Source organism: Schistocerca americana, chromosome 2, assembly GCF_021461395.2.
Source record: "Schistocerca americana isolate TAMUIC-IGC-003095 chromosome 2, iqSchAmer2.1, whole genome shotgun sequence".
Lineage (NCBI taxonomy): Eukaryota > Metazoa > Arthropoda > Insecta > Orthoptera > Acrididae > Schistocerca > Schistocerca americana.
Window position 1 is genome coordinate 52676187 of NC_060120.1, and position 72089 is coordinate 52748275.

Below are 72089 nucleotides of genomic sequence, written 5' to 3' on the forward strand. Positions count from 1 at the left end.
ATTCTGGAATTCCATCTCGCTTCTTACGGAGCTCCCTCTGTGTTGTTTTGATGCTACCATGGATCCGAGTTCGACCTTAAGTTCTGCAGTCACTTTTGCAGCTGGCCCTCTTTTCGTCGCAATTCTCTTCAGTGACCGTGACACTTAGGCTACCTTTGTTACGAAAGTACCTCCCATATGAACATCAACAATTTGCCCATTTTCGAATCCGTTTATCTGCGACATAATGCGTTCACAAATACACAGAAGACTATCCTGACCATGACACCTGCAATGTATTGAGGACACTGCACAGATGCTGCTCGTAGTCAGATACAAAAACACAATTTGCACGCTCCTCTAGCATCTGCACTTACGTACCAGCATGCATTTCCCACGGTGTATTGGTGGGAAAACACGTGGCAAAAATGTGTTTTTGTAGTCGGTCGGATGTGTGGAACCCACACCAAACAGGTGTAACAAGGGATATTGGACGTATACAAAGAAGGGCATGACAAATGGTGACATGTTGCTTTGACTCACAGGAGTGTGTCACGAAAATGATGAAAAATCTGAACTGGCCGACGCTATCCCTCAAAAGCCTACTTTCGATGTTTCAAGAATCAGTATTAAGAGAGGAACCTAGGGAACAGGAAACGCGAAGACTGACAGACATACTGAAATGTTCAATCTTCTTGCATTCCTCTCGTGAATGGAACATGAAGAAACCCTAAAACATGGGACACAGGGAAGAACCCTCTTCCATGCAATTCACAGTTGTCTGTAGACAATGTCTGTAGATGTAGATCTAGATCACCGTTTTCGAAACATCGAGAGCTGTTAATCAGTGTTTAATTTCTAAAATTTTTGGTCTCGGAACGCACCTCCTCAACCATTCAACCCCATCGTCCCCCCTCCCCTCTCTCCTCATCTATAAAAATCACAGATTTAGATTTTTGAAAACTTGTGATAAAACTTATAATGAGAAGTAATTTTTACAAAACATTATTCTGAAATTCAGGTGTTTAAAACTTAATTTCTTATGATAAAAACAATAAACACGAGAATCATATTCGCAGTTGGGAATTTGGCTCAACTTTGGCTTCACCATGCACAGGTGGAAGTGAAAATTTGTGCTGGGCCGGGATTCGAACTCGGCTTTTCCGCTCGACGCGAGCGGTCGGCAGGATCGCCTCGGCCACCCGAGCGCGCTCCATGGGCTGAAACAAACTTCCATACGTCACCGCTTGTGTCTACGTCCTATGCTCGCATAGATACTATGAATACCGTAGAGGGGGAGACGTATGATTAAAGTCGAGCCCCCGTTATTACACATAAAATACCAAATTACAGCGGCTGTGCTGTTCTAATGTACTTTGCGACGTCCTTCAAAGATGCATCCATGTCTGAAGCATCGATCGACAGCCGTATGAAATACGAGAATCATATTTACAGTTGGGAATTTGGCTAAACCCTGCCTACATTATACATTCGTGACAGATCGCTTCAAGCGGAAGATCCGGGTTCGAGTCCTAGCCCGACATAATTTTTATTGTCACCAGTGCATATTGCAGCCAGAGTTTAGCCTTATTCGCAACTGCGAATATGATTCTAGTATTTTATACGACTGTCGATGGCTGCAGTGCTCGTTCCTTCAGACATGCATGCGTGTCTGAAGGACATTGCAAAGTACATTAGAAGAACACAGGCAGTGCAATCTAGTATTTAGCAAAACAATAAAAGTATAAAACCAGAAGGTTTAATGTAAACAACAGGTGCTACTGTCTGTGCCCGTAACAGTGTAGCTTTGCTCTCAAGTTCTGCTCGATACATATCGGCAAAAGTCGGTAGTGTTCGTGACTATGACGTCATGTTTGCAGCTGATACCAGCCGCAGCTCTCAGACACATGCATTGTTGCTGCACAGTGACGTGTGTCCAGTACTGATTAATAAAGCGTTTACCGATAAATGACTATGAAGATATTCCTGGCCCATCGAGATCACGTACAATCACGGAATAAGATGTTTAGTAAATGCTTTAACTGTCATTTGTCTTCTGCTCACTGAGTTGTATTTCAACTGGATTGTTTTCAGTTAATATTCATTACTACAAATAAACAACACATTTGAACACGAACGTTCCCATAATAAGCATTACGAAACGTTAATTCCGTATGTCATTTTTACCATAGCAGTCGCACAACAACCAGGCACGGCTTATGACACGGAAGGAACAAGATTTCGTGGAAGCACATTATACATACGCTCGTGTTCAGATACTCCTTACGTTATTTATTTATCATTGACACACACAACATGAGACGTCACCTTGCAACTAGATCGCTGGCAGTCGTTAACAAAAGGCGATATGTACCGATCACAACTTCGGAACAAAGCTCAACTTACGTTGGTTGTGCCGTAGATCTCTCAGACTGATGTCAGTCGTAAACAGTCGACAGGAAGGTACCCATATGTACCGATCACAATTTCGGAATGAAAATCGACTCACCTTGGGTGTACTGAACACGTACTCGCACACGCACATGCACACACTCACACAATACACACACACACACACACACACACACACACACAACCACGCGCGCTACACACACAAGTAGCATGCTTCATACCCTGCCCGTCGCATCAGGGTGGTCACCCATTGTCACGTACGTTGATGCCGGCGCAGCGGCAAATTCAGTTATGCTGTGATATAAAACACGTTCACCATTTTAAATCTCCGGGCGGACTTTCTCCAGTGAATTCGACAAATATTTCCTTTGAGGCGCCGGTATGCCGTTCCAGTGCGTTCCGGCCGAAATTAAGCCCTGCTGTTACTACTTCTTGTGCAACTGGATTGTAGCAAGGAAGTGTGCAGTGACATAAATTTGCTCAGAGTCCGTAAGACAAACTGTTTACTGTTTGTAAGGAGATTTTGCAGGGACTAGACCGTCAGTTACGTTACCTATTGCGCACCGAAGCACAGCAGTAACACACAAAAGAAAAAACCCAATATACTCACACTATACTGTAGCATTTTCGTTAACAACGTGAAACAGAGTCACTGAGCTCAAATATTGGCAACGGCCATTTACAGTACCGTGTATCACACAACGCTGTAATGTTTTACCTAGTGGATGCAGAAGAAGAAGTATAAACACCAAACACATTCATTTACTAATTCGTGTCACATATCTACATCTACATCCATACTCCGCAAGACACCTGACGGAGTGTGGCGGAGGGTACTTTGAGTACCTCTATCGGTTCTCAATTCTATTCCAGTCTAGTATTGTTCGTGGAAAGAAAGATTGTCAGTATGCCTCTGTGTGGGCTCTAATCTCTCTGATTTTATCCTCACGGTCCCTTCGTCAGTTATACGTAGGAGGGAGCAATATACTGCTTGACTCCTCGGTGAAAGTATGTTCTAGAAACTTCAACTAAAGCCCGTACCGAGCTACTGAGCGACTCTCCTGCAGAGTCTTCCACTGGAGTTTATCTATCATCTCCGTAACGCTTTCGCGATTACTAAATGATTCTGTAACGAAGCGCGCTGCTCTCCGTTGGATCTTCTCTATCTCTTCTATCAACACACCCACACTGGTGAGCAATATTCAAGGAGTGGGCGAACAAGTGTACTGTAACCTACTTCCTTTGTTTTAGGATTGCATTTCATTAGGATTCTTCCAATGAATCTCAGTCTGGCATCTGCTTTACCGACGATCAACTTTATATGATCATTCCATTTTAAATCACTCCTAATGCCTACTCCCAGATAATTTATGGAATTAACTGCTTCCAGTTACTGACCTGCTACATTGTAGCTAAATGATAAGGGATCTTTCTTTCTATGTATTCGCAGCACATTGCACTTGTCTACATCGAGATTCAATTGCCATTCCCTGCACCATGTGTCAATTCGTTGCAAATCCTCCTGCATTTCAAGACGATTTTCCATAGTTACAACCTCTCGATATACTACAGCATCATCCACACAAAGCTTCAGTGAACTTCCGATGTTATCCACAAGGTCATTTATGTATATCGTTAATAGCAAGGGTCCTACGACACTCCCCTGTGGCACGCCTGAAATCACTCTTACTTCAGAAGACTTCTCTCCATTGAGAATGACATGCTGCGTTCTGTTATCTAGGAACTCTTCAATCCATTTACACAATTGGTCTAATAGTACGTATGTTATTATTTTGTTCATTAAACGACTGTGGGGAACTGTATCGAACGCCTTGCGGAAGTCAAGAAACACGGCATCTACCTGGGAACCCTTGTCTATGGTCCTCTGAGTCTCGTGGGCGAATAGCGCGAGTTGGGTTTCACACGATCGTCTTTTTCGACACCCATGTGGATTCCTACAGAGTAGATTTCTAGTCTCCAGAAAAGTCATTATACTCGAACATAATACGTGTTCCAAAATTCTACAACTGATCGACGTTAGAGATATAGGTCTATAGTTCTGCACATCTGTTCGACGTCCCTTCTTGAAAACGGGGATGACCTGTGCCCTTTTCCAATCCTTTGGAACGCTCCGCTCTTCTACAGACCTACGGTACACCGCTGCAAGAAGGGGGGCAAGTTCCTTCGCGTACTCTGTGTGTAAAATCGAACTGGTATCCCATCAAGTCCAGCGGCCTTTCCTCTTTTGAGCGATTTTAATTGTTTCTCTATACCTCTGTCGTCTATTTAGATATCTACCATTTTGTCATCTGTGCCACAACCTAGAGAAGGAACGACAGTGGAGTCTTCTTCTGTGAAACAGCTTTGGAAAAAGACATTTAGTATTTCGGCCTTTAGTCTGTCATCCTCTGTTTCAGTACCATTTTGCTCACAGAGTGTCTGGACGCTTTGTTTTGATCTACCTACCGCTTTTACATAGGACCAAAATTTCTTGGGATTTTCTGCCAAGTCAGTACATAGAACTTTACTTTCGAACTCAGTGAACGCCTCTCGCATAGCCCTCCTCACACTACATTTCGCTTCGCGTAATTTTAGTTTGTCTGCAAGGCTTTGGCTATGTTTATGTTTGCTGTGAAGTTTCCTTTGCTTCCGCAGCAGTTTTCTAACTCGGTTGTTGTACCACGGTGGCTCTTTTCCATCTCTTACGATCTTGGTTGACACATACCCATCTAATGCATATTGTACGATGGCTTTGAACTTTGTCCATTGATCCTCAACACTATCTGTACTTGAGACAAAACATTTGTGTTGAGCTGTCAAGTACTCTGAAATCTGCTTTTTGTCAGTTTTGCTAAACAGAAAAATCTTTCTACCTTTTTTAATATTTCTATTTACGGCTGAAATCATCGATGCAGTAACCGCTTTATGATCGCTGTTTCCCTTTTCTACGTTAACTGTTTCAAATATTTCGGGTTTGTTTGTCACCAGAAGGTCTAATATGTTCTCGCCACGAGACGGTTCTCTGTTTAACTGCTCAAGGTAGTTTTCAGATAAAGCACTTAAAAAAATTTCACTGGATTCTTTGTCCCTGCCACCCGTTATGAACGTTTGAGTCTCCCAGTCTATATCCGGCAAATTAAAATCTCCACCCAGAACTATAACATGGTCGGGAAATCTGCTCGAAATATTTTCCAAATTTTCCTTCAGGTGCTCTGCCACAACAGCTACTGAACCAAGGGGCCTATAGGGACATCCAATTACCATGTTTGAACCTGCTTTAACCGTGACCTTCACCCAAATTATTTCATATTTCGGATCTCCGTCAATTTCCTTCGATACTATTGCACTTTTTATCGCTATAAACACGCCTCCCCCTTCACTGTCCAACCTGTCTCTGCGGCATACATTCCAATCTGAGTTTAGAATTTCATTACTATTTACATCTGGTTTCAGCCAACTTTCTGTCCCTAGTACTATGTGGGCATTGGGACCGTTTATTAATGAGAGCAGTTCAGGGACCTTTCTACAGACGCTCCTGCAGTTTACTGTTACCACATTAATATTGTCATTCCCTGTTGCGTTTTGCCTACTGTCCAATTAGAGGACCGCGATCGGTTCTGGGAACTGCACTACAAATAGTTAGCTCAGATTCCACACCGCGAAGGAGGCTTTCCGCCTTCACCAACACCGCCAACCGCCTGTATGAACTGAGGATAATCTCTGAACCCAGGCGGCAGGAGTCATTGGTGCCGACATAAGCAACAATTTGCAGTCGGGTGTACCCAGTGTTTTCTATCGACGCCGGCATGGCCTCCGCCGCATCTCGGATGAGACCCCCAGACAAGCAGAGTGAACACTGGACTTCTTCACCCACCTTTCCGCTATTTCCCTGAGGGGCTCCATCACCCGCCTAACGTTGGAGCTCCCAATCACTAATAAACCCCTCCCCCCGTGTGCCTGCTCGGACCTTGCTGGAGGAGCGGCCACATGTCCACTCACAGGCAGAGCGGGCGATGCCACACGGCCAGCCTCCACATTGACCCTCCGCCTCGTGCGCCGCGAACGCCGCTGAACCCGCCACTCCCCTTGGGGAGAGGGTGGCCCAACCGCGCCCGGTACCCGCGAAGATGTCTCGACAGCAGGGACCGTGGGTGAAGCATTTCACTTACTCTAACACTACAGCAAATTTTGTACTGTGAGGAACCACAGCTGTAGAACTGTACCATGATAAATAAGACCGCTTCAATTATATGAATGTGTGATGTCTATTATTTCGGATATGTCCAAAAGAACAGAGACCACGCATTCATATAACTGATTCGCCTCGATGAACAATTAATCCACAACCTTTAGTTTAGATGCACATCGATGTCTCACCTCCAGAGGGAACCTAAGGGAGCATGGAGGACATGGAAGGAGACTACTGATACATGACGCCAGGTGAGGGTGGGGGTCTGTCGTGGACCGTGCTGAGACAGTCCTCGCATTAGCCATAAACAATGTGTCCTGGTGGAGCCGTGGATAACACAACTGTCTAATAAAGAGGAAATCCCGGGTTCGAGTCACGGTCTACCCCACATTCTCACTAGTAGCCGCCAATTCCGCTTAAAGTTCCGATGCACCTGATCAGTTCCTTCTCTTTCCTTTCCTTTATTCACCCCTCCACCTTCAATTTACGTAATAAAACCGCTTCAGTTGTATGACAGATCTTCATTTATGATCCAATAATTTTCGCAGCACTAGACCCACATCTTCTGGGATACATATTCATTTCATAATTTATTCCAAACGATAAGCATTACATGAGCTAACAGTCTTTGTCCAGTTGTGATAAACATGTTTAACTGTCAATTTAAAATAGAGCAGAATGCAGGGAACATCATCGCGATACAGGAAATCTAACTTGTAACATCGTCATGACAACACAAGCTCCGCAGAGACCATCTAGACGAACTTTTTTTTTTCAATTTATTACTTTTTGTGCCGTGCCCATTCCGCCAACTCAATAGTAATGTCAATTATGACGATATTATGGTAACGACAACACAACACCCAGTCTCCGAGCGGAGAAAATTATCGATCCAGCCGGGAATCGAACCGTTAGCCATCCGTCGCCCTGACCACGCAGCTAACGAGGCGGCCGACGAATGGTTCGTCTAGGACGTCACTGCGGACTTCGTGTTGTCACGACGATGTTAGGCATTAGATTTCTTCTATCGGGATAACGTTTCCTGCATTCTGCTCTATTTTAAATTGTACTACCGAGCCGGCCGGGGTGGCCGAACTGTCCTAGGCGCTACAGCCTGGAACCGCGTGAACGCTACGGTCGCCGGTTCGAATCCTGCCTCGATCAGGAATGTGTGTGATGTCCTTAGGTTAGTTAGGTTTAAGTAGTTCTAAGTTCTAGGGGACTGATGACCTCAGAAGTTGAGTCCCATGGTACTCAGAGTCATTTGAACCATTTTATACTACCGACCTCTTGACTGCTAAAGATTTTTACCATAACTGGACAAATAATATCGGGTCATGCACTGGTTATTGTTTGGAGTAAGTTACGAAAGAAATGTGTATCCCTGAATATGTGGTTTTAACTCCTCGAAACTAGTTGGATCATAAATAAAGAATTATGATACAGCTGTAGCGGTCTTGTTCATCATGGTACTCCAGCACTGTAATCGGAATGAATAATGTCGATTACGTAACTGCAATGTAGTGAGGCGAGATTATTTGAAATTCAAATGAAGGCTCTCATATGCGATTCAGCGCATTTGTGATGAGTACTGTGAGCCAGAGGACATGTCATTTAAGCTCTATTACTCGTTTCTTCAAATCAACTATTCAATTTAGAAAGATACTAATAGTGGAGTAGTGTGTTCACATTTCGCGGCATGCCGCTGTAGCCGTATCGGTTATAAAGCTAACTGCTGACAAAGTTGTTTGTGCACTGTTATACAGTTATTAAATTTAATAGTTTTCAACGGTGTTTCGTGCTGTTTGTGGCGAAATAACGATTTAATAAACTTCTGGAAACGTTCGCTCGCTGCGTTTCTTAGAGTTTTCTATGCGTTGAAGTCGTTTAGTAAATTTTGTGCTTTAGTTTTCAGCTGACGTTTCTCATTGTTTCTAGTGAAATATATCAGTAAAATTTTAATTCACTGTTGTAACTTCGTAGAGTGTTCCAGTGACCGCTCGAATTTTTAGTTTTAGCTAATAAATTTTGTGAAGTTTTGTTGGTATTGGTATTAGTTGTGGTTTAGTATATTAATGAAAGTCGTTGCATTCTTAGTAGAGAGAGAATTTCAAGACCGCTATTGTTAGTTCTATAAATAGTTCTACTGGTATAACTGAACTTAGGTAACGTAGACGTTTAGTTTTTTTTCAGTAACTGTAAAATTTTTCCATGACCGACAAGTGTGGGCTCCGTCGTAGGTTTGTGAGTAGTGGGTTACGGCATGGGATTTTTTCAGAGTATTATCATTTGGGGGGGGGGGGGGGAATGCAGTAGGGAAGCCAGTGGGCATTCTAGCGAGATCCTCTCCTGGGAATGCAAAATCTGTAGTAGAAATAGCGTAATATCTGTGCTCTTCAGGTGAAGTTACAACAATCAAAGGAGGAACTAGATAGGTTGAGGAGGTTCAAGGGTGCTGGGGAGTGGGAACTGGCAGTTGGCAAGAAGGTAGCAAGGAGGAGGGGGTATTTGCGTATATGCAATAGACTTGACCAACTGTCAGAGTTGAGTGGAGAGGAGCCGCTTGTCGCTATAGGTCTAGGAAACATGCAGCAGTCCTCAGTTGCAAAGTCTAACAGAAAGAAGGTTCTGCTGCTAGGTAGTTCCCATGGTAGAGGTGTGGGCCAGCAGTTGCAGGAAGTGTTGGGGAGTGAGTACCACGCCACCAGCATTGTGAAGCTTAGTGCAGGGTTGGCTCAGGTGACTCACAGCTTAGGGGAGTTATGTAGGAATTTTATAGAGGATGACCAGGAAGTGACAGTGGGTGGAACAGGCAATAGTCTTTATAGGGACGGGGAATATGATGTAGGTGGTGACCTGGTAAAGATAATTACCCCAACTGGTGGCACTAATGTGCATCTTGTGCAACTGTTTCAGCGTCATGATCTACCCCATCTTAATGCGGCTGTTAGGTGTATTAACATGGGCCTGGAGAGGGCACTGATGGCAGAGGGCATGGATCACATTGCAGTGGTGCCAATTGAGTCTATCAGTAGATCGAGTTTCACTAGGCGTGGCCTGCAGCTCAATAGGGGAGGCTGGCAAAGCTTTTAGGTGACAGTATAGTGGGTAGTGGTGGGACCACTCATGGAAGAATTCCTGTAGTAGTTGCTATTAGAGCTGCACCTTTTATAGAATGAAGTCAGCTGATAGGTATATCAGCTTAAAGGAAGTCCCTCTAACTAAGGGCTCCCTTCAAAGGGCGTCATGTTTCCAAGTAGAGAAGGAATTAGCATATGTCATCAAAATGCATCGATATTAGAGCTAAAGTTAGTGAACTGCTCACGGATGTTGATTCTGAAATTACTGGTGTATCAGAGCACCACTTAAATAATTTGACAACTCAGAGGCTTCCTTTACCAGGATACAAATTGGCCGGCTGTGGTAGCCGAGCGATTCTAGGCGCTTTAGTCCGGAACCGCGCGACTGATACTGTCGCAGGTTCAAATCCTGCCTGGGGCATGGATGTGTGTTATGTCCTTAGATTAGTTAGGTTTAAGTAGTTCTAAGTTCTAGAGGACTGATGACCTCATATGTTAAGTCCCTTATTGCTCGGAGCCATTTGAAGCCATTTTGATACAAATTAGCTGCCTGTTTTTCAAGGAGTTCCTTGTGGAGTGGGGGAGTGGGCATGTACTTAAAAAATAGTATACCGTTTGAGTCCTTAGACGTACATCAGCTGCAGTGAACAGATATACGAATGCTGTGCAGGGGAAATCGAATTTAGAGAAACTAAAATTCTAATTGTTGTAGTTTATAGGTTCCCTCGTAACTCTGACTTCAGAGCATTTCTGCTCAAGCCAGAGAGGGTTCTTGTTTCACTTTGTAGGAAGTACCACAAATTAGTTATTTGTGGTGACTTCAATACTAATTTTGTATATGGCTGTGCAAGAACAAGGAGTTGGTAGATCTGCTAAACTCATCTGATCTGATGCAGACTGTTTTTCCAACTAGGGCGCGGGGGAACGGTAGCACACACATAGACAATATTTTTTTATTCATTCTTCATTATTAGATGGGCACTCTGTTAGTAAAAGGGTGAATGGCCTTTCAGATCATGATGCACAAATTTTAACACTAAAAGGCTTTTGTTCTCAAATCAATGTCATATTTAATTACAAACTATGTAAGAAAGTTAATCCAACAGCAATAGAGAGTTTTTTAAACCTCGTCAAGGAACAAGAGTGGCAGGATGTTTATAGCGCCGATAACACAGATAAAAATTCCAAGATACTACTCCAGGCGGATGTAAAATGAATGTGCGCAACGGAAAATACTGAACGTGAAAATCAAGATTTGACCCTGTCTGATTACCCCGTGAAGCAAATCTTAGGATCTCTTAGTTGTGATATTATTTCCTCCTTTTTGGTCTTTAACATAAAAATTACAACCTAAACGTAAATGAATGATTAAGGAAACTAGTAACTACTAAATGATATAATGTTGTTTCAGCTTATACATTTATTGTAGATTAAAAACCCCTTTATATTACAAATTTTTACATTTCCTAACTAATATTACTGATCCATTGCCCAAATCTGCCCCTTTTAAGGCTACGCGATTTAATACAAATAGCGCGAGATGACTGACATCATCTTCATACCAATCACTAGAAGACACTACTTTCAAAGATGATCTGCAGTGGTGTGCAACCTCAGTAGAAATAAAACTTACATGATCACAGCTGTTTAACCTTATAGCTCTAATAAGCAGAACCAATTAGCAATATCAGCGTATGTACTGCATCTGGTGCATCGGAATGATGGTTCTCGTACACGTCTGCGATGATGGAACAACTCCAGCCACAAAATAAACTCTTTCAAACACTAGGACAGCAGAAGGCGGTCTTCTGTCTAGTATGATCTAATACTTTCTTCTCCTCTCCGTGTTCTACAGATAAGAAACGCGAACTCCCAGCCACAAGGACAGAATTCAGACAACGTCTCTATGTGCGTATAGACAGAAGTGTTGTCAATAACTGAACGCTCCATACGCAACGACGAATCCCTAACCAGAGTCGAAGTCCAGAATTGCATAAGTTCACAACGGTACAGTGCTTAACCGTTCTAACTATAAAATCTCCTGAGGGCAAAGACAGCAAGTCCGTCTGTACCAACAAAAGCTGACCTAAGTGACCGTCAAACACGGGCGCTCAAAACGGAAGACCTCTTTCTCTCCACCGCTGGCTTCCCAGCAAAGCCCGGCTCCCCTCCCTCGTAACTGCAGAAGGCGAATCCTATTCTCGAAACCACGGAATATTCTCACTCTCTACAGGTTCTTCTGAACACCGACCACACATATTTTAGTCTTTTGTCGTCCAGCGCGGCAAATTTGCGAGGAAATACCTATCCCCGTTAATTATGAATTCATGCAATGGTACGCTTCTCAGAATAAAAATCATCTGAAAAAAAAACCCAAACTGCGTGACTTCCAAGGTAACGCTTCCTTGTTCCTCTCTGCTGCGTCCAAGATGGCAGAGTATCCAGTTATCCTTCCGGCCTAGCTACCACACTGGCTGACCGCCGCTATATTGTGCTCCAGCGCTCAGGTGCCCCGACCAACGGTCTTGGGCTACTTCCTTTCTTTAGCAGGACCAACACGCCCGTGTGGGCTGAGTTGCGCCTGCCTTTTCATTTCCACTGGTGTTCCAACTTCTGCTAGTATAGGCAATCATTCATTACGCCATTTTGATAATAAAGACAATCCATCACCTTTCATGCAATAAGCGTTAACAACTATTTGCAAGGCGTACATGACAGTGTCAGTCTTCTTTAAATATTCAAAATATGATGTACAACCTATCAAATGATACCTAATTCCAGTTGTAAATGCAGATGAGCGCTTGGTTTAGCATCTGACAGAAACCTAGAGTCATAGTAGAAAAAAATGTGTGGCTGTGTATACAGCTGTAGTCATATCCTGCTTCAATGTATTACCGCAAAAAACAAGGTATCAAAGAGCTTATGAAATAACAGCACAAGACCCCCTCCTTGTGACTGATAGTTGATATGGACTTCCTCCAGTACAGGCGACAAAACTTTACACAGGTCCACGGAAGCGACTTCGATAACTAGTCACCACTCTAGTGGGCCAATACCTGTATATTTAATGGCACCACCGCATGTGGTAGATGTCAACATGGAGACCGTATATGTTTCCCAATTTATCTGAAGAGAAAGACGCTGTAATATCTTTTTGAGTTCTCTACCAGGTGACATTAGCGTTTTTATAGTTCATAGTTTTACTCTCTTGGATGTTACAAAAATAACAAGGAGGGAGGGAGAGAGAGAGAGAGAGAGAGAGAGAGAGAGAGAGACTGGGTTGTGAACGAAGACTCTGACACCATTAAACTGTCGTATTTCTAGTGTGGTAATCACGATAAAGGAGATTAGAATATGAATCTAGTCGTATTTATAGACTTCTTAAATCCTGATGAACTGTAGGTATTATGCTTCTAAATTTCTTTGCGCAGTCCATATATATTCTGTATGGTTGCGAATTTCCTCCTGCATGTTAAGTGTACTATTTTTCTCATCATGATAGCTCTCTACCTAGTCAGCCATATAACTAATGTAATCGTGCTGTTGAAACGCAATGGGAATTTGAGAGAATTAGCAGCATTCTGTGACTTGGTGTGGGGCATCTCTTACCTGTGGAAATGATGTCGATTTGTAAGGGGTCCGTAGGCCCTTACTATAAGTTTGCACTCGGCACAGGTCGACAGGGCAAACAATCGATAGTGTGTCGTGTTGCGAGAGCGAGTGTAGAGTTGAGTCAGTTGTTCCCAGGTTGCGGGCCGAGCCGTGTGGAGGCTTGTTGCTGTAATGCAAGGTTTTACCGACAAAGGGAGTGGCCATCGCCGCGGTTTAACCCCTTTGTGTTAGAATAATACGGGAAAGTGAAGAAGTATAATTACGAGAGTGATCAGTGATATTTCTGTGCCGATATTTGTGCTTCCGCGTCTACCGCGCCGGCATCATTTGGATTGCAGTGTTGGATTGCAGTGTTGGATTGAATTTGCGTGTGACGATAATGAATAGCGAGGAAGCCTGTGCTGAGATTAGCCGTAATTAAATATGTATGACGAAGGCAGTGGCTGTCTCCTTCCTTTTGTGTTTTTGAGACGAATATAGGTCCTTGATTAGTGAAGCTGTGTTGGCGTTCTTCTTGTCACCAGACATTTCATTATTACAGCATTTGAGAAGGACAAAATGGAATGTAACAACTCCGTAGCAGTCAAATCCGATTGCCAGTCCCATTAGGTACACGGTCACATTAATTAATATTTATTTGGGCTGCTATTCAGATCCGGATCGGGTCGAGATAAATAAATTGGAGGTGTTACAGATTCAAATGCTACATATTGTAGACTGGAAGATTCGTGAGGATGCAGTACGTAAGCGATATTCTGACAAAAGTTGAGTCGAGAGGTGAGCTCAGTACTACTTCTTCTAAGTGTTGTGGGCAAACGTTCACAACATCTCACATTCGTCTCACGAAGTGACTGCAATGAGGAAATTCGGAGCTAACATAAAGATTTTTGCTGAGGGACATCAGCAACAGAAGTTCTGTCTTTTGCTTTCTCGATAAATCAGAGACACCTTTCTTCCCCGAGTTTCGTGTCTCTATAAATGGATGGACTGACATCCTAATAGGTAGACTAAATTTACATCTATATCTATATGCTTACTTCATAAGCTATCATAAAGTGTGTGGTGGAGGGTACTCTGTACCACTATTAGTTATTGCCTTTCCTATTCCACTCGCAAAAAGAACGAAGGGAAAAGACTATTTATATGCCTCCTTATGAGCGCTAATTTCCGTTATCTTGTCTTCATGACCCTTACTCAAAATGTATGTTGGTGGCAGTAAAAGACTTGTGTGTCCAGCTTCAAATGGCGGTTCTCAATCGTTTTCTTCGAAAAGAGAATCATCTTCCTGCTGAAAAAAAAATAGTCGCCATCCAAAATTGATTCTCCTGATCAATTTCATTAATTAGACTATCAACTTAATATCAGTGACATGCCACCTGGAAGGTGAACCCATGGCTGGTGGACCACAGATGTGATTTGGGACTTGTAGCCGTAATCAAGAGTATTTTCGTTGCAGTGATAACTTTGAACGAAATTTCAATCTTCCACCTACACAGGGAGAGATGACCAGTGTAGTAAAATCATACGTATTACGGAACTTATAAAGTGATATGTAGTATAAAGCTGATATTTACAAGTTCTTTGTGCTTTTACATTAAGGGACTTCGTATGTGGTGAGGCTTTTCGTTGCTTTAATGGTGTTTGAAAGTCAGGAGGCGTTCTGTGACAGAGGCAGATCCTAGCAATCTGTCATGAGCCAAAAATACGTTCATTATTGTAGTCCTATGATGCAGGACGTAACAGATATTAAGCTGATTAGCACAATTTTTTTTACGTGATGAGAGATTGCTTACAGGAAATATAGCTTGTGTCATACAGTTACAGGATTTTCACAAGAAGTAACGATACTTCAGTGATGTAAAAAATGCGTCTATCCCCCGACTTCTTCTGTCTTTGAAAATAACGCGTATAAAAGAAAGAATTCTACATTTGAAGTGAGGAGTCTAAGGTTTATGGTGGACAACATCCCTGTTCAGATTGGGCAGAGAGGATTTTTTGAACTGGGGCGTCTCTATCGTGTCTATGTCGGGGTGAAATTGGTTAGAACTGTTCCGTGACTCACAGTGTGCCACGGCTGGTGACAGGAGTGGCCATGAGCAGTCGGCGACTGAATTCGTGGACTACCTTAGCCTGTGACTGTCGTTTTGGTACAAAGAATGTGCCGACCCGTCTGCTCTTGCCCGCACCAGCAAGGGGCCAGTAATGTGACAAGTGTGATGGTGAGTGACGAAAGAAGCGAATGTGTGTGTTGCATGAGAAGATTCAAAGTGATGGGTGTTTGCGCTGACGATTATTCCCTTCACGTAAATTTATTGTCTGACTGCTTGCTGACAGACTCTCTACGACCTCTGAGCTTTCTGTAGGGCTGGGGTGGATGACGGGGGATGGGTGTGCAGCCGTCAGCTACGCCGATACGTGTGTAGGCCCCCCCTGACTGACACCCACAAGACAATGCGTTGTCTCTGGGAGCAGTGGACGGCGTGACTGCAGTTCACAGCAGTCGGTGTACGGCGTGGTCTTCACGGTCACAAGAGTGTGCGATCAGTTAGATTTTTTCACCTGGAATATCTGGTGGAAACATTGCGGTAGAGGAGGGTGCTTGTGTTGTAGCATTACGTGAGTATGCCCTATATAGTCGGACCTACTTTGCGTCACGTGAGTGTAGGGGAGTCGAAACCATTTTTTTTATACATGTCATTCATTTCTAAATTTTATTGATTATTTGCAGAGTAAAGAATTTAATTACGTACAACATTTAATGGGTAATGAGTTTTAATGAGATAGAGATAAATATATTTTGAAATAGTAAATCACCTTGTTGCATTATGCATGATATGTTTTCTCTTTGTAAGCAAAAAAAAACTTCCGTGCTGCTCGAGTGCTCGATCGATCAAGTAGTCATCGAGTGCGATCTGCTGTAACTTTCATGAATGGGCATAGAATTGTTAATTCACAATTGATTTAAAAATTATTCTAGGGGACCACGGCCCGACTTTGGTGCAAACAAATCGCGCGCGAATTCTCAAATATCGGCGCGGAGTTTAAGATACGCGGCTGTATATCGGGCGTTATCGTCGCGTGTGTGATTCAGTTACATTAACCGCAATTATCAAAGACTTATATGAGCAGCATAGTAATCGTCTTGATGCTTAAAGCAAGCGAGAAGCGATTTACTGTTGGGATACGACAAATATTAATCATTGCATAGTCAGCTTGTCGATGCGTTGCTTAGCAACTCATAAACGGACAGTGATAGAATTATTGAAACGATATTAAGTATTAATGACCACTACACACACATCAGAAACTAATTACTCTAACTGTGAGTGACTTCTGGATTGGATGAGATTTTTTACTTCAGCTAATTGGTATTAATAAACTGCTTTCGTGGTTGAAACTTCATCAACGGTGTTGCGCTCATTCAGTTTAGTACAACGATAGATTGTACTAACCACGCTACTGTTTATAGTTTTAAAAGAAAAGAGAGCACATACCTGTTTTTCTTTTGAGAAATGTTCGTGCTTCGGTCGTCAGTCTTCTCAAACCAGAGGCACGAGTGATGCTCCCTCACAGCACTACGATATCGTGAGCCTCCGCACACATGTGCCGCCTTCTTACAACATTTCTGCATTCAAGGCCCTGAGATATAGCTGCGTTACGAATAGGGAAGAAAGAAGAGGAAGGAGCGGTGAAAGAAACGGAGAAAAGAGAGAAGGGGAGGTAACAGCGTTCTCAAACAGCAGCGTATATAAGACCTCAGATATATTTAGTGCTACGGTCTATTTCTGCCGGAAATTTAATTACTTGATTTGCATAGTGCTTGCGTGTGATACTCAAACGTTGAAAAAATGTTTCTACTACAAAGAAGGATCATTGTAAGGTAGTGGTGAGTGTTTTAAGCGATCTGTTTGACTCCCTACCGCAGAAGGACGGATTATCCCCAGGTGGTCGTACATCAATCCCCAGGGGGTCATAAATCAATCAGCATAACAATAGGTTGAGGGGAGGAGGAGACAGTCATAAATCTATCAAGTTTGCTCTTCAATATAACCAACCCACAGTAATAAACGGCCTAGAACCCAATCAAGTTTGCTCTTGAATATAAGCAACCCACAGTAACAAACGGCCTAGAACCCAGTTTGCCATACTACTAATCACAACGTGATTACGAGCAACCAGGGTTTTAAACTTGCAATTAGAGATGTCCAATAGCGGTGTATATCATTTATTTCAAGCGTAATTTTGCTTTGCAATTCTCATCATGTAATTAAGGTATTGTCATCCAACCAATGCCATTCTTTTGTGATTTTTCATGTTATTGATAGTGTAATAAATACACTGAAGAGCCAAAGAAACTGGTATACCTGCCTAGAGCCCCTGCGAGCACACAGAATTGCCACAGCACAATGTGGCATAGACTTGACTAATGTCTGAAGTATCTCTGGAGGGAGCGGACACCATAAATACTGCACGGCTGTCCATAAATCCGTAGGATTACGAGGGGTTGAAAATCTCTTCTGAACAGCACATTGCAAGGCATCCCAGATACGCTCAATAATGTTCATGTATGGGGAGTTTGGTGGCCCGCGGAAGCATTTAAACTAAGATCAGTCTTCCTGGAACCACTTTGTAGACATTCTGGACGTGTGGGGTGTCAATTGTCCTGCTGTAATTGCCCAACTCCGTCGGAATGCACAATGGACATGAAAAGATGCAGATGATCAGGTAGGATGCTTAAGTATGTATCACCTGTCAGAGTGTATCTAGACGTGTCAGCGGTTCCGTATCACTCCAACTGCACCTGTCCCACACCATTACAGAGCCTCCACCAGCTTGAATAGTCCCCTGCTGTCATGCAGGGTCGATGGATTCATGAGGTTGTCTCCTCGAGGTCGTATCGAGCGGATGTACACGTCCATCCGCTCGATGCAATTTAAAACGAGACTCTTCCGACCAGGCAACATGTTTCCAGTCATCAACAGTCCAATGTGGGTGTTGACGGGCCCAGGTGAGGAGTAAAGCTTTGTGTCGTGCAGTCATTAAGGGTCCACGGGTCCACAAGTGGACCCGTGGCTCCGAAAGCCCATATCGATGATGTTTCGTTGAATGGTTCGCACGCTGGCACTTGTTGATGGCCCAGCATTCAAATCTGCAGCAATTTTCGGAAGGATTGCACTTCTGTGACGCTGAACGATTCCCTTCAGTCACATTTGACCCTTTCTTGTAGGATCTTTTTGCGGCCGCAGCGATGTCGGAGATTTGATGTTTTAACGGAATCCTGATATTCACGGTACACTCGTGAAATGGCCGTACAGGAAAATCCCGCCTTCATCGCTGCCTCGCAGATGCTATGTCCCATACTCATGCGCCGACTATAGCAGCACGTGTAAACTCGCTTAAATCTTGATAACGCGCCATTGTAGCATCAGTAATCGATCTAACATCTGCGCCAGACACATGTCTTATATAGGCGTTGCCAACAGGAGCGCCGTATTCTGCCTGTTTACATATCACTGTATTTGAATACGCATGCCTATACCAGTTTCTTTGGCGCTTCAGTGTATTAGTGTGTATTCATTAAAAAAACTGAGTTTGTGTCGAAACTAATGTTCCCTTACGTTTCAGAAAGTCTTGTGGTATTTACTTTCATGTGTCCTGCCTTACATTCGTAACTGTGAAAGTCGTTTTTCAATATGTACACGGCTATTACAAATGATTCAAGCGATTTCATAAATTCACTGTAGCTCCATTCATTGACATATGGTCACGACACACTACAGATACGTAGAAAAACTCATAAAGTTTTGTTCGGCTGAAGCCGCACTTCAGGTTTCTGCCGCCAGAGCGCTCGAGAGCGCAGTGAGACAAAATGGCGACAGGAGCCGAGAAAGCGTATGTCGTGCTTGAAATGCACTCACATCAGTCAGTCATAACAGTGCAACGACACTTCAGGACGAAGTTCAACAAAGATCCACCAACTGCAAACTCCATTCGGCGATGGTATGCGCAGTTTAAAGCTTCTGGATGCCTCTGTAAGGGGAAATCAACGGGTCGGCCTGCAGTGAGCGAAGAAACGGTTGAACGTGTGCGGGCAAGTTTCACGCGTAGCCCGCGGAAAATTGGCTCATGCCACAACTGGAGACCGACAGCGCCGACTTCATCTTTCAACAGGATGGTGCTCCACCGCACTTCCATCATGATGTTCGGCATTTCTTAAACAGGAGATTGGAAAACCGATGGATCGGTCATGGTGGAGATCATGATCAGCAATTCATGTCATGGCCTCCACGCTCTCCCGACTTAACCCCATGCGATTTCTTTCTGTGGGGTTATGTGAAAGATTTAGTGTTTAAACCTCCTCTACCAAGAAACGTGCCAGAACTGCGAGCTCGCATCAACGATGCTTTCGAGCTCATTGATGGGGACATGCTGCGCCGAGTGTGGGAGGAACTTGATTATCGGCTTGATGTCTGCCGAATCACTAAAGGGGCACATATCGAACATTTGTGAAGGCCTAAAAAAACTTTTTGAGTTTTTGTATGTGTGTGCAAAGCATTGTGAAAAATATCTCAAATAATAAAGTTATTGTAGAGCTGTGAAATCGCTTCAATCATTTGTAATAACCCTGTATTATTGTTCCAGAAATATTCGTCCTGACACGTCTAAGTAGGCCACCCCGCATATATACACTCATGCACGAAATCAACATAGCGTGATTACTAAAAAAGAACTGAAGTGTCTTAAACCAGAAACCAGAGAAGATGGAATGTAGTAGCCTAATAACATACACTGATGAGCCAGTACATTATGACCACTGTCCATCCCAAAACTGAATTCCGGCTGGTGGTACTGTGGGCATGATGCGGCAAGGAAAGTGAATAAGTGGAATCATTCTAGCGAGAGGGCCGACTCGGTAACTTCTTCTATTAAAGCAACTTACCGTTTGGTGCCTCCCTCCTCCCGCTTTCCCTCTTACGCTATTACCCATGTCAGTTTTCACCACTAATTGTGATATGCACTTTATAGAAATCGAGCACTTGGCCTCTTTCAGCTTAGCGCCACAAGCGACTGCTGCTAATTGTGATACGCCTTGTACAGAAATCCCACAACTGAGGCACCTCTCTCCGCTTGAAGTAGCGGCTGTTGTCTATTGAGTCTTAATCCAGCCCCACTACTAACGAGCCCAGAATGTGGAAATACTGTAACATAAACCACTTCGAGCAAAAGCAGATTATCGTGGCCCAGCGGCTAGGACCGAGCACCTCGGAAATATAGAAGCTCACCAGTTCTTCACGCACTTTGACACCACGAGTAATTGACAAGGTAATGGGCCTCCACGCTTAATCACACAACGTGGAGGTCGCCCACGCTGTAAAAGTAGGGTAGTTGGCGGCTGTCGCAGATCTGACAGCAGAGTACAATGCTGTGCTGGGACACAAGTTTTTCAGAGCACATCATACAGCGCAGAGTGCGAAACATGGGGCTCGGCAGCAGACGACCCATATGTGTGGTCCTTTTGATCGATAGACGTCAGTTACAATTGCATGAGCCTCTTCACTACAACATCACCTTTTGCGCTTAGTCCAGAGAGCCATTTCCTCATTGACATTAAGAGCTGCATTATTTGTAATGAGTCTTCGTTCACTTGGAGAAATACAAGTTAAGTAGATATCTTCCAGCAGCATAACGTGCCACAAGGCTAGAATTGTGCTTCACTGGTTTGAGGAGCATTATAGTCAGTTTAGACCTAGAATCTAGCTCGCAACCTGACAAGTCACACCTGACATGCTGCAGCGAGTTTGGTAAGAAATTGACTTCAGATGAGATGTGTGTCACATAACCAGTTTAGGTGTACGTTAAAGAACTTGATGTATTTTGTTATAGAATGACACCAAAACCATGTCCATAGGTAAAATGAATTAATCAGTATTATAAATAAAAATATTTGGCAGCCAAATCTGTAAAGTTTTTATTTTAGTTTTTCGATGACCGGTTTCGACAAAGTCTATTTTTTATATAAAATTTTCTAATACAGGGCATTGTAACCTATGATCACAGTACAACACTGATAGCACTCATATGATCAAAATAAATGCTCATTCTGTGCCTTACAGAGGCAGGCATTTGATCCCTCTACCTGTAATACTAAATGACAATGCCATCAACAGATTTGGTATGGCTGTTACACGTTTTTATTTACACCACCATATTCTTAAATGATTATGTCTGTATTATGATTCCTCCCTTAACACAATAAGGCATAACTTATATCTGAGAGTCCTCAATAATTTTGTTTCCATTGTTTAATGAAATGATGACTGATGACCGTAGATGTTAAGTCCCATAGTGCTCAGAGCCATTGTTTAATGAAATGATGTTTGAAAGTGCCTATACAACTCTTTTCTTTTCGTACTATCTTCTAAAAACAGGCTTCTTACAGTTGCAGTTACCATATGTGCTCCGTGCACTCTCAGTGATACTTCGATACAGTCATATAGTGATATGGTGTCAACATTGTTATGCTACTGTTAGTTTGCGATTATGCATCGTTAGTCTAATCTTTCCTGAATGACTTTGTTCTTTCTGGCAAGGTGTCTTATGATGTGAACATAATACTCATATCATCATCCCATGTATTCTAGCATCATTTTACCCAATAGTAGATAGATGATTGTAGATGCATTTCTTTCTTGTGGGTGATTTATTAGAGGCTTACTCATTAGGTACTTAGTGATGTCCTCCAATTTGAGGATGTATTTTCTACTTTACTACTGAGTCTTACTGTTGTAGTACATCAACATGGTTTTTTCACTCTAGCATAACCAGACTCCTGTATTTATCAGGGTGGCACACCCTTATATCTGATCATCTGAAGTAAGTACATCTGTATTTTGGTTCCTCTGATAATCCTAAGTTGCTGCCTTACACGTGATAGTCTTATACAACTGTGTGTATAATTCTTTTAAAATAGGTGTATAAAAATAACTAGCCTACCTTTTATACTATTTTCTAAGTATGATCTTTCTACATTTGATAAGCCATATGTCACAATAAGAGGCCTTTCATATCTGTAATATGTTATCCATAGTTGCTTCACAATAGCTGCTGTCAGTTTTGGACCCTATTATAATTTTTCTTATTTTATTATTAATTTTATTTTCCAAGAATATTTGAAGATAAAAATTAAAAAGGACAATGTGTCTGTATATTCTTGCAGATGATAGTATAAGTGTATTGAATATGTCTGTACGTATTACGAGAGCTATGTTTGTGTGATTTATACTCAGTTATATTATTTCCAGGAGGTATATAAAAAACCTTGCGATAAGATTGTCATAGTAATGTTTTTCTCCTGGTACATTGTAGATCCGTAGATGACAGCTAGAGTCTCTTAATACCTGTCATTGAGGAAATAAAACAAAAATTAAAATACTACAACACTCGATTTTGGCTGACAAATATTGTTATTTACGAAATATCAGATCGTTCCTAACAATATGGGCAACTTATATGAAATCAATATGAGCTTACAAAGTTGTTAAGTCCCTCTTCTTACATCCTATGTACTCAGCATGTTATTGGCAGAGGTGAAAACAACTCAATAGAGGCTTGGGCACTGTTGTTTGGAATGGCAGCGCTGTACACCACACATAACTAGTAAAGGATTTGCACACATTATTCCACATTGCTGAAGTTGTTTGAAGTGCAATAACACACAGTATTGGAAGATAGAATTGCAAAACTCAATATGTACTTAATGGGCTTAAAGAAATCAAACAGAAGAGTTTCAATTACTGGAAGCTGTTAAGAAGTTACCAAAATATTCATAGCAGAAAATAGATCCTATTTCTTCATTCGAATAATAAAATGTGAATAGTCTTTATAAAGGTATGAACTGTCTACAGCAAATCGCAGTTTTGCTAATAACAAGGCAAAACAAAACTATGTATTTGTTATTTAACATGTGCAGAAAATAATAAACCAATACTGTAAAATCCCAAGATAAGGCTCAGTAAATAAGCAAATAAACCTAAGCATTTGCCTTGAAGTCTGTCCTCATCTGCCTATATCATTTCGTTTGCAGCTCAGTGCAAAGCACCTTGAATCTTACTACTTGTTTCTGAATCATCAAAATTATTTACATTTAATCCATTGTTTCACTGATTAATTATTGTTTTGGAAACGTGACCTATATTTATGCTTATTGGCTTATTGTCTTGTAAAACGTTATTGTGCATACCAAATGTAAAGAAAGCAAAGAATTCGCCATCATCAAAGAAATTAATAACTAATACTAAATATATAAAATAATACATTCCAAACTGTAGTATACTAAAATAAATTACTGACGAATGGAGCACAACAGCACAAAGATGAATTGGTCAATATCGTGTTCATTGCTGTTTTAGCAGTATCAACAGTAACTTATGTCCGCCTGTTCATTGAGTGATTATTCAGGAAGGTTGCCATGGTGCCTCTTGATCTCCAGCATTTCATGCAGAAATTTTTTTATCCATTATGCCCACAGTGCAATATTTCTTTAGCTGTTATACAGCTATATTTGGTTTCTACACGATGTTGTGCAAAGGTGTAGTCTGTTTTCTGTAGTTCCGTCTTCTGTTGTGTTCTTTAAGTTTAGTGCAAACTGTTTTACGCGATTTTGTTATGTACCTTTGCATCTGATGCTGTGGAGTCCACTTTTGTTCACTTGGGACCCATGTCTTTGTAGTTAAACAATTCTTGTCTAATGTCTCTGTTGTATGTTAGGCTAGTGAGTATATCATTTTTCCATTTTTATGGAGAATCTATCAGAAAGTATTGGTGTACATCAGGCAATCATTTGGTGCTCTGTAGATACCATAGAATTTTAGTTTGATTTTTTAACTTTTTCTTTAGAACACTGTTAATGAGATTGAGCTTTTAAACAGTGTATACAGCTCTGCCTCCTTTTCGGATTCTGAGCTGCATGTTCTTCTGTTGTTTTCTCATGTTTCCCAATAATGTTCGGATCTAACTGGTTCTTTCTTTACACACACACACAAAGCACACCATTACGTACCTGTACAAAAACACCACATATCTATCTGGAGGTTCAGATTTAAGAAAGGCGGTTTCAAAATTATGTTTAAAATTTTTTGCTAGCAGTGGATATGATGGGGAACCCACTGTTAATACTACGGTCGCAGGTTCGAATCCTGCCTTGGGCATGGATGTGTGTAATGTCCTTAGGTTAGTTAGGTTTAAGTAGTTCTATGTTCTAGGGGACTGATGACCACAGATGTTAAGTCCCATAGTGCTCAGAGCCATTTTTGAACCACTGTTAATACATGTTTGATTTGGTAGAATTTCTCGGAAACAAAAATTATTACTTTTCTCCAAGTAACAACAGTGAAATCAACAGAAAAAATTATGTTATGTACATAGACACTGAAGTCAATAGCTTAACGGGTGAGAGCTGCCGGCCGCGGTGGGCGAGCGGTTCTAGGCGCTTCAGTCCGAAACCGCACAACTACCACGGTCGCAAGTTCGAATCCTGCCTCAGGCATGGATGTGTGCGAATAAATATACTGCGAAGCGGTAGTCACAATGCCTAACTCCTTAAACAGATGTCTACAAGGTGAACCATTTGAACCATTTGGTGAGAGCTATTTTTGCCTTCTTTTAGTGAGTACTATGTTGCTGACAATACAAGTCAGTAACAGCTTCAATTTCGAGGTCATTGGTGAGTTTCAGACACCATTTGCCTCGGTGGCTTACTGCTTGATCATCAAGGAACTACAGCGACAGAGTACATACCGTGAGATTTTTCCGTTATGAATATTTTTATTCGTCCCGAACAATAGGAAAAGAATATAAATTTATTGACATTAATGTTAGTCTAGTAAGGTACGCAGGAGAAATAAAGTGAAGTTTGGGAAAGTATGCGGGAATTGCTTGCAGAAGCTTTGAATTGGGTACTTCGAACACACAGCTGGAAACAGTTTTATCTGAGAATGGCAGACGTCTGTATTAGGCTCCCTCTCCAGCTCTCTGATTTAATCTCCTAAGAAATTTCATTACAGCTTATAATCTACTGCTGAGCGAAGCATAGTATTAGGAAAAAGGTTTGTTCATAGTTAGTTAATTAGTTAGTTTCATGTTCCATGCATTGTTTCGTTCGACAGATTGTTATGATGTGGAAGGACTCATTTTACATTCAAATCGGAATTAATTTGTACATTTGGTTACATTATGAACACTTCTAAGTTTTCTTTAAAAAAAAAAGGAAATACAGATGTTAGGTAGTAATTCCTGCCCACCACCTTTTATACATGACAGTAATAGTAATTATTACGGAATAGAAGGAATTGTCAAGCAGAAACTTTCTCAGTTTTTTTTTTCAAATTTTATTTTGCTATCTGTCAGTAATTTTACATCATTGGGTAGGTGAACAAAAATTTTTGTTGCAGCATTGTGCACCCATTTTTGTGCTAAATATAATCTTCATGTGGAGTAACGAATGCCATTTTTCTTCCTGGTATTGTAAGTATGTACATCAGTGTTCTTTTTGAACTGTAGTGGATTATATACAACGAACTTCATGGGGGAGTTAATATACTGCGAAGCGGTAGTCACAATGCCTGACTCCTTAAACAGATGTCTACAAGGTGACTGTGCGTAAGTACCACATATTATTTACACAATAAAGGCTTTCTTTCTTCAAGATGGGCTATCCCAGAACATTATTCCATATGAAATTATTGAATGAAAATGTGCAAAATATGTCAGCTTACTGATTTGCCTCTCCCCAAGATTTGCAATGATTGTAAGCAGAAACATGTCTGAAAAGTTGTTTTAGGAGTTCCAAAATGTGCATTTTCCAATTTAAATTCTCATTCATGGGAACACCTGAGAATTTTGAAATTTTCGTCCCATTTATTATTTCCTCACTACATATTACATTTATCATTTGTGTAGTACCCTGGATGCGCAGAACTGAATATATTGTGTCTTTAAAAATGAGGGTGAGTCCGTTTGTAGAAAACCAGTCAATGATATTTTTAAGAATTTAGTTTGCCATTTCTTCTGTGTCTGTATGTATGCTTCGATTGATTTTAATACTAGTGTCATCTGCAAAAATAAATAATTCTGCTTGTTGTGGTTTTAGATGGAAAATCATTTACAAATAAGTGGAAGAAAAATGGGCCTAAGATTGAGCCATGGAGAACCCCATAAGTGATTTCTCCCCAATCTGAATTATGTCTCCAGATTATGTGGGCTGAATTACTAAGTACTGCTTCCTGCATTCTTTTGGTATAGTATGACGTTACCCTTTGATTGACTATATCATCAATCCCATTAAACTTCAATTTGCCTAGGAGACTGCTTTGATTCAAAAAGTCAAATGCCTTAGATAGGTCGCAGAAAATACCAACCGACGCTGTTTTATTATTTAATGCTTGTAAAATCTGATGAGTGAGCATGTAAATGGCATTCTCAGTAGAGTAACCCTTCTGAAACCCAACCTGTGATTTGCTGAGGATATCAGCGTTGCTAAGTGATATACTATTATAGAATACATCACCTCCTTAAAACATTTGGAAAATGTAGTCAGCAGTTAAACAGGTCGGTAGTTTGACATCTCTCCCATCACGTTTCTAATGGAAGAGTTTGGCAAAGAAATATTTTAGTCTCTCTGGAAAATACCTTGGTTTAGTGATGCATTATATACACTCCTGGAAATTGAAATAAGAACACCGTGAATTCATTGTCCCAGGAAGGGGAAACTTTATTGACACATTCCTGGGGTCAGATACATCACATGATCACACTGACAGAACCATAGGCACATAGACACAGGCAACAGAGCATGTACAATGTCGGCACTAGTACAGTGTATATCCACCTTTCGCAGCAATGCAGGCTGCTATTCTCCCATGGAGACGATCGTAGAGATGCTGGATGTAGTCCTGTGGAACGGCTTGCCATGCCATTTCCACCTGGCGCCTCAGTTGGACCAGCGTTCGTGCTGGACGTGCAGACCGCGTGAGACGACGCTTCATCCAGTCCCAAACATGCTCAATGGGGGACAGATCCGGAGATCTTGCTGGCCAGGGTAGTTGACTTACACCTTCTAGAGCACGTTGGGTGGCACGGGATACATGCGGACGTGCATTGTCCTGTTGGAACAGCAAGTTCCCTTGCCGGTCTAGGAATGGTAGAACGATGGGTTCGATGACGGTTTGGATGTACCGTGGACTATTCAGTGTCCCCTCGACGATCACCAGTGGTGTACGGCCAGTGTAGGAGATCGCTCCCCACACCATGATGCCGGGTGTTGGCCCTGTGTGCCTCGGTCGTATGCAGTCCTGATTGTGGCGCTCACCTGCACGGCGCCAAACACGCATACGACCATCATTGGCACCAAGGCAGAAGCGACTCTCATCGCTGAAGACGACACGTCTCCATTCGTCCCTCCATTCACGCCTGTCGCGACACCACTGGAGGCGGGCTGCACGATGTTGGGGCGTGAGCGGAAGACGGCCTAACGGTGTGCGGGACCGTAGCCCAGCTTCATGGAGACGGTTGCGAATGGTCTTCGCCGATACCCCAGGAGCAACAGTGTCCCTAATTTGCTGGGAAGTGGCGGTGCGGTCCCCTACGGCACTGCGTAGGATCCTACGGTCTTGGCGTGCATCCGTGCGTCGCTGCGGTCCGGTCCCAGGTCGACGGGCACGTGCACCTTCCGCCGACCACTGGCGACAACATCGATGTACTGTGGAGACCTCACGCCCCACGTGTTGAGCAATTCGGCGGTACGTCCACCCGGCCTCCCGCATGCCCACTATACGCCCTCGCTCAAAGTCCGTCAACTGCACATACGGTTCACGTCCACGCTGTCGCGGCATGCTACCAGTGTTAAAGACTGCGATGGAGCTCCGTATGCCACGGCAAACTGGCTGACACTGACGGCGGCGGTGCACAAATGCTGCGCAGCTAGCGCCATTCGACGGCCAACACCGCGGTTCCTGGTGTGTCCGCTGTGCCGTGCGTGTGATCATTGCTTGTACAGCCCTCTCACAGTGTCCGGAGCAAGTATGGTGGGTCTGACACACCGGTGTCAATGTGTTCTTTTTTCCATTTCCAGGAGTGTATTTCAGATAAGACAACGTTTATTGTATGGGGGTAAATCCTTAGTAGTCTATTGGAAACATCGTCAAAAGCAGATGAGTTTTTATTTTTGGAGGAATGTAATTTTCTTAATTTCCCAAGGACAAATTGGTCATACACGCGTATTATTTAATTTTATGACAGTTTTTAAGCATACTGCTGTGATTTTTCTCTTGAACGTTTGTCCCTGTACTTTCTACTATGTTTAAGAAATGTTTTTAATTATATTTGGTACCCGTGATTCATCATTTATAGCTCTTCTATTCAGTTCAATAGTGCACTTGATCACATACAAAAATCTAAAGAACTAGCTTATTGTTACGTGCTATGTTCTTTTTATTGAACTTGGCGACTCTTTCAAGTATGTATTCGAAGTAAAGTTCTGGAGGTTGAAACGACTTATAATGAGGTCGGTAAAGAAAGGCGCGTTGGTCACAGCGTGGAAAAATCACCACTTCCATTCAACCTAAATAATTTGCACGTAAGTTTTGACTGACGGCTTTTGAAATAATTCTTTACAAATTCTGTACGCCGAAATTGGACGTGCTACATACAACACGTGATCTCAATTCTAATGAACAGAGTTTTTAAAGTGGCGTCACAGCTTCCTCTGTCCAGTAGCTGGAAGAAGTTGTGAAAACTTTTTCCGCACACAGTTAATTCGGTTACTTGCTGCCTCACCAGGCTGTTCTTGGAAAAGAGTGAAAGGGTACCTGAATGATGTCTTCACGGAATAAAAGAACACAAATCCTCTCGCTGAACACTCCGAGAACTCAACTCACGCTTGGAAATGGGCGGTTGGGATAGGGGGTGGGGGGGGGGGGGGCGCAAGAGGCGAAAGCTGCTGCTGACCTGTTCCTTTAATCCTCGCCGCGGATAATGCTTCCTGAAAGTGGACCTGGCATCCGACACGCACTCATTTTTTCATCACAGAGCTCACTCTGGGGCCTCCTCCCCCGAATTTCCTTTGTTCTACTAGCCGTACTCTGTACGTTGGTCGTTCTGTTTGACGAACATTCTTTCTCTCTCTGCTTTTCCATCTCCCTCACACCCTCTCCGCTCCCTCCCTCTTTTATTCTCTCAGAAACGCACACCCACCCACCCACCCACACACACACACACGCACACACACACACAATTTGTTTTCAGGCACTTAGACGCCTGTGAAAGGTAACTGTAGTAGTTTCTGAAACTATACTTACAGTCATCAAGTCAGCATATGTTGCCAGACGAATGTTTTATCCAGTCTTTTTTTTTTTCTTTTTTTTTACTCGTCACTGTCCGCGCTGCGAGACGACTGCTCAGATACGGACGACAATCAGCAGTCAGTATTTCAAACTGTATAATAACGATATACTATTTCCGCTGGAGCAGGAAGAATCAGCGTTGGCAAAAGCCTCAACAGAACAAAACACTGGAAGCCCTATAGCCGGCCGAGGTGGCCGAGCGGTTCTAGACGCTACAGTCTGGAACCGTGCGACCGCTACGGTTGCAAGTTCGAATCCTGCCTCGGACGTGGATGTGTGTGATGTCCTTAGGTTAGTTAGGTTAGGTTTAAGTGGTTCTAAGTTCCAGGGGACTGATGACCTCAGAAGTTAAGTCCCATAGTGCTCAGAGCCATTTGAACCATTTTTTTTTCGGAAGCTCTATACAATTTCAACAGACTGGAGAACTATCGACTGACATCTTAAATAAACATGTCTCCTGACTTTCAGGGTACACTCCTTTGCAAGGGTCTTCGGGAACACAAAAAGCTCCAGGGGCATGACTAATGTCAGTTTTGCTTCCGCAGGACAGACCGTCAGGATCTCAGTGTTGTAAACAGGACAAATAATAATGAACATCATCACAGGCATGTAAGATAATGAATCTATGATTGATATTGATGTCCGATCAATTAAGAGAGCTTTGTCATGACGTATTTTTACTTCAGAGTCAGAGATCATTTTTAGGTCTGTATAATCGCTTGGCTCGATGGACGGAACAATTTAACAGAAGAGACTACCGAGGGCTGTGAGTTTTAAAATTTTACTGACGAAATGAATGTTCAAACACATTTCGGGCTTCCAGGCGGTCGTCGTTGAACTCATTGCACGATATTTAGAGTGGACTCCTGCCAGTTATCTTCAGGTGAGCCAGCGAAGACTAACGAAGACTTTCCGCCCTATACAGTGCGCTGCGAGCGTTCCGCGCGGGCCGGCCGAACGGCCGTGTGGTTCTAGGCGCTGCAGTCTGGAACCGCGAGACCGGCACGGTCGCAGGTTCGAATCCTGCCTCAGGCATGGATGTGTGTGATGTCCTTAGGATAGTTAGGTTTAACTAGTTCTAAGTTCTAGGGGACTGATGACCTCAGATGTTAAGTCCCATAGTGCTCAGAGCCATTTGAACCATTTTTTTGTTCCGCGCGTGCTTCAAAATTGAAGTTGACAGGCGGACCACACACTTCACGGCGGCAGCGCCCCGGCTGGTGGAACTGCGGAACTCATCTGTCGCCTGTGTTGCCGCTCGTCGCGGCGTTAGCGCACTCTGTCGTCTCCGATTAGAACAAATCGTGGAGATGATGGGGTTCCACGCATTGTTCACCTGGATGCCGTTATCACGGTTCAGCAGACTTTGCGTCGGGCGTATTACTACGAATGATTTAATAATGGCGTCCCAGAAAGATATTGCTCTTGTCAGAATCACAATTTTATCATACTCCAATAACTGTCCAGTGGAAGTACGGTCTTCACCAACGGCGGACTTGCTTGGTGCAGTGTCGATTCTCAGTGTAGAGTTCTTTCACAGTGCGTCTGCCCTGTCCTACACCATGTGATCAAAAGTATCCGGACAGCTGGCTGAAAATGACAAGTTCGTGGCGTCCTCCATCGGTAATGCTGGAATTCAATATGGTGTTGGCCCACCATTAGCCTTGATGACGGCTTCCACTCTCGCAGGCATACGTTCAGTCAGGTGCTGGAAAGTTTCTTGGGGAATAGCAGCCCATTCATCATGGAGTGCTGCAATGAGAAGAGATATCGATGCCGGTCGGTGAGGCCTGGCACGAAGGCGGTGTTCCAAAACATCCCAAAGGTGTTCTACTGAATTCAGGTCAGGACTCTGTGCAGGCCAGTCCATTACAGGGATGCCATTGCTGTGCAACCGCTTCGTCACAGGCCGTGCATTACGAACTGTTGCTCGATCGTGTTGAAAGATGTAATCGCCATCCCCGAATTGCTCTTCAACAGTGGGAAGCAAGAAGGTGCTTAAAACATCAATGTAGGCTGTGCTGTGATAACGCCACGCAAAACACAATGGGTGCAAGGCCCCTCCATGAAAAACACGACCACACCATAATACCATCGCCTCCGAATTTTACTGTTAGTATTACAAAAGCTGCCAGATGACGTTCACCGGGCATTCGCCATACCCACACACTGCCATTGGATCGTCACTCCACACGACGTTTTTCCACCGTTCAATCGTCCAACGTTTACACTCCTTACACCAAGCGAGTCGTCGTTCGGCATTTACCGGCGTGATATGTGGCTTATGAGCAGCCGCTCGACCATAAAATCCAAGTTTTCTCACCTCCCACCTAACTGTCATAGTACTTGCAATGGATCGTGATGCAGTTTGGAATTTCCGTATGATGGTCTGGATAGATGTCTGACTATTGCACATTACGACCCTCTTCAACTGTCGGCGGTCTCTGCGAGTCAAAAGACGAGGTCGGCCTATACGCTTTTGTGATGCACGTGTCCCTTCATGTTTCCACTTCACTGTCACATCGGAAACAGTGGACCAAGGGATGTTTAGGAGTGTGAAAATCTCGCGCACAGACGTATGACACAAGTGACACCCAATGACCTGACCACTTTAGAAGTCAGTGAGTTCCACCGAGCGCCCCATTATGCCCTCTCACGATGTCTAATGACTACCGAGGTCGCTGATATGGAGTACCTGGCAGTACAATGCACCTAATATGAAAAACGTATGTTTTTTGGAGTGGCTGGATACTTTTGATCACATAGTGTATGTAACCCATACCACACTGACAAGGTATGTTATAAATTCCGGTCTTCCAAAATAACAAGACGTCCTTTACCGATTCCAAAAGGTCTGCAGTCTTAGATGATGGACGGAAAATCACTCTCACTTTGTAAGTAGGCTGTTTAGGTTTTTTTATTGGTAACGCCACCTCTGTATAAAAATCACTAGCTGTGCTGTGTGCAGTCTGTGTCTAGTTTGCATTGTTGTCTGCCATTGTAGTGTTGGGCAGCGGCAGCTGGATGTTAACAGCGCGTAACGTTGCTCAGTTGGAGGTGAGCCGCCAGCAGTGGTGGATGTGGGGAGAGAGATGGCGGAGTTTTGTAATTTGTCATGAACAGCTATATATATTATGACTATTAAGGTAAATACATTGTTTGTTCTCTATTAAAATCTTTCATTTGCTAACTATGCCTATCAGTAGTTAGTGCCTTCCGTAGTTTGAATCTTTTATTTAGCTGGCAGTAGTGGCGATCGCTGTATTGTAGTAGTTCGAGTAACCAGGGGCTATGTAAGTAGGCTGTTTAGGTTTTTTTATTGGTAACGCCACCTCTGTATAAAAATCACTGGCTGTGCTGCGTGCAGTCTGTGTCTAGTTTGCATTGTTGTCTGCCATTGTAGTGTTGGGCAGCGGCAGCTGGATGTGAACAGCGCGTAGCGTTGCGCAGTTGGAGGTGAGCCGCCAGCAGTGGTGGATGTGGGGAGAGAGATGGCGGAGTTTTGTAATTTGTCATGAACTGCTATATATATTATGACTATTAAGGGAAATACATTGTTTGTTCTCTATTAAAATCCTTCATTTGCTAACTATGCCTATCAGTAGTTAGTGCCTTCCGTAGTTTGAATCTTTTATTTAGCTGGCAGTAGTGACGCTCGCTGTATTGCAGTAGTTCGAGTAACCAAGATTTTTGTGAGGTAAGCGATTTGTGAAACGCATAGGTTAATGTTAATCAGGGCCATTCTTTTGCAGGGATTTCTGAAAGTCAGATTGCGTTGCGCTAAAAAATATTGTGTGTCAGTATAAGCACAGTCATTTGTAATTTTTCTAAGGGGACGTTTCAACTTGAAATTTACAGAGGATTATTGCCATTTTAAACGAAATGTTGCTCCCAAAAGAAAGAAAAGTTAAAGATTTTCCTTACGTATTCTCCTCTTGGTCCACTTCCTGATTCTTCTTTTTTTTAGCTGACAGTGCTCTGTTAATCTGCTGGGTGGAATAGCAATTTCTTTTCTAAACGGAAGAATTGTAGCAGTTACATCTAAGGGTTGCAGCACACCTTCCTCCTGTATTATGGGAGTGGGTTGATGGAGTGATTTCGACTGAGTTCGATTGGATCCAAAAGAATGCAAGTTATCGGCAGATGTCAAGATTTAATCGTCTGTTGCCACAGCAGTCGTCGGCACCAGAGGTAACTGTACTACGTTCCGTTGTCAATTTCACGGAGAAAAATTTGGACGATGCGACGCTGTCTGTATTAAGCAAGGGACTTAATTTCGCACCTATACGTAGAGCACCGCCTTTAATTACCTTGCAGAGTGGCTTTGAAAGAGCCATAAGCCACCTTCCTTCGGGTGCTGCAGAAAATATAAGAAGGAAAACTTGCCACACTCTTTTGAAAGCTCCTCCTCAAAGTAGTAACTTAACCTCTGCAGAACGAGCTTCTCTACGAAATCTACGAGAGGACACTGGTGGAGTGGTGCTGAAGGCCGACAAGAGACAACCATTTTGTTACCTCGTAGGGTGTATCATGATAAGATGTATGGTCCGCTGAGTGACTCTACCTAAAGCAGGATTGATTACTATCCTACGGGACGTTTGCAGCGGAAAACTTATGCGCTATTCAATTCCACCTCCTTAGCTCAAGAGATCATCAAGAGGTTAGGACCACATGGTTCTGTACCACCAAGTCTGTATGGCATTCCAAAAATTCGTAAGAAGAGTGATTCGTTACGTCCAATAGTGAGCAACATTGGAGTGCCTACATATGATTTAGCCAAACATCTCGCAACTTTGCTGAGACGTTTAGAGGGAAAATGGCCACTTCATGTCTGTAACTCAGCTAACTTTGGACTGGGAGCTCTCCGTCTAATCAGTTCTGATGGACCACACGCACTGTGAAAGAACGCTGCACTGAGTATCAACGTTTCACCAAGAAAGTCCACCTTTGGCGAACACTGTATTTCCACTGGACAGTCAATGGAGCAGGATATAACTGTGATTATGACCACAGCAACATCTTTCTAGGGCTCCATTATTAAAGAATCCGTAGAAATACGCTTGGCGGAAAATCTAATGAACTGTGACAGCAGTTACCAGTGGGACAGCGCATGGAAACCCATCAGTTCCACGATTTGTTCTAATCGAAGACGACGGAGGGCACCAGCAGCCGCGGCGAGCACTAACACAGAGGACAGCTGAGTTCCGAGGTTCCAACAGCGAGGGCGCTTCCACCGTGAAGTGTGGTCCGTCTGCCAATTTGAATTTTGATGCATGCGTGGAATACTCGTAGCACGCCATGTAGGGCGGACCGGAGCAAGTCTTTTTCAGTCTCGATGGTTCACCTGAGGATGACTCTTCGAAATATCGTGCTAGAATTCGACGACGACCGCCGGCAAGCACGAAAAATGTTTGAACACACCGAGGGCTTTCCACTGTGCGCGACATGTATACCAACATTCTGGAACCTGACGACCGAAAGGAAGTGTTAGAACGGGCTGATGACATCGCACCTTTTACTGACACGTTGTCTGTGAATTACAACACTGTGAACAGTTCTTAATACTTTGATTTTAGCCATAATGGATATGAGGTCGTGGTTGTTAAAATCAGTCTTAAAATGTAGGTTCTACTACCTTGCACATTGCAAAAGCTCTGAAACTAACACATTTTGATGCAGCTAAGATACATCAGAATATTTCTGATGGTGAAAGCTTGCTCCTTCGAAAAGTGTCAATTTTAGTGCTTTTTCACTGTGAAAAGTAGCTGAGCCGAGGTTTTAATGTTTAAAAGCTGTAAATAACACTGATTGTTAAAACTGCAGAGACTGCTTCAACAAAAGCCACATTTCTTTTCCGACTGTCTCTCAGAATTTACGCTCTTGCTAATAACCAGTGTGGCAACATTCAGAGCCGTAACTAAGCTGTGACAACTGGGACATTGCGCAGAGATGCGGAGGGACGAGGGGCCCCTGGCGCCTGAGAGATAAAATGAAAAACAACAAGGAAAAATAAAAATCGAAAATTTTGTAAAATCTCTGTATGTGTGTGTGTGTGTGTGTGTGTGTGTGTGTGTGTGTGTGTCCAGGTTCTCCTCCCAAACCCTTTGATCGAACCAAATTTGGTACAGAAACAGCAGGTGTCATGAGTATCAGCACTGTGGGGTTTGTAACCTCCTAACTCCAACAGGTATGGGAAATGCATCGGTCTACCTTACCACCATGCTTTGCAGTGCAGCCTATACATCAGGAGCAAGAAATATGTTTCCAGTGCCCAACATGTAGGCTGCCCTGCACAGTAGCCATCTTGTATGGAAGTAGTAAGGGCCTACTTTATCAATCTCCATTGCATGGTCTACATCTGCAGGTGGCAACTGCTGAGCAGAGAGAAGGGGGGAGGGGCAGAGGTCGATAGTGAGAGAGGGGCAGAATGAGTTGGACAGACAGATGAGAGGAGGAGATGGACAGAGAGAAGGGAGTAGAGGAGATAGCGTTGGGTGAGGTGGGAATGAACAGAAGGAGGGGAGGAGGAAATATAAATTGAGAGGGGGGAGATTCAAGAGGCATGTGGTAAGTGTAGAGGTGTAGTGGGCAAGTGGAATGGGAGGAGGGGCAAGAAGAAATGGACAGAGAGAATATGTCGAAGACATGTGCTAGGAAAGCTGTTGGAAAAAATCTAGGCGATCAGTAAAGTAAATTATCATAGAGTCTTCTCAGACTGAACTGTCAATACCTGTCATGTCAGATCAGATGGCACACAGTTGTGTAAGGGGTCATGTGCAAATGACACTCACCGAATGCAGAACCACACATTCTTCACAGTCTGCATCCATGAATGAAGGGGAACAGACTTCAGCGTAAAGTTCAGTAGAAGTAGTCACTGCCACGCAGTTTAGAGTGATTTTAGAGTGCATATGAAGATGTAAATGTATAACTTCTGTGCAAAACTAAAGAGCACATAATATTGATTTTCCGAAACAATGGAACATTTTGGACATAAAATAATGAGGGAAAAGGTATTTAAGAAAGGCAATAATATAGGTCACTAAGAAAATACATTCCATTGGCATTTACATTTTTACACAGGTATTCAAGCTTATGTACTTCTTTGAAATTATCAATTCATTCTTGTTTCGTCCTGCAGTACAGTATTAGATATTATTTGACTTTTTGTGACGTTAAACAGTTTTCAATTAATTACTTTTTTGCGTTTTTCTTGTGAATGTGAGAAGATAATCTAGGTAGTTATATAAAGATTTTCATAAGAAACAGTTTGGTTTTTATTAATTAAAACGTATCTTGAATACTGCACAGAATTTGTTATGTATAATAATGCTGGGGCAAAAAGTTGTTTCATTAGCGATTAATAGGGAAAGATTGTTAAGATTATATCTCGTATTTTTACATGACCATTTTTTCCAAACTATCTCATAATTTATGAAAAAACCGTAAGAAAGAGTCAAATGTAATAGGAATAAATTAATCCTTACCAGGTAACGAAATGTGAATCACTACCAGTGGTTGCCAATGCAAAGTACTTATATTACCATGACCTACATTAAATTGTATGAGAAACCTCTATGGAAGAAATTGGACTCCACGCAGAATGAGGGAAGTATGATAAGGTCATAAAGTACAGGAAGTCATTCCTCTAACGCCTTTCTCGGAACAGCCACTCGCCCTTGTGTGGAGGGATATGCCAGGCATGTGTAGCGTCGGATCGGACCGTGTTTTGAACCGAGGCCGCCTGGTACCGCACATCCAAAGTCATCAGTTTACATCTTCAGGATGTATGGGGACAACAGAGCCTGTTTTTAGGGAGCTGCGGGGTCACAAGATGCGTGCCGCTTAATGACAGATGCCCTGAAGAACTACCACTGTCGAGAGAAAGAGCAGTCAGTCAAAATTCGTCGAAAAACATCTTAGAAAGTAGAATGGGAACAGAAAATTTAGGGCCTCTTTGAAGATCGCTGGGTGTCGATACTTCTCCAAGGAGCTACAAAACCAAATACACTGTCGAAAAAAAAGAATTTGTACACCCTTTAAAAGGGTTACAATTCACTCAGGAGTTATTGTTGCAACGGTGTGTATGGGGTACATGAAATGATTACATTTACAGATTCAATAGTGCAAGCGTTTCTGACACACCAGGTATCGAGCCATGCTGAAACGCCCATAATAGTATGTGGTGTTGCCCCCAGAGGCTGCAATGCAGGTGTTGACTCTGGCATTCAGTCTGTAGTGTCACCGCCAGACACCACACTTGCTAGGTGGTAGCTTTAAATCGGCCGCGGTCCATTAGTACATGTCGGACCCGCGTGTCGCCACTGTCAGTGATCGCAGACCGAGCGCCACCACACGGCAGGTCTCGAGAGACTTACTAGCACTCGCCGCAGTTGTACGGACGATTTTGTTAGCGACTACACTGACGAAGCCTTTCTCTCATTTGCCGAGAGATAGTTAGAACAGCCTTCAGCTAAGTTAATGGCTACGACCTAGCAAGGCGCCATTAACCATTTCTAGAGAGAGTCTCACTTGTATCATCAAGAACGCTGTATGCAAATTATGGATTAAAGTTAAGTATTCCAGAAGCTACGTACTTTTCTTTATAGCATTCATTACGTATCCTGTTTCAGACCTCACGCCATCCTGCGTGAGCTTATAGCGTGCATTTCGGTCTCCTCAAGACACAGTGTGTCGGCACTTCTGTCGACACATCACAGTCCATCATGCAGACTGCAGATACTGTCCTAGGGTACGTTGTGCCACGCTGGCTCGACCTGCTCACATACTCGTGTAAGAGTTGTTGGCTGACGAGTAGCATGAGTGACTTCCCATCCCATCATACGCCACACACGCTCGACTGGAGACAACTATGGAGATCATGCTGGCCAGGGAAGTTGCTGTACGTCTTGCAGAGCATGTTGAGTCTCACAGGCAGTGTGTGGGCGAGCATTATCCTGTTGGAACAACGCATCACCTACCTATTGTAAGAACGGCAAAAGAATGGGTCTAACGAAATTCTGCGCGTATTCAGCGCTGCTTATCATCCCCTCCACAAACACAAAAAGGTGAATGAGAGTTTACTTATTATTCCCCAGACTATAAGGCCTGGGATGAGGCGAGTGTATCTTGGCCGAATGCACTGTGTAGACAGCACTCACCATGTCTACACCGTAAATACAAACAACCATCACTTCCACGCAGACAGAACCTGCATTCATTGCTGAAGACCGCGGCGCACTTTTCCAGCTTTTAAGCCAGAGGTGGCCAAGATTTCGGCTCACGGGCCATGTCGGGGCCCGGGTGCCAAAGCGCTGAGCCTCGCTTCACGTTTTCCCCACCGCCACGCTGCACTGTCTGAGCGCGAGAAGAGGAAAAAGGAAAAATGGCGAAAGTGCCGCGTTCAACTCGTAGTACAGTTATACTGCACACGACTTTGTTTTATATTTCACATTTCTCAACAAAGTCTTTATTTGCATTTTCACAAACATGGTATGTGCGATAGGCTATGACGTCACGGTCGACGAAGCTTTCCAATCCTGATACATTGGGTACGCCTGTACCACCTCGTACTATTGCGACAGTTAGCCAGCCATTACCATGCGAAAATGTATCATTCAGATCAATACTGAAGTTCAGCCTACATCCACAGAAGACAGCGGGTCCATCCAATAGAGAATGTGCAGCGACAGGTTTGATAGTATTCTTTTTCTTGTCGGCAGCAGATGTAGTCATTTCGACGTCTTCAATTGTTTTATATATTGTATGTCTTGCACGACGGCGATATCTTCTGTAGGGCATCTTGGCAGCGTTCAATGCAGTTGCCTGTGCAGCAGCAGCAGCGCGAATGGTCCGCTCCGCTCAATTACAGTTAATTATTTTTGGCGCACTGAAAACATAATATACTTTTTGTCTAGTACAGACAGACGTAGACAATTTCACAGAATTTCGCACTCAGTTTGCCACGTAATCGTTACTTATTGTTCCATAAAAGAAAAAAAGGTGTTTCACACAAATATTTCGATCGAAACTCGTGAAGACTTCGAAAATCTACCTGAGAAAATCAATGTAGACGTCCTGATCATTTTCAACGTAAGCAGATTTTTAATTAAAACCGGAATTTCCCAGCAGGTCAATCAGTTACACCTGTACAGGCACAGGGAGGCTTTCAATTGAAACTGCAAATGCTTTCTAAAAGAGCTCAGAGATAGACGTAAGATTGACAGTGTCCTCAAAACTTTTCAGGAACTATGGTTATAATTCTTGTAAGGGCACAATGAATTCTTCAAATCTCGCGCTTTATTTAACGCCAGTGAGCTAGGGAACTGGATTGTCTTTGTCAGATTTTGTTTTTGAATGCATCCCCTTCAAATTAGAAAGAAGGTACCTTGCAGTGTCAAAGTTTGGGCAGTGTGCGCTCAAGTTCACTTTAAACGCAGAGTTCGCAGTCCATTCCATATAATCTAATTTTCGTTCTTCCGATTCTTTCTTCTTTATAAATTCAACAATACCGAGATTTAAATCGAAAAATCGTTCCAGGCATGCCCAATGACTTAACCAACGTACTTTGCGGCAATATATGAATTTTGCACACACTTCGTTCATTTCCATTGAAAACTGTTGCAACTGAAAAGCAATAATGGACGCGACTTCAGAAATTTTACTATTCGTGGGCAGATGTAGACTCTGACCACAATCTATTGGTTATGAACTGTAGATTAAAACTGAAGAAACTGCAAAAAGGTGGGAATTTAAGGAGATGGGATCTGGATAAACTGACTAAACCAGAGGTTGTACAGAGTTTCAGGGAAAGAATAAGGGAACAATTCGTCACAAATGGGGGAAAGAAATACAGTAGAAGAAGAATGGGTAGCTTTGAGGGATGAAGTAGTGAAGGCAGCAGAGGATCAAGTAGGTAAAAAGACGAGCGCTAGTAGAAATCCTTGGGTAACAGAAGAAATATTGAATTTAATTGATGAAAGGAGAAAATATAAAAACGCAGTAAATGAAGCAGGCAAAAAGGAATACAAACGTCTCAAAAATGAGATCGACAGGAAGTGCAAAATGGCTAAGCAGGGATGGCTAGAGGACAAATGTAAGGATGTAGAGGCTTATCTCACTAGGGGTAAGATAGATACTGCCTACAGGAAAATTAAAGAGACCTTTGGAGAAAAGAGAACCACTTGTATGAATATCAAGAGCTCAGATAGAAACCCAGTTCTAAGCAAAGAAGGGAAAGCAGAAAGGTGGAAGGAGTATATAGAGGATCTATACAAGTCCTTGAGGACAATATTATGGAAATGAAAGAGGATGTAGATGAAGATGAAGATGAAATGGGAGATACGATACTGCGTGAAGAGTTTGACAGAGCACTGAAAGACCTGAGTCGAAACAAGGCCCCGGGAGTAGACAACATTCCATTAGAACCACTGACGGCCTTGGGAGAGCCAGTCCTGACAAAACTCTACCAACTGGTCAGCAAGATGTACGAGATAGGCGAAATACCCTCAGACATCAAGAAGAATATAGTAATTCCAATCCCAAAGAAAGCAGGTGCTGACAGATGTGAAAATTACCGAACTATCAGTTTAATAAGTCACGGATGCAAAATACTAACGCGAATTCTTTACAGACGAATGGAAAAACTGGTAGAAGCCGACCTCGGGGAAGATCAGTTTGGATTCCGTAGAAATATTGGAACACGTGAGGCAATACTGGCGCTATAACTTACCTTAGAAGCTAGATTAAGAAAAGGCAAACCTACATTTCTAGCATTTGTAGACTTAGAGAAAGCTTTTGACAATGTTGAGTGGAATACTCTCTTTCAAATTCTGATGGTGGCAGGGGTAAAATACAGGGAGCGAAAAGCTATTTACAATTTGTACAAAAACCAGACGGCAGTTATAAGAGTCGAGGGACATGAAAGGGAAGCAGTGGTTGGGAAGGGTTGTAGCCTCTCCCCAATGTTATTCAATCTGTATATTGAGCAAGCAGTGAAGGAAACAAAAGAAAAATTCGGAGTAGATATTGAAATCCATGGGGAAGAAATAAAAACTTTGAGGTTCGCCGATGACATTGTAATTCTGTCAGAGACAGCAAAGGACTTGGAACAGCAGTTGAACGGAATGGACAGTGTCTTGAAAGGAGGGTATAAGATGAACATCAACAAAAGCAAAACAAGGATAATGGAATGTAGTCGAATTAAGTCGGGTGATGCTGAGGGAATTAGATGAGGAAATGAGACACTTAAAGTAGTAAAGGAGGTTTGCTATTTGGGGAGCAAAATAACTGATGATGGTCGCAGTAGAGAGGATATAAAATGTAGAGTGGCAATGGCAAGCAAAGCGTTTCTGAAGAAGAGAAATTTGTTAACATCGAATATAGATTTAAGCGTCAGGAAGTCGTTTCTGAAAGTATTTGTATGGAGTGTAGCGATGTATGGAAGTGAAACATGGACGATAGCTAGTTTGGACAAGAAGAGAATAGAAGCTTTCGAAATGTGATGCTACAGAAGAATGGTGAAGATTAGATGGGTAGATCACGTAACTAATGAGGAGGTATTGAATAGAATTGGGGAGAAGTTTGTGGCACAACTTGACTAGAAGAAGGGATCGGTTGGTACGACATGTTCTGAGACATCGAGGGATCACCAATTTAGTACTGGAAGGCAGCGTGGAGGGTAAAAATCGTAGAGGGAGACCAAGAGATGAATACACTAAATAGATACAGAAGGATGTAGGTTGCAGTAAGTACTGGGAGATGAAGAAGCTTACACAGGATAGAGTAGTATGGAGAGCTGCATGAAACCAGTTTCAGGACTGAAGACCACAACAACAACCATCAGCTTTTCAAGTGCTCCATGCCAGCAAATTTAGCACATAGTGCTCCTTGATGTACACAGCAATGAATCCCGTCTGTCCAGCATTGTAATTTTTTGCCCTTTCATTGTTCGCTAAAAGTTTAAATTTTTTTTCTGCAAGGTACTACAATGTCGTTTCATAGCAAATAACCAGTAACTGTCCCTTGTGCGAACTGAGATACTCATCCCTCTGTTCTGTCGTTTTTAAAGGACGATAGATCGCTAGACTGACTCCTTTTGTTCAAACAGCCACTACACCACAAACAAAGTAACGAAAGGTGAACGGCGCTGACAGCACGATTCTGCCGAACTGAAGAGAGTTCTGCCGACCGCGAAGTGCCGCACCGCAGTGCTAAATAAAATGTCGCGCTGTTCCGGCTACTTCCGAGAAGGACCGAGCGAACCCGAATGACAGGCCGGGCGCTGGCCCGCCGGCGGCCCACACAACGCTGCACGCATCAAGTCTGTCACGCCGTGGCCGGCCCTGTTCTAACAGTGGAACCTCCCCATCGCACCCCCCTCAGATTTAGTTATAAGTTGGCACAGTGGATAGGCCTTGAAAAACTGAACACAGATCAACTGAGAAAACAGGAAGAAGTTATGTGGAACTGTGAAAAAATAAGCAAAATATACAAACTGAGTAGTTCATGGGAAGATAGGCAACATCAAGGAGACTGGGAACGCAAGAGCGCCGTGGTATCATGGTAACGTGAGCAGCTGCGGAACGAAAGGTCCTTAGTTCAAATCTTCCATCGAGTGAAAAGTTTAATTTTTTATTTTCAGTTTATGTGACAAACTCATCTGTTTTCATCACTTTTTTGGGAGTGATTATCACATCCACAAGAAAACCTAAATCGGGCAAGGTAGAAGAATCTTTTTACCCATTCGCCAAGTGTACAAGTTAGGTGGGTCGACAACATATTCCTGTCATGTGACGCATATGCCGTCACCAGTGTCGTATAGAATATATCAGACGTGTTTTCCTGTGGAGGAATCGGTTGACCTATGACCTTGCGATCAAATGTTTTCGGTTCCCATTGGAGAGGCACGTCCTTTCGTCTACTAATCGCACGGTTTTGCGATGCGGTCGCAAAACACAGACACTAAACTTATTACAGTGAACAGAGACGTCAATGAACGAACGGACAGATAATAACTATGCAAAAATAAAGAAGTTCAAATTTTCACCCGAGGGAAGGCTTGAACCAAGGACTTATCGTTCTGCAGCTGCTCACGCTACCACGGGACCACGGGGCTCCTGTCCTTTCATTGTCCATGATGTTGCCTATGTAGCTCATGGACGACTCAGTTTGTATATTTTGCTTATTTTTTCACAGTTCCACACAACTTCTTCCTGTTTTCTCAGTTGATCTGTGTTCAGTTTATCAAGGCCTGTCCACTGTGCCAACTTATAACTTAATCTGAGGGGGGTGCGATGGGGAGGTTCCCTTGTAAGAGATAGTCTGACGGTACCAATCGAGCCGCACAAGTCGACGCTGCGGTGTGAGTGGAAGACAGGTGCGTGTGCCTGCAGTCCCACTGCTAATAACCAGAACAGTTCGTGTTGACATGTCTAGGGGCACAAGCTTTCTTACCCGTGCTGTGCTAGCTGTAGGGTGTGCCACTGCTGCTCTTACAATACAACAGTCCTGGCAGGTGTCTGTGCTGTGTGGACGCCCTGTAGGTTTGAGAATGTTCACGTGACCACTGATACCAGCATCATAACACAACTGAGGCAGCACGTCCAACCTGGGTGGCAGTTTTCTGAAAGAACCGTTCCACCTCTCGGACGGCCACAATTTGACATCTTTCAAACTCGATTAGTTAACTGTAGGACGTGCAAGTTTGTCTGCTTAGCACCGTTGCCTGCTTGTTAGACATATCGGCATCACATTGGGCCTTCTGGCTGTCAGCATTGCCTATTAAATGGTAGACACAGATGGCGCTCTGGTATCTGTGCCAACACGCTATCTGTTGCCGGGTGACGTTGGAACCTTAATCAGATCATCTACTATCTCACAGCTGGAATATGTCGTCTTCGAATCAAAATAGACGTAGTATTTCCAGATACTACAAGTCCCACCGCCACACCTTCACCTGCCCATGTTAGGCAAAATTTTTCTGCCTGACTCATGTAGTACTATCACCGTCAGAGGGTGGTACGGGACTACAAGTCCCACCGCCACACCTCCAAAGTGAATTGCAGTGACGCAGTCACTGCCCTGTGGAAATTTACTGCCTCACCAATACAGTTAGACCGCAATAGACCGGTGATGCTGTATTGTAACATATCACTCCGGACTACAAGTCCGGATGTACTAATTTTTTTCTGGCAGTGTAGTCAACGAAATGTAAATCCGCTACCACTGGTTCACATAAATAATTTAGGAGTGGAAGTAACGAGTGTGACTTTGCTGATACAGATTCCTATCAGACTGCGCAGTGCATGACAGTAGCCAGAGAGAGGGACAAAGTCAGACGCGTTCCGTAGCAGCAAGACTAACAAGTTTTCTAACTGGTTAATCACCTGAATGCAATTAAGGAAGGTAAACCAGCGTCTTGTAAGAAAACGTGCACTCACAAGATTTAGTACTAAGCCAATCGCAAATTACGCGCTGCCAAAAAAGGCAGAGCACAGACTTTCCTCGTCAATAATGCTCTGCAGACAATCAGTTATTCTGGTAGGCTTCTTCATGGCGAGACTTCCCTTCTACACGACTTCTTCAGACTTGTCTGGAACGACAGGTTCTCATCCAACTGAGTTGAAAATAGTCAAATAGGAGCTGTTGGTTCAGAGCCACCTACTGACTTTGCAGCCAACCACGTCAAGAGCCACCAGAAGATTGCGAGTGCGGTGCGATCCAGCCGCTTTAGCAAAGTGAACTCCGGGGAATGACGGATCATTTGTCATAACCTTCAGCAATAATTTCAGTCGTCATGCCGAAGACTTTTTTGCAGTTAGAGGTTCAACATGTTTTTAAAACCCAGCAATAAATGCAAACGCATGTCCTTCTGTAGTATTTTCTGTCTTTATATGCTAACCTTCGACACTCACGATATGACTCCCCCTAATATAAATGTTTTGTCCAGTCATTCACTTGAATCACATTCCAAATTTGCTTGCTACTTTCAATGAATGTTAATCCACCTGTTTGTAGAGAGTTTGATTAAGTATATGTATAATAAAATGAGTTCATTGAGATCTTTGTCTAATTTAGGAGTCAGATGAATTCCTTTGTCGATATTTTGAAGGATGATGGTTTACTTATGTCAGATACACACATTCATCTGTTCGTGACTCATTTGAAGAACAAGCTGAACAATTAGACCGAATGATTCGGCCATCCAGATCGCCCGAAATGAATGTCATCGAACAATTATGGGACATAATCGGGAGGTTAAAAACTTGCATCGACAACACTTCGGCAATTATGGACGGCCATAGAAGCAACATGGATCAGTATTTTTGCAGGGAAATGCCAACGACTTGTTGAGTCTGTGTCACGTCGAGATGCTGCACTATGCCGGACAAAAAGGATATCCGACACGATACTAGGATGCATCCTATGATTTTTGTTAGCTTAGTGTACAGGGACAATTAAAGAGTCCAATCAAAGCGCAATTGTCCTGGCAGATGATTAAAAAATTCAACACGTTTCTCCTCTGGCAGAACTTGTGTTACAGAGCGTTGGGTTACTAAGTTTTTAAAATGCTTCACGAAACATGTAATATGTGAGAGAGGTGATGGTTTCCAAACAAGCCGTGCTTGTTCATAGTCAAGGCTCAGTTTCGCCCAAACTTTTATAATCTTTTTCCACATTTGTGATCGAAACACGTTTATACCAATTTGCAAGTCGAATCGTGGCAAATGCATGCAACGAAAGGAATGACATGTAACAAATGCAATGGTCGGTAACCTACAGTAGTTGCGTGCAACATTTGGAGACGAAGAACTATACGTAAGACGCCCCTACATGCTACGGTTCTTTATGGTTGCCTAAGAGTGTACGTAAATACGACTCCAGTGGAATTTCAAAGGACTGCAGTGATATAATGGATTGTTAATGTCCCTAGCAATGAAATTGTTCGGAAATAAGACGGAAAATGAAAAAAAATGTGAGGTTAAATACGATAGTTACTACATCCCTTGCCATGCAAAATATAACACAATGGAATTTCTAGCGACACACTAGAACAAAAGAAAGATTTCGAAGCAATTCAAGGACGTGCAGGCATTCTTTTCGTAAAACATTATTCACAAAGTTTAGAGAATAAATTTGAGACAAACTGCAGACTGTGATGAACGTGTGTCTTACGTAAGATCTGCAAAGGTGGTAGAAATCAGGGTTCATACGAAAGCATATAGCCGTTTTCCTCTCGCTCCATTTATGAGTAGATCAGGACCGAAATCAATGAATTTTGTACTTCAGTCAGCGAATTTTGCTACAATCCTGCTCGCCTATTGTTGAACCCGTGTGTCGAAGAACTACATCGAGGTATTCAGTCAGTTTTAGACTTAGCATCAATTTTAAACTTTGCAAACGACATCTGACAGCAACCATGTCACTGAACATTTATATCTAAGGGTTTACGCCACCACATGCTTTAACAGTGTATATATGACACCAGACGTTTCCACAGGATTTCTAAGTGGAAGCAATTGAGGAATCAAAGAGCGTAAGTTTGGAGAATCAACATTGTCGAAAGACTGCAGAACGATTTACTGCTACGAACGTAAGTTTCACGCAAGGGCTGTGAAGACGATAGAAAACAGGTCACGGACGGGTCCATACAACATTTTTCTCCTCTATCCTTTTGCTAGTGGAATACGGTCGAAACAACCGAATATTGCAACGAAATCACCCACCATTGTATCGAAATCAGCGAATTTTGTGTCCAGCCTCCTCCTCCACCACTGAAATGAAGTGAAATGGTCGTATGACATTGATGGACAGGAGTACCCACCTGGGGAAGCTCGACGGTCGAGTTGCAAGTCTTTTCAGTTGATGCCATATTGGGTGACTTGCTTGTCGATGACGAAGAAATGATGATGGGAACAACACAACACCCGGTCCCTTAGAGGAGAAAATCGAACCCGGGCGCGCTGCATGCCAGTCAGATGTGCTGATCACTCAGCTAAGGTGGCGGACACCTCTTCCTCTAAACGGGAAACATCGAAGAACCAAACGTTAAGAAGTAATTTTTAAATTCAGTGCTACCACGCCACTGAACATTCAGATATAAGTGTTCTTATTGTACAATATGACTTACGTTGCATATAGAACATCACGCATTTCCACAAGATTCCTAAATTATTCCTGATGAACGCAGCACAGATTGAAAGGAATAGTGGCGTCGGTCTGCTGGATACACATCTACACTGCGCAAAAAATTATCACTTTCTCGAAGCCACGTAATTGTTTCCTGTTGCGACGCATAAGTTCGAAATCTGGCTCAAAGGTGCCTTCAGCTTTCCTCTGTAATGGTGGAGAAGCTTGGCGCCCATCGACGCCACACTGGCGCCCAGTGACGCTCCAAACGGCAAGGTGGTGTCGACATGTGCGAGGAAAAGGCCACGGGTCAGAAGTTCTGTGAGCGACGTGTGGGTGCTGTTCTGTCATTAATCTGAGATGTAGCCTTTACCCTGTGGCTCCTGCAAGATGCAATTTCCACCCCCACACTACTACAGAAGTCAGACAGACGCTTCTAACGTTCTAAAGAGAAATGTCTGAAAAACATTCAGCAATAAATTTCTTCTGGAGTCGTCCGCTGTAAGGAAATGACACAAAAATTCACAAAATTTCTTACGTAACTAGTAGGATACTTGGGTACTGGAGTAGTGCTACTTAGTTTGAGAAAAACATGAAACTAACGAAAATCATTATTTATTTTGGAAAAATTCTGAGAAATCACAATGCCACTTTTAGTTATGAACTGAACAAGTTATTTCCGGGTTCTTTTCGGAATGTGAAGTTACCTCTTAAGGATAGGATTCGCTAATGAAATTTCTTTACAAAGTTTAGGATTGTTATTGACTTGGCAGAATGGCTGAGAGCTGCACCTACTCAACTTGAATAATTATCTGTTAGAATGTTGCTAGGTACGGTTGAGGCTGTCGTGTGTGAAATGCAGTGAAGTGTACTGTTGTGGAGGTAATATGGGGCTCACAAGAGCTGTAGTGCACAATACCGTATGCTGTGATGACTGCTGTCTGCGCCGCTCGCTTCTGACAAGTAAGATAAATCTCGTTCCATCTGGATTGACCTTCGCCAATCAATCTCTCCCTACGCCTTGATGAAGTCAAGGACTCCTATTCGCCCCTAGTCTAACTATTGGTGTGGTACACCGGTCAGATAACCAGTCCACCGCGATGCCACTCAAAATTCGCTCGCAGTCGTTTACCTATAACTCTGTCCATTCACACTGCACAATAAGTGTGGCGGCCAACACAGTGAACAATGCTTAATCACAAGGACTCAATATAGAGTCGCACTCCGATTCGCTCTCGACAGAGGCGCTCTCCCAGTGAAGTACTGAGGAGAGACTTGTTCCTCGCTCTTTGAGTAGACGTACGAGCGCACACGCTCTTGTTACATGTTCCCACTCCAAGAGTGACAATGGAATGGCCCCTCTCCATGCCAGACGTGAAGGGGTACATCTTTCGGTCTCTTCCATTACTCCTTCAGCTCAAGGCATCAGGAATATCGTCTGCCAATCAGCATTGCTCTTCTAAAATGGGAGAATGACATTTCATTTAAGGCGACCAATCTGGAAATCTGTAGCATCGGCGTTTGGCAATTGCTGTCTCCCTGTGAAAACCTCTGAAACTGTGTGCTATGTTTGTAAAGAATGCGTAGGCTGGGCGCTCCCACACAATGTTGCGGAATTTGCTTTTAAGCCGAACACGGGGTCGTTCTCCCTTTCACTTGGGCAAATGCTGTCTGCTCTACGGGTGGTCGCCAGCTGAAGTAGATAGGTTGACTCGTCCTCTGAAGGGACCGGGCCACCAGCGTGTGGTTTGCCTCTCCCGAACTAAAAGCTTTTGTGACCATCGTGTCTTGAATGTGTGTGTGTACGCCAGCCCCCAAGTATTTCAGTCTTGCTGCACACTTGCGATTTACTAGTTATTTGTATATCGCTTACATCAATTCATACAACATTGACTTTATCTTATCGAGTTTGGGTTCAAATGAAGCGTCTTGATGTGCGGAATATGATTGTGAGGGCAATGTAAGCAATGAAGGTCAGGAGACCACAATGAGTTAATCATGTCATATTGCACCCAATTTCCCCATGTTTCCGCCCAATGACGTCGTGGACGTATCACGCGATGGGAAAGTCGTCACACCTCCTCTTACCTACATTTCATCCCTTCTTTTGACGTGTCTGCGATGGAGGTCAGAACCGCGACAGCCAGCATTGAAATCACGTGGTATTCTTGTGGGTGGACGAGGAAAGCATTTAAGACACATCGGCCCTTAGATTCGACACAAAAAGCCCACAGGAGGTGGCATAAATGGCGTCAATGGAACCATCCCTTCCCTTTGAGCGTTGATTCCTATACATTTCGCGGTGGAAAACAACAGTTCGCTGTGCGACATTCTTGGTAACGTTCAACACTGCCGACACTCACACGGACGACTGAGCCCTACTCTAAGGATACGTGGGGCTGTGAGCCCACTGAACGTCATATAACCCCTTCTGACTGTAGTGCGACCACAATTTTTGCGCTAGTATACAGTGTGGAATCACCTTTCCAAACCATTCGTCGAAATCTGAACGCGATCCGAAGATGGAAAGGGTGTTTATGTTATTTCAGCCGTCCTGTTTCACTCTTCTGTGGTGTGATCACAGAAGCATGCAACACTGACATGTGCGTGAATGCAATGGTAAAGTGTTCATCTAAGAACACCCGGTTTGCCAACACCATTGGTGCTTCCCACACACCTTTGCTGAGCACGCTAAGAATGTACCTGTCAGATAATTCGGTATCCATTCAAATGAATGGTGCCTTGCAGCTGCTCTAACACCTGAGAGCAGGCAACCCCAACCCCAGCTAAGGAGTGTCAAAGGGGTAGCCCAGACTGCACCAGGGTCATAGCAACTGTACACTCCTAGGTAATTATAAAGAGCATGTAAGGGGTTCACCACCCTGCTGGAGCAAATGTAATCTCGAAGTATTGTTCACTTGCTAGAACGACAATTCACAGACGCTGCCTGAGACAGAAAATATCTTTGCCCCTGTCAAAAGAGAGCTGCAATAGAGTCGCAGGTCAGAGCAGTCTCTGCCGCAGTTGCAGTAGCTCGCTGGTACAGTGTAGTTGTAGTCTGTCGCTGGCACAGCGCAGTCTACAGTTAGTAGTTGTTAAAGTCACAGTGAAGAACAAATTGTAAAATTTTTATTATATGGAACTGAATAATAATTGTGATCAGCCGCAGAGCTAAACGATGCCATGGAATTAGATGATGAACAAATGAATAATTGTTGACATAATGAAAAGTCAACAGTGTAATTAAGTCAGTCATCTACTTTAAGGTAAATTTTATCATTTTTATTGGCATTCGCGTAATTAAGTCACTTGTCTGAGATGTTAATATGAATTTGTTTCAATCTTTTCTTTTGTGATTCGTCAGCACCAGTTGACCCAGACTTGTAATATACTCAATGTTACCGTGTAATGGATGGTAGATCTTTATCAATAATGTAAAAAATTTTCAGAATACAATTGTTTTTACCAGTCAACTATAAAAGTATAATTTCCTCTTAAGTCATTGCCAGTCCCAATCCAGTCATTTATCTAAATTAAAATATTCCAGAATTTTTGTCAGATCGTAGTCATGTGTTCTTTAGTAATCAGACGACCAACTAACTGTGCAGCTGTGTCACTAAGGAAAGTCAGTTTTTCTCGTAATTCAGATCTCAGACAAATGTTATCCAGTGTTAGTAGATAGGCCAGCATTGCACTAAGCTGTGCCATTTACGAGCAGATATACAGACAGCGTTATCCGGCGACACCATCATGAGGTAAGAATTTTTCAGTTTATTTCTCACGGACAGATTCAGATTGATTTCAAATGATTACGTCAAAATTTATCAGTTTTATCATGAGTTAAGATTTATCAGTTTTCATACGTCAGAATTTAACTTTCCAAATGTAATTATTTTTATTTTTATTTTCTGTTCGGGAACGTTACACATCATCATTATATTTTATATTTTTTTTATTTATACGGGAAGGTTACAAGCAGTAGCACTGAAATGGGCGAGATGGATCTGTTTCATAAATTATACACATATTTGGCATCCTAGCATACGGATAGTGTTAATTTAACTTTATACATTATTCAGTCTTAGCAACACAGAGTCTCTGATAAATGGACGAACTGACTTGTTTATTTATTTACCCACACAAAGCGTCTTGAACTGCCATCCCGTCCTATAGCTGTCTGTGGGTAGGTGCATGCTAGAACGAGTGTGTTTGAAATATTCCGCTAGAATGTCTATAATTATTAGAATGGTGGGTTACTACACTCCTGGAAATGGAAAAAAGAACACATTGACACCGGTGTGTCAGACCCACCATACTTGCTCCGGACACTGCGAGAGGGCTGTACAAGCAATGATCACACGCACGGCACAGCGGACACACCAGGAACCGCGGTGTTGGCCGTCGAATGGCGCTAGCTGCGCAGCTTTTGTGCTCAACACGTGGGGCGTGAGGTCTCCACAGTACATCGATGTTGTCGCCAGTGGTCGGCGGAAGGTGCACGTGCCCGTCGACCTGGGACCGGACCGCAGCGACGCACGGATGCACGCCAAGACCGTAGGATCCTACGCAGTGCCGTAGGGGACCGCACCGCCACTTCCCAGCAAATTAGGGACACTGTTGCTCCTGGGGTATCGGCGAGGACCATTCGCAACCGTCTCCATGAAGCTGGGCTACGGTCCCGCACACCGTTAGGCCGTCTTCCGCTCACGCCCCAACATCGTGCAGCCCGCCTCCAGTGGTGTCGCGACAGGCGTGAATGGAGGGACGAATGGAGACGTGTCGTCTTCAGCGATGGGAGTCGCTTCTGCCTTGGTGCCAATGATGGTCGTATGCGTGTTTGGCGCCGTGCAGGTGAGCGCCACAATCAGGACTGCATACGACCGAGGCACACAGGGCCAACACCCGGCATCATGGTGTGGGGAGCGATCTCCTACACTGGCCGTACACCACTGGTGATCGTCGAGGGGACACTGAATAGTGCACGGTACATCCAAACCGTCATCGAACCCATCGTTCTACCATTCCTAGACCGGCAAGGGAACTTGCTGTTCCAACAGGACAATGCACGTCCGCATGTATCCCGTGCCACCCAACGTGCTCTAGAAGGTGTAAGTCAACTACCCTGGCCAGCAAGATCTCCGGATCTGTCCCCCATTGAGCATGTTTGGGACTGGATGAAGCGTCGTCTCACGCGGTCTGCACGTCCAGCACGAACGCTGGTCCAACTGAGGCGCCAGGTGGAAATGGCATGGCAAGCCGTTCCACAGGACTACATCCAGCATCTCTACGGTCGTCTCCATGGGAGAATAGCAGCCTGCATTGCTGCGAAAGGTGGATATACACTGTACTAGTGCCGACATTGTGCATGCTCTGTTGCCTGTGTCTATGTGCCTGTGGTTCTGTCAGTGTGATCATGTGATGTATCTGACCCCAGGAATGTGTCAATAACGTTTCCCCTTCCTGGGACAATGAATTCACGGTGTTCTTATTTCAATTTCCAGGAGTGTATTTTGAAATTAACCCCGTAGATCGGAATCACTGATATCAGAGCGCCAAGATTTTGAACATAGCTGCGTGAAGTACATTTAAAAAAATTTAAAAAGTTAAAAAATCGAAAAGTTTTAAGACAAATCCCTACAGTATATGGCTGCAACTTTATTATAATGCGTTTTAACTGGTGGTTAAGTGGATGACATGTACTAAGAGTCAACGACCCCACATTGACTATAGATAATGTGATTTAACGTACAACGTCTTCTGAGGAAGACGGTTTTAAAACATTCGAAACCACAGTCAAATGGTTCAAATGGCTCTGAGGACTACGGGACTTAACTTCTGAGGTCATCAGTCCCCTAGAACTTAGAACTACTTAAATCTAACTAACCTAAGGACATGACACACATCCATGCCCGAGGCAGGATTCGAACCTGCGACCGAAACCACAGTCAAGGTTTAATAAACCTGTATTTTGCAGCTGGCTGGCTGTTATTTCTAATCCATCGAATATCAGAGAATATCGGTCAGTGGCAGGGTGAAGGCTAAGCCGGTATCTCATGGAGACATGGTTGCCAATTCGCTTCTACATACGTAGAAACCAACCTCCATTACTAAAAAGAGAGGCAATCGTTCGACCGGAAGCGTCACTTGGCACTTTTTAGTCTGGGCTATGGAAGTTTAGGTTCCTTCTGTGAATGGTCTTCTTAGAGTATGGACAAATATATTGGAATTGTATAGTTCAACTCGAGATTGTGATTAATTCATTTGTTTTAGTTGTGGCAGGTATGGAAGTGATTCACGATTCCCGTTTTTCATTGTCTTTTTGCATAATTTCTTTTGTTTGAATGTACCTTTGAACGGCATGCTTTGTTTTTGCAGAGCAAAATGGCTCTGAGCACTATGGGACTTTACTTCTGAGATCATCAGTCCCCTAAAACTTAGAACTACTTAAACCTAACTAACCTAAGGAACATCACACACATCCATGCCCAAGACAGTATTCGAATCTGCGACCGTAGCGGTCGCGCGGTTCAAGATTGTAGCGCCTAGTCCAGCCGGTTTACAGAGCACGTATCACGTCTTTACTCTTGTATGAAACGTTAAAGTATCATGACTTGCCTTATTGCTAGTTTGGTTACGTTTTCCTGATAGTCTGCATACTAAGTCATGACTCGTGATTATCGTACACCTTAACGGAGTGGTCTCTGTGTGTCTGACTCGATAGCTATAGTCCATTATCCGATCCGGTATTCCAAACTTTATTGCTGCTTTTGAATGGATTGGTTCATATTACAGATATCAAAGTAAATAAAACCAGTGAATACCTAATGGTACATAGAATTTCTGTAGATATGACAAATTTTATATTTTTAATAACAGCGGAATTTCTGTCTGTCAGCCCATCACGTGTCCTAAATGCATAATGTTGGTCCTCATGAGTACCATCTTATGTAGGGAGTAAATACCTGTGTACACGTGAGGGTCAGGACACGTGCTCCAGGCCTGAAGTGCAAATCTAGCACCCCTGTTTGCTCTCTGGTCATATCAATGGTAGCAAATTGCACGTATCTGTTTTCTTTTTGCGAGGAGGAGATTAGCGTTTAGCGTTCCGCCGTCGACAACGAGATCATTAGAGTTTTTTTTTTTTTTGTTGCATCTTTGTGCAAGTGAACTGAGCATCATGATAGCACCTGTTGTACAGCCTCACATACCCTCAAAAATGGGACTGCCCTTGCTCATGATTGTGTCCATGGTACCTCAATACCTTTTTCCAAATGTGTGTCAATGGACTATTCATGGCTTGACTTTTCACAGAACCCCCTCACTGATCTTCTCAATGGCCTATGATGATGTGTGCAGCTGTAGTGTTAGGTGAGCTAATCGACTGCCCAGTATTGATAAGATGAATTTGTTGTATCGCCGAACGGTAGCGGAGCCAAACCTTCCGGCCTCCCCCCCCCCCCCCCCCCCGCCCCCCCCCCCACCACACCCCTCGCGACAGGTCCGGATAGGCGCCCGCTCCAGGCGACTCCAGCTGCAGCGACGAGGAGTGCGTGCCCGGAAATGGGGAAAACCGCAGTGCGGGGAATTTTGACGCTTAAGAGGACAGTCAATGCTCCAAGCGATGGTGGACTTGGAGGCAAGCTGAAAGATGGCGTCTTACAGCTCTTTGAGAGTCTATAATAATTTACAGTCAAATATTAATGCAATCTGAATACAACTGCGATCTTAGAAAAATGAGGCGCATGCAATAACACAACAATATTTAAATATCTGCAGAAGTTAATATTTCACAGAGAATAAACATTTTCGCAATGAACCTCTGAATTAATAACTTTTAAGTGTTTCATGTGTGATTTCAACATACGATACCTCAGATGCATTACTGATATCATCTCTGAAAGCTATGCATCGGTATCTATTTTAATTCTTGATTTGTTAACGTCTTTTTTACCTTTTTACCACGCAAATACTTGTCAAAGCATTGTTTTCTTCCACATTTACACAGCAAATGATCACAACATCCATACCTCATATTTTGTCATACTTGTGTTTTAATTTAGGGAACAGTTTACTCTTTTGCCAGTGCTTTAAATAAATGTTTATTACGAGTGCTATTAAAAATGTGCTAATTTAAAAGTGGTCAATCGCATGTGTTGCGGAGATCACAATGAAAATAGAACCAAAAGGCACTTCTGTCAAGAAGGCATTTAATGACACACGCGCAAGAATGCTGGTTTACTTATTTATGAGCCAACTATTACTTATACTTATTGTAGATTATCTGAGTGTAACTGGAGCTTTATGACATTTATTTACGTAAATATTGTTGTTATATACTACTTCAAAAAATGGTTCAAATGGCTCTGAGCACAATGGGACTTAACATCCGAGGTCATCAGTCCCCTAGAACTTAGAACTACTTAAACCTAACTAACCTAATGACATCACACACATCCATGCCCGAGGCAGGATTCGAACCTGCGACAGTAGCGGTCACCCGGTTCCAGACTGTAGCGCCTAGAACCGTTCGGCCAAAAAGGTCGGATATATATTACTTCAGTCCAGTAAGTGGTCAAGTTGAATTACACCATGTCTGAAAAACTTACGAACCTTGTATTTCCTGGTGGGGAAAGCCTTCAGCCAATGGAAGATCATACAGTAGCGGAACACTGTGGAAATCAAGTGGAGATGGGACTCTTCGAGTGAAGAGCTGTAGGGAGCTATTTAGGACACTTTTACGTCTTTGCTGGAAAGAAGATAGACCTGCCTGTGGCAACGTGCGGGATTCGCACGTACAGAAGAACGTGTAGGTGAACAGCCCCTATGAGACTTCAGCTTTTGATTACGTCTTTGCTGGAAAGAAGATAGACCTGCCTGTGGCAACGTGCGGGATTCGCACGTACAGAAGAACGTGTAGGTGAACAGCCCCTATGAGACTTCAGCTTTTGACACTTCTCGGTTAGCTTTTGAAGGCAACATCTGAATGTTCATTCTGAAAGAAGGGAGACCGACCTGTGGTACTGTGTGGTTTTTGATGGAGTGTATGATAAATTCTGGGCAGTGATCGGTCACTACAATACTTTAATTTCTCGAGTGACTTTATATTTCGAGAGATCGGAATTAGCTCCAGAGTAGGACTCTAACATTTTCCTCTTGTACACTACTGGCCATTAAAATTGCTACACCACGAAGATGACTTGCTACACAAGCGAAATTTAACCGACAGGAAGAAGATGCTGTGATATGCAAATGATTAGCTTTTCAGAGCATTCACACAAGGTTGGCGCCGGTGGCGACACCTACAACGTGCTGACATGAGGAAAGTTTCCAACCGATTTCTCATACACAAACAGCACTTGACCGGCGTTGCCTGGTGAAACGTTGTTGTGATGTCTCGTGTAAGGAGGAGAAATGCGTACCATCACGTTTCCGACTTTGATAAAGGTCGGATTGTAGCCTATCGCGATTGCGGTTTATCGTATCGCGACATTGCTGCTCGCGTTGGTCGAGATCCAATGACTGTTAGCACAATATGGAATCAGTGGGTTCAGGAGGGTAATACGGAACGCCGTTCTGGATCCCAACGGCCTCGTATCACTAGCAGTCGAGATGACAGGCATCTTATCCGCATGGCTGTAGCGGATCGTGCAGCCACGTCTCGATCCCTGACTCATCAGATAGGGACGTTTGCAAGACAACAACCATCTGCACGCGAACAGTTGGACGACGTTTGCAGCAGCATGGACTGTCAGCTCGGAGACCATGCATGGCTGCGGTTACCCTTGACGCTGCTTCACAGACAGGAGCGCCTGCGATGGTGTACTCAACGACGAACCTGGGTGCACGAATGGCAAAACGTCATTTTTTCGGATGAAGCCAGGTTCTGTTTACAGCATCATGATGGTCGCATTCGTGTTTGGAGACATGGCGGTGAACGCACATTGGAAGTGTGTATTCGTCATCGCCATACTGGCGTATCACCCGGTGTGATGGTATGGGGTGCCATTGGTTACACGTCTCGGTCACCTCTTGTTCTCACTGACGGCACTTTGAACAGTGGACGTTACATTTCAGATGTGTTACGACCGTGGCTCTACCCTTCATTCTATCCCTGCGAAACCCTACATTTCAGCGGGATAATGCACGACTGCATGTTACAGGTCCTGTACGGGACTTTCTGGATACAGAAAATGTTCGACTGCTGCCCTGGCCAGCACATTCTCGAGGTCTCTCACCAATTGAAAACGTCTGGTCAATGGTGGCCGAGCAACTGGCTCGTCACAATACGCCAAACACTACTCTTGCGTTGAAGCTGCATGGGCAGCTGTACCTGTGCACGCCATCCAAGCTCTGTTTGACTCAATGCCCAGGCGTATAAAGGCCGTTATTACGGCCAGAGGTGGTTGTTCTGGGTACTGATTTCTCAGGATCTATGCACCCAAATTGCGTGAAAATGTAATCACATGTCAGTTCTAGTATAATATATTTGTCCAATGAATACCCGTTTATCATCTGCATTTCTTCTTGGTGTAGCAATTTTAATGGCCAGTAGTGTATTATGGAATTTAGGGCAGACTGAATGAAAGTCGATGATTCTGCTGCGTGCACACACAAACTCTGCGTCTGAGATATTATTACCAGGAGTAGTAGGGAGCGAGCAGTTGTCGAGGGGAGTCGGAAGTGGTCGAACGCAGGGTGCGGTGGAAAGAAGCAGCGCGACATGAGAGGTCGCAGCCTGCCGTGATCGTGCTGGTAGCGCCGGAGGAGACTTTGGTATTAATTAAGGATTTTTCGGTAGTTTGCCTTTTCGCTGCGCGTAGGTGTTGGTTGCTTGCGCACTGGGAGGATTTTATCAGTAAAAATTTTTTGTGTATTTATAGACGCAATCATATTTATGACGCAGTCATAACCGGTTTCGGCCATACAATGACCATCTTCAGATTCTAAAACAATACAAAAGAAAATTTACATTAAAACCTAAAAAATAAGTGCAATATTTAACCACGCTTATTAGTAATCTAACTGAATTTATGCGAAATACATATAATTCATACCTAAATGCATACACTGAAGACAGGTTCACGCGTTGTCAAACTAGCTATAAAATGTAAATTAAGACTATCTTACAGAGGACGCGCGCAACTAGAGCAAACAGGGTGAACAAAATCTAACAAAATTTTTATATCTATATAAGACCGGTGTTTTACATTTTATAGCTAGTTTGCCAACGCATGAACCTGTGTTCAGTGTATGCTTTTAGGTATGAACTATATGTATTTCGCATAAATTCAGTTAGATTACTAATAAGCGTAATTAAATATTGCACTCATTTTTTAGGTTTTAATAAAAATTTTCTTTTGTATTGTTTTAGAATCTGAAGATGGTCATTGTATGGCCGAAACCGGTTATGACCGTGACATAAATATGTGATTGCGTCTATAAATAAACAAAAAGATTTTTTTTACAAAGGAATCACTCACGAAAATTTTTTTTTCCAGGATTTTATCAGATTTGTGAATGGATACTGTGGTGTCACCGCCAGACACCACACTTGCTAGGTGGTAGCCTTTAAATCAGCCGCGGTCCGTTAGTATACGTCGGACCCGCGTGTTGCCACTATCAGTGATTGCAGACCGATCGCCGCCACACGGCAGGTCTAGAGAGACTTCCTAGCACTCGTTCCAGTTGTACAGCCGACTTTGCTAGCGATGGTTCAGTGACAAAATACGCTCTCATTTGCCGAGACGATAGTTAGCATAGCCTTCAGCTACGTCATTTGCTACGACCTAGCAAGGCGCCATTATCATTTGCTATTTATCTTGTGATGCATGTACCGTCTGACCGATGTTCACCAATTATGGATTAAAGTTAAGTATTCCAGAAGCTACGTACCTTTTTTGCTAGTATAATTACTTTACCTGTTCCAGACGTCACGCCAGCCTGCGTGAGCTTAAACGCGCGCCTTTCGGCTTCCTCCTAGTGACTTGGCTGTCTTGCCAAGTCACAACAGATACACTCTGAGAAATATTCTTATCTTTGCTGTGACCAGAAACGTTTTTATTGAGTATAGACATTGTGAAATAATTAAAAGTTTGTGTAAAGTTTGTTAGTATTTAAATCATTAATTTTGTGAATATAGTAAATTAAAAGTTTTTATTCCTTTCTTTCATTTTTCTTTACATCGTTCATGGTTATTTGACCAAACCCCTCCTGATCATTCAGTTTCTATGTATAAAAGAATGGCAGTAATTGTTGCCATTAGTCCATGCAGTGTACTCTGCATGGATCTCAGTATTGCTTTTTGGAATATTTTAGCATGTTGCTGATAACGCAGTTGCAGCGGCAAGACGAGGTACGTTGTCTGTTGCGTACAGCAGCATTGCAGATCAGTTGTAGGAGACGCTGGAGGATGTATTAAAAGTCGCAGTCAGACAGTTGAGAATTGATTTCTTTATAATTCGTGGAAGAAGTAATTGGTTTTGTGGTCAAATTTCTGTTCTTTATTTGTTCTCAATCAGAATACGATCTGTTATATGTTTCCGAACGTCCTTTTAAGATAATTTACAAACACGTTTCAAGAGTGTGAATTACCATTCGTTGTGTCGCCTGTGTTAATTTGTGAGTCACTCTGAACTGTTGTGAGTTGGTGACTACTTCATGCATTGTAATCAAAATAGTCTTCGTTTTCGGGTGGATCTGATGACAAGTTTCGGAATTTTGCTACCATTCTTGTAAGGCTCAAAACGTAACTTATTGCATTTGATAAGGGTAATTTCTGTTTGTATTTTAAGTGAATATCGTAGGACCTCTTCCTGTTCTTTGAGATGTCTTTTCTTGAATAAACATTATTCAACGTAATTCTGTCATCTACACCAATTACAAATCTTAGAACAGAACTCTTTTTATTGAAATATTTATTTAACTTTTATTTTGTATTTCTGTGTACTTCATTAACTGCCAATTCTAGCCAATGCACAGACTATTGGACTGCAGGATCACAGCTACAGCTTATTATTTGCAGCGGTTTAGCTATCAGGCATGTAAGCAGATGTACTCGGCTCGACCCCGTGACTACATAGAGCTATTCTTTTTAAACAGAGCTGTATTTAGCCCCAGTGCCTAAAGTACGAGTTACCACTGGTAAGGCGCAACTGTTTGTTCGTATGGGATGCTGTTTACAAGAGCAACTACTCAAGCGGTAACCGTTAGGTACTGTCGTGCAGTGTGTTGCAGGAGGAATGGTAATTATTAGGGGATATGACGGGAACGATAATTCAAAGTAAAAAGTCTACAAAACATACTTTAAGATGTATAAGCACTTGTTTGGTAGAAGAGATGTGTTTAACGGTAGCGGATATGAACGAGTGCTCATAGCTCATAAGGTATGTACTTTGGAGCCCGTGTTTTCTGGACTTACTTTTGTTTCGGTCCGTATTACATCTTCACAATCTGGAAAGTAAAGAGCTTGCAGTAGAAGAGATTTGTTTCACAGTATCGAAAATGAAGAAGTGCTCACAAATGTTACGATATGCATTTCAGAGCCCAAGTTCACTAAACTTTTTTTCTTCGAATGCTCGTTTCTGTCATATACCTGAATACTGATCAGTCGTCCTGTAACATCATGTAGAGTTGTTTCTTTTGGCTTGTATATCTACAGGAACTCCTGTTCTCACAGATTAAATTGTCGTTCATGCTTAATGACCCTTGCAATTTCCTAAACGTATCGAAAATTACACAGTTTCATTACCTGTTCCCTCGTGCATAAATGCCTTAAAGTAATAAGACGAATGACGTCCATCTGTGTACCTCGAAAGAAGGAAATTCAAGCTCGATGAATGGCTTAATTAACTTAAAATTACCGAGCGAGGTGTCACAGTGGTTAGCACACTGGATTGCTGCAGAATGTGGCACTTCTGCATGGCTCAACAGTACACATAAACAGACTCTCGACATACAGCTGAACAACACAATGAGTATCATCGTTGGTGCACCAAGATCTACCCGCGTCGAAAGGTTGTCCATATCGAGCCACATTCCACCCCTTGGATTTCGACGAAAATTAGCTCTACTCTGTGAGTTTGAACGCACACACGGCAATACGCAACTCCCTCTCCCCCAAGATACGATTATCCTGTAAAGAAACCCGCTTAGATCAATAATACCATCCATGAGAACAGTTACGCAACTGCACACGTCTAACAGACTCATGGGAGCGAGACCGGACTGTGTCTTCTGCATTGCTAGAACTTACCCTGCATACGAAAGAAACCCGCTGCCTTTAACCAAGCAAGCAGGACATGAACAATGTTTAACAGAACACGCACCAGTCAAGGCAGAAGCTTGGACTCTTTTCATAGACGGAGTAAGGCTCCATCTCCAAATTGCGATTGTGGAACAGTCAGGTGAAACCGTTCCTCACATACTTACAGAATGTCCCAACAGAGCCTATCGTGGTAATTTCCTGATGGCAACGAATGACGCAATTGATTATATTTAAAGCTTAGATGTCTGTGTATAAGACATGTGTTATTGTCCATATTCAATTCAATATTGTGCTTAAATACCGTACGATAAATAAAATAAATATATATAAGGATCAACCGCTATTGATTAACTTCAGAACACTGGAAAACAGCGACAGATGGTCACCAGATATCGTCCTGTGTTATAATGATATGTTGACAAAAGACGGTTCTTTGTCGATGCCTTGGTAGCTCAGACTGTACCGTATTGTCTGCACTGTCTGCAGGTTCGATTTCTGTACATCTCAACTCTATTAAGAAAGTTAACTTTAGTGGATAAACTAACACACGATGAGAAGTACCTGTTTGAATGTTTGCTTGATTCCGTATCCAGCGATCTGCCACAGCGTCGCAGAAAGCCTCCAGTAGCTGGTAAAGTTAGCGACGGGACAATGCTAATGCTGCGATCATGACGCTGCACTTGCTCTGGAGCCCGACGCAGATGAATGGAAGCGGCAAACCGGAACTATTGGCTCCAGAGCTCCGACGGACTGTACCTGGAATCTAGCGCGTTGCTTGCAGCTCTTCCCGTTAAGAACACAATGGTACGCCCGAGGGCCGAGGTTCACTGTGTTCTCACTAAGCAGCATCACGAACGAGGTAACTAGAATAACCAGATGTTTTCTTTATACTTACGCTATTGTCCATATTCCAGTATTTGGCCACAAGAAACTTCTGCAGCATACTCGAAACAACATTCGCAAAATATGGGCCCGCTGCAGAAGTTTCGCTGCAGATGTAGGCAGCAGACTATTCGCTGGGAAGCCCTTACACACTGAAAAGTTTCCATAACAAAAACACAACACAATAATGTTTCTACTGTCTTTAAAGTAACTGAAATTGGCTGGTATCAAATACTTGAAAGCCAGTTAAATGCACTGAACTTTATAAAGATACTGAATTGCGTTGACATAAAATTCTTGAAGTTATCCTTTCAAAAGTCAGTATCTGCAGGGATGAAGTAGTGAAGGTGGCAGAGGATCAAGTAGGTAAAAAGACAAGGGCTAGTAGAAATCCTTGGGTAACAGAAGAAATATTGAATTTAATTGATGAAAGGAGAAAATATAAAAACGCAGTAAATGAAGCAGGCAAAAAGGAATACAAACGTTTCGAAAATGAGATTGACAGGAAGTGCAAAATGGCTAAGCAGGGATGGCTAGAGGACAAATGTAAGGATCTAGAGACTTATCTCACTAGGGGTAAGATAGATACTGCCTACAGGAAAATTAAAGAGACCTTTGGGGAAAAGAGAACCACTTGTATGAATACCAAGAGCTCAGATAGAAACCCAGTTCTAAGCAAAGAAGGGAAAGCAGAAAGGTGGAAGGAATATATAGAGGGTCTATACAAGGGCGATGTACTTGAGGACAATATTATGGAAATGGAAGAGGATGTAGATGAAGATGAAATGGGAGATATGATACTGCGTGAAGAGTTTGACAGAGCACTGAAAGACCTGAGTCGAAACAAAGCCCCGGGAGTAGACAGCATTCCATTGGAACTACTGACGGCCTTTGGAGAGCCAGTCCTGACAAAACTCTACCATCTGGTGAGCAAGATGTATGAGACAGGTGAAATACCCTCTGACTTCAAGAAGAATATAATAATTCCAATCCCAAAGAAAACAGGTGCTGACAGATGTGAAAATTACCGAACTATCAGTTTAATAAGCCACGGATGCTAACTGCTAACGCGAATTCTTTACAGACGAATGGAAAACCTGGTAGAAGCCGACCTCGGGGAAGATCAGTTTGGATTCCGTAGAAATGTTGGAACACGTGAGGCAACACTGACCCTACTGTAGGGAAGCAGCCTACCCACGCTGTAGTAAATTCACATCAGTTTCCATTGTGTGCCAGCCAGTCTGCTGTAACTAGCTCTGACGTCATAAATGTTGCGTAATACCTTAAAAGTCAAACAAATGACCTAAAACTTTTCTAGCATGTCAGGAATAATACTAAATTAATGTGTGTTAAATATCAGTTCGATAACTTCAGCCATTTTCGAAATTTGGACGTTTTTCTGAAAAAATCATTGGCGCAACAGAAAAGAGCTAGAGACTTCAAAATTTATATTTAGATTCATCTTTCATAATGATTTAATAAAAACAGTACTTTGGATTTCACAAATTAAGATTTTAGTGGAAATTCATGATTTTCTGGTTTTCATCTCAAAACTGAAGGAAGCAAGATAGATTAAGTAGGCTAGTAAATAAGGCTAGGATGTTTAGATTTAAATAGGTTGGAGGTCCGCTATGACTATGAAGATGTGTAAAGTTTCTTTTGAATACCTATAAAATTATAGCGATAGTGGATCTCAAAAGGGCCAGTTCAGAGCTCATCTACTGCGTGCAGTGTAATTTAATTAATTCTCTCGCCCAAAATATTTAACTTAGCCACGTCAAAATTTTATTATCAATACTTACCTGCGTGCTGAATGCACGTTTAAATTAAGAGCTTCTTCGGCCATCAGCAAAAGAAGCTATAAATTATTATGTAACTTGAAGTGGTGCGTTACTAGCCCAGCGGCTAGTCGAGAGAGCCGAAAAGATCAGGCGTTCCCTTAGCCGTCCGCACCGCGGCTTTATATATAAGAACGCTGCGCGAGGAAAGAAGGCCCCAGTTCTCTCCAGACGCTGAATGACACGCCATCTGTGTCGGGAGTCGCGTCGCATCAGTGTCACTGCTACAAACAGCCTCGGGTGCCGTATTAAGTTACTAGGGATACACGGAACCATGAAAACATTTCATGTGAAGTGTTAATTCTGGAATGATTTTCATTATCTAGGTTCAGTTTGCGTATTGTCGTATTTTCACGTGCCGTCGCGGGACAGACATTCTACCAAATATTTAGCGTGGCGTTTGATGAAATATTTTCATCAAATTATGGCGAGCATTCTTTTTAACATTTAATTCGGACATTTATAGTTGCATCAGCGCATTAGACTCTGAACTGCTCTGTTAGTTAGGTTGTAGGGATACCTGTGTTTTTTTTATCAGTGGATTTCAGAATATACTCAACTATTTTGGAAAACCGTTTTTGATTAGAAATACCGGACAATCTCCAAATTCCTCAGAGCTATAAGCTGCAGCTATAATAACATTCTCAGATAAAGTGGGCACTAGGATCTCTAATTACTGGTTCCATGTTTTATTAAATCACTTTCTGGGTGCCAAAAAGTAAATAGAGAGCCAGTGTTGAGAACGGCGAAAGACAGCATTAACAACATTCTAAAAGCCAGAAACTGATTCAACATGCAAGCATTTATGCAGCAAATTATTTTTACAAACTCATCCGCCGCCCCACACTACGACTTATCTTAGAAGATAGATTAAGCAGAGGCAAACCTACGTTTCTAGCATTTGTAGACTTAGAGAAAGCTTTTGACAATGTTGAGTGGAATACTCTCTTTCAAATTCTGAAGGTGGCAGGGCTAAAATACAGGGAGCGAAAGGCTATTTACAATTTGTACAGAAACCAGATGGTAGTTATAAGAGTCGAGGGACATGAAAGGGAAGCAGTGGTTGGGAAGGGAGTGAGACAGGGTTGTAGCCTCTCCCCGATGTTATTCAATCTGTATATGGAGCAAGCAGTAAAGGAAACAAAAGAAGAATTCGGAGTAGGTATTACAATCCATGGAGAAGAAATAAAAATGTTGAGGTTTGCAGATGACATTGTAATTCTGTCAGAGACAGCAAAGGACTTGGAGCAGCAGTTGAACGTAATGGACAGGGTCTTCAAAGGAGGATATAAGGTGAACATCAACAAAAGCAAAACGAGGATAATGGAATGTAGTCGAATTAAATCGTCGGATGCTGAGGGTATTAGACTAGGAAATGAGACACTTAAGGTAGTAAAGGAGTTTCGCTATTTGGGGAGCAAAATAACTGATGATGTGATGGTCGAAGTAGAGAGGATATAAAATGTAGACTGGCAATGCCATGGAAAGCGTTTCTGAAGAAGAGAAATTTGTAAACATCGAGTATTGAATTAAGTGTCAGGAAGTCGTTTCTGAAAGTATTTGTATGGAGTGTAGTCATGTATGGAAGTGAAACATGGACAATAAATACACTTCTGGAAATTGAAATAAGAACACCGTGAATTCATTGTCCCAGGAAGGGGAAACTTTATTGACACATTCCTGGGGTCAGATACATCACATGATCACACTGACAGAACCACAGGCACATAGACACAGGCAACAGAGCATGCACAATGTCGGCACTAGTACAGTGTATATCCACCTTTCGCAGCAATGCAGGCTGCTATTCTCCCTTGGAGACGATCGTAGAGATGCTGGATGTAGTCCTGTGGAACGGCTTGCCATGCCATTTCCACCTGGCGCCTCAGTTGGACCAGCGTTCGTGCTGGACGTGCAGACCGCGTGAGACGACGCTTCATCCAGTCCCAAACATGCTCAATGGGGGAGATCTTGCTGGCCAGGGTAGTTGACTTACACCTTCTAGAGCACGTTGGGTGGCACGGGATACATACAGACGTGCATTGTCCTGTTGGAACAGCAATTTCCCTTGCCGGTCTAGGAATGGTAGAACGATGGGTTCGATGACGGTTTGGATGTACCGTGCACTATTCAGTGTCCCCTCGACGATCACCAGTGGTGTACGGCCAGTGTAGGAGATCGCTCCCCACACCATGATGCCGGGTGTTGGCCCTGTGTGCCTCGGTCGTATGCAGTCCTGATTGTGGCGCCCACCTGCACGGCGCCAAACACGCATACGACCATCATTGGCACCAAGGCAGAAGCGACTCTCATCGCTGAAGACGACACGTGTCCATTCGTCCCTCCATTCACGCCTGTCGCGACACCACTGGAGGCGGGCTGCACGATGTTGGGGCGTGAGCGGAAGACGGCCTAACGGTGTGCGGGACCGTAGCCCAGCTTCATGGAGACGGTTGCGAATGGTCCTCGCCGATACCCCAGGAGCAAGAGTGTCCCTAATTTGCTGGGAAGTGGCGGTGCGGTCCCCTACGGCACTGCGTAGGATCCTACGGTCTTGGCGTGCATCCGTGCGTCGCTGCGGTCCGGTCCCAGGTCGACGGGCACGTGCACCTTCCGCCGACCACTGGCGACAACATCGATGTACTGTGGAGACCTCACGCCCCACGTGTTGAGCAATTCGACGGTACGTCCACCTGGCCTCCCGCATGCCCACTATACGCCCTCGCTCAAAGTCCGTCAACTGCACATACGGTTCACGTCCACGCTGTCGCGGCATGCTACCAGTGTTAAAGACTGCGATGGAGCTCCGTATGCCACAGCAAACTGGCTGACACTGACAGCGGCGGTGCACAAATGCTGCGCAGCTAGCGCCATTCGACGGCCAACACCGCGGTTCCTGGTGTGTCCGCTGTGCCGTGCGTGTGATCATTGCTTGTACAGCCCTCTCGCAGTGTTCGGAGCAAGTATGGTGGGCCTGACACACCGGTGTCAATGTGTTCTTTTTTCCATTTCCAGGAGTGTAGTTTGGACAGGAAGAGAATAGAAGCTTTCGAAATGTGGTGCTACAGAAGAATGCTGAAGAGTAGATGGGTAGATCACATAACTAATGAGGAGGTTCTGAATACAAATGGGGAGAAGAGGAGCTTGTGGCACAACTTGACAAGAAGAAGGGACCAGTTGGTAGGACGTGTTCTGAGGCAGCAAGGGATCACAAATTTAGCATTGTAGGGCAGCTTGGTGGGTAAAAATCATAGAGGGAGGCCAAGAGATGAATACACTAAGCAGATTCAGAAGGATGTAGGTTGCAGTAAGTACTGGGAGATGAAGAAGCTTGCACAGGATAGAGTAGCATGGAGAGCTGCATCAAACCAGTCTCAGGACTGAAGACAACAACAACAACAATCTGCAAAAAGTGAAGCGGTGGGTCAACTCTTGAAAATATACTTAACTTGAGGAATCTGCATCGAAAAGACGATCTCATGCTGTTGCTGTAGAAAATGGAAGTCCAAATCCTGGTATAAGAACAACTGACCAGAAAGAGCAATTAATTTGTGCCACACATGTTTTTGAATTTCGAAGAAATTTACTTGAAGTCATGCAGATAACGGGCGAGCAATAGTACAACTGAGCTAAACTGCACAGTGTGTGTTCCTTGAAGAATCGTTACACCTTTACAATTCAGAGCGCCGTAGTGGCTATCTCGAAAGTTCGTGCAAAACTAGTGTAAACAGTGGTCTCACATGGACCTTATTCACACTTAGCTACCACGTTGGTGATTCTTAAAACCAGAAAATTAACGAAATATAATAAAATTTGATATATATATCCGAACAGAAAATGACACACATGAATCGGAAAATAAAATGTCATTGGGCACTAAATGTACCTCGTTTGAGAACAGTCTCAAAGAAATTGGAAATCTATGGTAGGGACTATGGGACCAAACTGCTGAGTTCAACGGTTCCTAGGCTTACGCACTACTTAATCTAACTTAAACTAACTTACACTAAGGACAAAACACACACACACATACACACACACACACACACACACACACACACACACATGCCCAAGGGGGAGGACTCGAACCTCCGACGGGGGGAGCCGCGCGAACCGTGACAGAACAGTCTCATTCACAATGGAAATAGATATTTAAATATAACAATACATATTGCATTTTAGTGTAGTACATGAAAAATAGCGACCGTAATTTCTTCCTAGCATGTTTGCTAGCTTGAATAAAAATTTATGTCAATAATAACAGTCTTTCGAAAAACACTCTGGAAGTTCCTTACATTAGTTTGTTTACATATTTACAATTTGCCTCTCTGTTAATAACAGTAATTACAATTCGCGTAGGCAGGAAAATGCTTTTCAGTTACGTAGTAAGACTCATATTTTAATTTAATTCGGTTTTTTAGTTACAAATAATGTCGGATTTAAAATATTCCTCACAGACAATGATTGCAGACATATTTTGGTGATCTTAAGTAAATAGCATGATTTCAAACGTTAATACCAATTGCAGCGTTTATTTGAGGCATAAGGAATATTTTGTGCAGGTTTATTTCATCATAACAGTTCCCAAAGTGTAGTATACCTGTTCTCCCCATTTTTAGCTATGCCCATGATTACTGCTGACACATTATCTTTTCAGTTAATCGTATGTGAGCGAGAATGTGGTGATTATAAACCTCAAAGAAGCGAAAAAGGTCCTAGCAGTTACATTTCAACATTCTCCACTAAATTGCGATCTCCCCCCAGGCGATATTCGTATTATTGAAGCCCTGAAGAAACACATTCGTGGCCATCGATTTGTTTCGGACGAAGAGGTGCACGGCTGGATATAATCATGATTCCGTTGTTGTTGTTGTGGTCTTCAGTCCTGAGACTGGTTTGATGCAGCTCTCCATGCTACTCTATCCTGTGCAAGCTTCTTCATCTCCCAGTACCTACTGCAACCCACATCCTTCTGAATCTGCTTAGTGTATTCACCTCTTGGTCTCTCTCTACGAGTTTTACCCTCCACACTTCCCTCCAATACTAAATTGGTGATCCCTTGCTGCCTCAGAACATGTCCTACCAACCGGTCCCTTCTTCTTGTCAAGTTGTGCCACAAGCTCCTCTTCTCCCCATTTGTATTCAAAATCTCCTCATTAGTTATGTGATCTACCCATCTAATCTTCAGCATTCTTCCGTAGCACCACATTTCGAAAGCTTCTATTCTCCTCTTGTCCATACTATTTATCGTCCACGTATCACTTCCATACATGGCTACCTTCCATACAAATACTTTCAGAAATGACTTCCTGACACTTAAATCTATACTCGATGTTAACAAATTTCTCTTCTTCAGAAATGCTTTCCATGCCATTGTCAGTCTACATTTTATATCCTCTCTACTTCGACCATCACATCATCAGTTATTTTGCTCCCCAAATAGCAAATCTCATTTACTGCTTTAAGTGTCTCATTTCCTAATCTAATACCCTCAGCATCACCCGATTTAATTCGACTACATTCCATTATCCTCGTTTTGCTTTTGTTGATGTTCATCTTATAGCCTCCTTTCAAGACACTGTCCATTCCGTTCAACTGCTCTTCCAAGTCCGTTGCTGTGTCTGACAGAATTACAATGACATGATTCCGTAGGCAAGCAGAAATATTTTTTTCCCTGAAGGCATTACCCAACTTGTCTCACAGAGGGATAAATGTGTTAACAGTTATGGGTATTACTACATAAATAATAAATAATTTACTTACTTTTTTCCATCTGTCTCGTTTTCATTTGACTGCCCCATACATAAAAGAAAAAACGCTGTACGACGAAAATTCCTTCATATACACTCCTGGAAATGGAAAAAAGAACACATTGACACCGGTGTGTCAGACCCACCATATTTGCTCCGGACACTGCGAGAGGGCTGTACAAGCAATGATCACACGCACGGCACAGCGGACACACCAGGAACCGCGGTGTTGGCCGTCGAATGGCGCTAGCTGCGCACCATTTGTGCACCGCCGCCGTCAGTGTCAGCCAGTTTGCCGTGGCATACGGAGCTCCATCGCAGTCTTTAACACTGGTAGCATGCCGCGACAGCGTGGACGTGAACCGTATGTGCAGTTGACAGACTTTGAGCGAGGGCGTATAGTGGGCATGCGGGAGGCCGGGTGGACGTACCGCCGAATTGCTCAACACGTGGGGCGTGAGGTCTCCACAGTACATCGATGTTGTCGCCAGTGGTCGGCGGAAGGCGCACGTGCCCGTCGACCTGGGACCGGACCGCAGCGACGCACGGATGCACGCCAAGACCGTAGGATCCTACGCAGTGCCGTAGGGGACCGCACCGCCACTTCCCAGCAAATTAGGGACACTGTTGCTCCTGGGGTATCGGCGAGGACCATTCGCAACCGTCTCCATGAAGCTGGGCTACGGTCCCGCACACCGTTAGGCCGTCTTCCACTCACGCCCCAACATCGTGCAGCCTGCCTCCAGTGGTGTCGCGACAGGCGTGAATGGAGGGACGAATGGAGACGTGTCGTCTTCAGCGATGAGAGTCGCTTCTGCCTTGGTGCCAATGATGGTCGTATGCGTGTTTGGCGCCGTGCAGGTGAGCGCCACAATCAGGACTGCATACGACCGAGGCACACAGGGCCAACACCCGGCATCATGGTGTGGGGAGCGATCTCCTACACTGGCCGTACACCACTGGTGATCGTCGAGGGGACACTGAATCGTGCACGGTACATCCAAACCGTCATCGAACCCATCGTTCTACCATTCCTAGACCGGCAAGGGAACTTGCTGTTCCAACAGGACAATGCACATCCGCATGTATCCCGTGCCACCCAACGTGCTCTAGAAGGTGTAAGTCAACTACCCTGTCCAGCAAGATCTCCGGATCTGTCCCCCATTGAGCATGTTTGGGACTGGATGAAGCGGCGTCTCACGCGGTCTTCACGTCCAGCACGAACGCTGGTCCAACTGAGGCGCCAGGTGGAAATGGCATGGCAAGCCGTTCCACAGGACTACATCCAGCATCTCTACGATCGTCTCCATGGGAGAATAGCAGCCTGCATTGCTGCGAAAAGTGGATATACACTGTACTAGTGCCGACATTGTGCATGCTCTGTTGCCTGTGTCTATGTGCCTGTGGTTCTGTCAGTGTGATCATGTGATGTATCTGACCCCAGGAATGTGTCAATAAAGTTTCCCCTTCCTGGGACAATGAATTCAGGGTGTTCTTATTTCAATTTCCAGGAGTGTATTCCTAGTGACTAAATCAAATTTCCAACATTTTCTGAATC